This window comes from Lolium perenne, chromosome 5 (genome assembly GCF_019359855.2).
Source record: "Lolium perenne isolate Kyuss_39 chromosome 5, Kyuss_2.0, whole genome shotgun sequence".
NCBI classification, from domain to species: Eukaryota; Viridiplantae; Streptophyta; class Magnoliopsida; order Poales; family Poaceae; genus Lolium; species Lolium perenne.
This window is the reverse complement of record NC_067248.2, coordinates 31,656,548-31,728,636: the sequence shown is the minus strand read 5'-3', so window position 1 is coordinate 31,728,636 and position 72,089 is coordinate 31,656,548. Positions and strand designations below refer to the sequence as shown.

At 42.5% G+C, this 72,089-nt stretch overlaps 1 long non-coding RNA gene across 1 annotated transcript; it reads left to right on the top strand.

Moving 5' to 3' along the window:
* The first annotated feature begins 56,854 nt into the window (after positions 1–56,854).
* On the top strand, positions 56,855–59,738 carry LOC127304499 (uncharacterized). Its single transcript, XR_007853412.1, has 4 exons — positions 56,855–56,944; positions 58,037–58,133; positions 58,538–58,646; positions 59,541–59,738. It is a non-coding gene; the product is annotated as an uncharacterized lncRNA (long non-coding RNA).
* Positions 59,739–72,089: the final 12,351 nt, after the last annotated feature.

The following is a 72,089-nucleotide window of genomic DNA, read 5'->3' as shown; positions in this document are numbered from 1 at the left end:
CCGGTAGGTTTCCCTATTAAGTCAGCACCGGATCAAGATTGGAGACCCATCAGTCGTTGGTTTGCTCTTTTGCCTACTGTATCGTGGTGGGTATTACAGTCAAGGTTTGGGATTGGCGTACGGCTCAATTTGATCGAACAGGATTGTTCAAAGCTATGAAGGCCTCACAATAATTTGAATGTAGAACTGAAGAAGCACAATTTCCTTCTTCGAGAGGAATCCAACCGAAGAGAAGCGAGCATCATAATAGCTTGATAAAAAGATCCCACGTCGGAATCAGCTATTTCAATTAGTTGCTTGACCTGCCTCAAAGTAGATCTTCGGAAAGCCAACGACAGCGTGAACCGGCAATTTATCTACAATCAAAAAAACCAATCTTCCCTTCCGGCGGATTTTCCTTACTGGACCTGAAGCGGTACCAGGCCGGTACCGGCCCGGTAGTACCGTAACCCAATTACGGTACCAGGCCGGTACCGGGCCTGGTCGTACCGGCCCAGCTTTTTCCCAGCATCCACCGCACCTGGCCGCCTGCTCCCAGCCGCATTGGGCCGCCTTGCCCTTGCCGGCCCGCTCCACCTCCACGCTCGCTCGCTGCTGCCGCTGCTCGCTCGCTCGCTGCCGATCGGGAGACGTGGGCGTCGACCCGCGTGCTGCCCTCGATGGCAGCGCCGCTCCCGCTCGCTGCTCTCCCGCTCTCTCCCCTGCTGTCGCGCGCACACACGCATACACTGCTGCGCCGCATGCATGCTGCTGCACCGCTGCTCCATGGCCCCACCTGCTACCGCATGCGCTGCGCTGCTGCCCTTTCTCTCTCTCTGTTTTTCACTGTTTTGCTCAGATTCAAACACAAGCGGTAGTACCGCTCCGCAGAGCGGTACTACCGGTTTGGGGCGTTTTTCAGCTGTTTTCTGCGCAGTTCGCGCGCGAGCGGTAGTACCGCTTCGGGCGCGGATCTGACCATTTTTCAGCCCCAACAGCTATATTTCTGAGCCCCCTATATATACCTCTCTTCCACCTCCGACCAAACTAACCCTTCCCCTCCATTCTCTCTCCTCCATTGTTGACCTTGGGTTCTTGCTTCCTCCTCTTGATCCCCCACTATTTGATATTTTTGGGGGAAAGGAGAGAGGAGATCTAGATCTAGAGCTTCACCAATTGAATCCCTCTCCAGGTGAGGGGATCTTGCTAGATCTAGATCTTGGAGTTTCTTGGTGTTTCTCCACTCTTTGTTCTTCCTCCCTTATTCCCCCAATAGCGTCTTCTAGCTTTGTTGGAATTTGGGAGAGAAGAACTTGGGCATCCTAGTGGTGTTCTTAGCCATTGCATTAGGTGCATCGGTTTGAGTTCTCTCCGGGGTTTCGATCTCGTAGAGTGAGTGTTCAACCTTAGTGGTGTTCTTGCCTTAGTGGCCATCTTGCCTTAGTGGCCATCTTGCCTTAGTGGCCGCATAGCCTCTTGTGGCGCATCGTTTCCTTGGTGGAGTGTGTTAGCCTCTTGTGGCGCATCGTTTCCTTGGTGGAGTGTGTTAGCCTCTTGTGGCGCATTAGCATCCTTGGTGGAGTTGGTTTCCATGGTGCAGTGTGTTAGCCTCTTGTGGCGCATTAGCATCTTGGTGGCTTGGTGGTGTGTTATAGCCTCTTGTGGCCGTGTACTTGAGAGCCTCCGTGTTGTGGAGTTGCCTCAAGCCGATACTTGGCATTTGCCCAAGCGTGGACGGGTTCGGTGACCACCCCAAGGGTCCTTTAGTGGATCAAGGCCTTTCCTTTGGTGGAAAGGCTCGAGGAGAATACGGTGGCCCTAGTGGCTCATTGGAGTGCCACGTGCCTCCACACCGCTCCATATGGAGACGTAGCACCTTAGTGTGTGAACTTCGGGATACATCGTCGTCTCCTCGTGCACCGGTTACTTCTCAACCCGAGCTCCTTAACCTATGTGCTTTACCTTGTTATATCTATCTTGCTTGATGTGCTTTACCTAGCTTGTTATCACATTGTGCTCATCATGCTAGCATAGGTTGTTGGTGCTCTTAGGCAAACCCCTAGTTGATAGGCCTTGAGCTAAACTAGTAAACACATGTGTAGTTTTATTCCACTTAGTTTAGCTCTCAAGTAGAAGTTTTTATACACCGCCTATTCACCCCCCTCTAGGCGACGTCCTAGAACATTCAGTGGATATATTCGATAAGGAAGAAGTCTGAAACATTTGAATGGATTCAAATAAATTTCAGCATGAAGTGGAAATCATCGTAATAGAAAAGCCAAATATCTATGATGATCATAGTGGGAATATTTGAATTATGAGTTTTAGCGAACATCTAAGAGAGTTATGAAATTGTTCTACAACTCACGTTTCTTGGAGTATCATAGTGATGATGAAGTATCCAAGAGACGTATCCAAACCTTGTTGGGTCAATGATGAGATAAAATATTGATGCCATTATATTTTTGTGGATTATGCTTTAGTGACTACCGCTTTTACACTGAATAGAGCATCATCATGATCTATTGAAATGACACCATACGAGCTATGGCATGGGTATGAACCCTAATAGTCAATTCTTAAATTTTGGTATGCATAGCATATGTAAATAAGTTTACAACCAAAATCGGCTGAATATCTTTGTTGTTATCCCAGAATTGGTAATTCTTCCCACTATGAAGTAAAAGACAAAAGTGTTTGTTAATGTTACTTGCTTATTTCCAAGATTTTTTTTTCTAGCGAAGTATTTAAGTGGGAGGACAACAGTACTTGATAAGGTTTATGAACCTGAGCATGATGATCAGAGTAGCGCAGCATCAAAAATGGTTCTGGAAGCGGCCACGATGATCATGGCTCCCATGTCTACAAAGTGTTATAGTCATGAAGATCGAAGTACCTATTGAACCTTGTAGGTATGGTTTACTTTGTGATCAAATAAAATGATTTGTGAACAAAGGATTGATTTTGAACAATGATAAACCAACTACATACAAAGAAGCTATGATGGGCCCTGACTCCGTTAAAATGGCTATGCGCCATGAAATCCAAGATGGATGAATACTTTTGAAAGTAAATGGATCTATAAAATTGATGGACTTGGATGAAATATCCTTGAAGAAGCTCTACTTGTTGAAAAATTGTTGACGACAAATTTCAAAGAGTTGACTACGATAAGATTAGATCTTCCGTAGCAATGCTTATAGTCTATGTGGATTAGATCCTGCTGCTCTGACGATAGATCGCCTGATGAAGCAGCGTGAAGAGAAGAAGTGATCGTCTGTTGATCACTGTAGTATTTTGCTTTCTGCTTAAGTGTGTTTGTGAACTGTGTCAGTGCTCTTACTGCGTGTTTGAACTCTCCTTATTTTACCTATCTGTGTGTGTCTATGGATCATGATCGTGTTTGGAATATCCTATGTTGGAATATCCGTGGTATTAACGACCCTCTGAAATGGCCTGTCGTGCGTAACAAGTTAGAAGAAAGTTGTGCTTCTATCATTTGCCTCCAGGAAACAAAAAAATCTGAATTTGACTCTAGTTTCATTAAAAAGTTTGCCCCTCGTCGTTTTGATAAATTTGCCTTCATACCAGCTGAGGGAGCTTCTGGTGGGCTGCTGATTTTATGGGTGGGTAGTTTGTTCTCTGGGAAAGTTCTTTTGGAAGAATGTTTTGGTTTAGCAGTAGAATTCACGTCAAATATCTCGGCTGAAGTGTTTACACTGGTTAATGTCTATGGCCCCTGCTCTGGTATTGCACGAGAAAATTTTATAGCTTGGTTGTTTCATCTTAATATTGCGGATGATGCCCTGTGGTTACTTCTTGGTGATTTTAATTTCTACAGATTTATAGAGAGTAGAAATAAACAGGGTGCAAACTTGACAGACATTGCAACTTTCAATGAAATAATAAGCTACTTGGGGCTCATTGAACTACCTATCAAAGGGAGATCCTTCACTTGGAGTAATATGCAAGCAGATCCTTTGTTAGTTCAGTTGGATTGGTTTTTCACGTCGACTGCTTGGACCTTGAAATTTCCTAACACCCTGGTGAAACCTCTTGCTCGACCCACCTCGGATCATGTACCCTGCATGGTCTCTATAGGAACCAAGATTCCTAAAGCAAGAGTGTTTCGGTTTGAAAGCTATTGGATTCGTCTTCCTGGCTTCTTAGATAAAGTGAAATCCCTTTGGGACATTTCTTGTGAAGGGGATAGTGCGAAGAGATTATCTGCCAAGTTTAAACTGCTTCGCAAAGGACTCAAACATTGGAGCTCCAAATTTACAATCTTGGATACCCTTATAGCTAACTGTAACGCAATCATCCTTCAACTTGATAGTTTTGAGGAGCTTAGAGCGTTACATATTTCGGAATGGAATTTTAGGAATATTGTTAAAGATAAACTCCAATATCTTTTGCTTTGCAAGCAAGACTACTGGAGAAAGAGATGTACAGCCCGTTGGGCTCGGCTAGGAGATGAGAATACCTCTTTTTTCCACTCCATGGCTACCATCAGATATAGGAAGAATCTGATTTCATCCTTGACAAGAGATGATGGCTCTGTTGTGACTGATCATGGGGAGAAAGCAGGTCTTTTGTGGAATGCTTTCCGCAGTAGATTGGGTATTTCTACTCCCATCAATCCCTCATTTGATTTCTCCAAGTATTTTGCTCATATGCAAGGTTTAGAGGCTCTGTCTGTTCCCTTCTCTCATGAGGAAATTGATCAAGTGGTGGCCCATATGCCAAGTGATAAATCACCAGGCCCAGATGGTTTCTCTGGTTTATTTCTCAAGGTATGTTGGCCAATAGTAAAATATGATTTCTATGAGCTCTGCCAACAGTTCTGGGATGGATCAGTCAACCTGCAAAGTATTAATGACTCTTTTATCACGTTAGTGCCTAAATGTCTGTCACCAGAAGGTCCTAGTGATTTTCGTCCAATCTCTCTGTTAAACATTTGCCTCAAATTGCTTACCAAATTGCTAGCCAATCGGTTACAGTCTAAAATTTTGGATATTGTGCATGATAATCAATATGGCTTCCTACCAACAAGAAACATTCAGGATTGTGTAGGATGGGCATATGAGTATATCCATCAGTGTAAGCAAGCTGGCACTCCCTCTGTTATACTCAAACTGGACTTTGCCAAGGCGTTTGACACTGTGGAACATGATGCTATTCTGAAAATTTTTGGAGCTTTGGGCTTCGATCCTAGATGGTTATTGTGGCTAAGAATGCTGATGTCTTCGGGTACATCGGAAGTTTTGCTTAATGGGGTGCCAGGTAAAAAGTTTCCCTGTCGGAGGGGTGTTCGACAAGGTGATCCTTTATCACCTCTCCTGTTTGTTGCAACCTCTGAATTACTGCAAGCTATGGTTAACTCCTTATTCCAGGATGGTTTAATACACGCTCCTCTCAACATACCAAATACTGATTTCCCTATTATACAGTACGCGGATGATACACTCTTGATCATGCAAGCCTGTCCTTCACAATTAGCAGCTCTTAAGGTTATCTTGGAGGAATTCGCCAATGCAACTGGCCTCAGGGTTAACTACGATAAATCTGCTATGATGTCCATAAATGTTTCTGAGGATCTGCTTTCCTCCTTAGCAGCCTCATTTGGTTGCCAGGTTGGGGTCTTACCGTTCACCTACCTTGGTCTCCCCATGGGCACTACTAAACCAACAATTCATGATCTCTCTCCTTTGGTGGGCTTAGTTGAGCGTAGGCTTAACGCAAGTGCTCGTTTCTTGAATTATGGTGGCCGTTTGGAGTTTGTCAAGTCAGTTCTATCAACACTGCCCACCTTCTATATGAGCTCTTTGAAGTTACAGAAAGCTATTTTGAATATATGTAACAGAGCACAGCGACACTGCCTATGGGCTAAGGATGATGAATCATCATCAGTCAATGCACTGGTAGCCTGGTCATTAGTTTGTCGTCCAAAGAAGCATGGAGGGCTGGGAGTTAGAAATTTGGAATTACAGAATAAAGCTCTTCTCATGAAACAGCTACATAAGTTCTATTCAAAAGCTCCTACGCCATGGGTGTCATTGGTTTGGTCCTTATATGGTGAGGGTGTGCCACATGCAATGTCCAAAAGAGGATCGTTCTGGTGGCGAGACATTTTCAGTTTGGTGGGTGAATACCGCAGTATCACCAGTAGCCAAATACAAAACGGCACCTCTACACTCTTTTGGAAGGATTTCTGGGCAGAAGGTGGCCTACTTTGTAACAAGTACCCGCGGCTTTTCTCCTTTGCCATCGACGAGGATCTGTCTGTGGCTAATATGGCTGGATTAGAAAGTCTAGAGGCTGGCTTCGCTCTTCCTCTATCTGTTGAGGCCTTTCAGGAATGGCAAGAGGTAACCCAACTGCTGACATCTACCACCTTTTCGGCTCACCAACATGATCAGCGCTCTTTCTGTTGGGGGAACAAATACACTCCGTCTCACTTCTATAATTTCCTCTTTGCTAATCTGCCTTGTGATGCTGCCCTGAATGCCATTTGGAAGTCAAGAGCTCTGCCGAAACTGAAAGTCTTTGCCTGGTTACTGTTTATGGACAGACTTAACACGAGAGATCTTATGCAGAGGAAGCACTGGCACTTAGATTCTGGTTATAACTGTGAGCTGTGTCTAACCAGCTCTTTGGAAACTTCACAACATCTATTTCTTTCTTGTGAGTTCGCCAGCCTCTGTTGGAATTTTCTTAACATCCAGTGGGATGCCTCGCTGAGTCTGACTCAAAATTATCTGGCAGCCAAGACAGCTTTTAATGGCCCTTGTTTCTTTGAGGTGTTTATTTGTGCTGCGTGGAATATCTGGAAAATTCGAAATGACTTGGCTTTTAATCATATACCTTTGTCCTTTGCTCGGTGGAAAGTATGTTTTCAGCATGACCTTATGTTGCACCAGTATAAAGTTAAGGCTTCGATAGTTCAACCTCTAGTTGAATGGGTTACCTCTCTGGTCTTGTAATTTTCATTTTCTTTTGTAGTTTCTTCCCTCCTTGAACTTTTGACTCTGTTTCTGTATCATTGTACATATTTTTCATATATATATATAAAATGACACCGTAGGGGCTTCCCCTACGGTAAATGTGTCAAAAAAAAATGCTAGTAGGATGGCAAAATACATTACTTATCAGAAGTGTGTATTAAAGGTGTATACAAGATACAACCAAGAGTTTTGCTGGTCCGTGGAGTACTGGATAGGTATACAAACTTCAATTGGATGAAGTGAGTATCGCGGAGTTGGAATCTTCACCGGATGAAATTACGTGGGAGCGCTGAGACATATTTATAATACTTTATGTAGATGACATATAGTTGGTTATAAATGATGTAATTACATACTTGATTAAAATGTTTCATTGAGAAATTAACTTCAATGAAAGGATATGGACTGAAACAAATTTAGTGTCAAGATCTATGAAGATAGATTGAAACACATAATAAGTTTAAGTCAAAGTACATATAATGGATATTGAAGTAGTTCAATATAGAAATATTAAGAAAATGTTCTTGTCATGTGAAGGTTTAACAAGACTTGAGTGTATCTTACACTCAATGAGTAAAAAACACATGAGTGATTATAGATCACGAATGATATGTACACAATCAGATGTCCTGTGCTCTTAAAAGTGTTATGAGCATGTACCAGAATGATTCATGTGATGATCATTGAAAAACAGTAAGAATATTCTTGAGTACTTAAGAAGAACCAAGGATATATAGTTTTGTATGGAGAAATGACAAACAAATCGCTGTAAGATGTTGCACCGATATTAGTTTTGTCACATATAAAAATAAAATTTCAATCTCAAATTGGACTAAGTGTTATTTAAAAGGTAGCACAATGAGCTAGAAGTTATCTATGCTAGATTTAGATGAGTTCTAAATATTGTGATGGATTCTACAAATGAAGGCAGAGTATGTCATTGTTTTGACAATGACTGAGGATGTTAAGTCAAGAAGTTCTTTGAGAATTTGGTGTAGTTCCGATAGTGTCAGAACTTTGAAGCTATATTGTGTGTGACAATATTAGTGACATATTTCAGACCGCGGAATTAAGGTTCCACCAGAAGACCAAACATATTTAATGCCGACTCATTTGGAAATGAGTGATGCGTTGAGACGCAAATGAATTACAAAATACATACGTTTCTGAGCGTGTCAGATCCGTTGACTAAAACCTCTCCCGTGAGCAAAACATGATAAAGCACCGAAAGGCCAAGGTGTTATATCTTTACAAATGTAAACTAGATTATTGACTCTAGTGCAAGTGGGAGACTGTTGGAGATATGCCCAAGAGGCAATAATAAAATGGTTATTATAATATATCTTTGTGTTTATGATAATGTTTACATACCATGCTATAATTGTATTAACCGAAACATTGATACATGTGTGTTATGTGAACAACAAGGAGTCCCTAGTAAGCCTCTTGTATAACTAGCTTATTGATTAATAGATGATCATAGTTTCATGATCATGAACATTGGATGTTATTAATAACAAGGTTATGTCATTATGTGAATGATGTAATGGACTGATACGCCTCCAACGTATCTATAAATTTCTGATGTTCCATGCTAGTTTTATGACAATACCTACATGTTTTGCTCGCACTTTATAATGATTTTATGCATTTTCTGGGACTAACCTATTAACAAGATGCCGAAGCGCCAGTTCCTGTTTTCTGCTATTTTTGGTTCCAGAAAAGCTGTTCAGGAAATATTCTCGGAATTGGACGAAATGAAAGTCAAACCTTCTATTTTACCGAGACGGACCCAGAACATCGAAGGAGAGACGGAGAGGAGGCCCACGGCCTCCAGACCACACTGGGGCGCGGCCTAGGAGGGGGGCGCGCCGCTAGGTGGTGTGGGCCCCTCGGGACCCCTCCGACGCCGCCCTTTCGCCTATATATTCCTCGCGACGCGAAAACCCTACAACAATCGATCATATTCCAGAAAGACTCCAGGGGCGCCGCCGCCATCGCGAAACCAAGATTCGGGGGACAGTATCTCTGTTCCGGCACGCCGCCGGGATGGGGAAGTGCCCCCGGAAGCCATCTCCATCGACGCCACCGCCTCCATCATGCTCCGTGAGTAGTTCCCCCATGGACTATGGGTTCTAGCAGTAGCTAGTTGGTACTCTCTCTCCCATGTACTTCAATACAATGATCTCATGAGCTGCCTTACATGATTGAGATCCATCTGATGTAATCGGGGTTGTGTTTGTTACGATCCGATGAATTGTTACATTATGATCAGTCTATCTATAAAGTTTGTGAAGTTATTGTTGCTGCAATCTTGTTGTGTTTTATGCTTGTCACTAGTGCACGAGTGGCATGATCTTAGATTTAAGCTCTATAATTATTGCTTAGATTGTATCTACATGTTGTTTGCACATGTCTATGTCCGGAACCCGAGGCCCCAGAGTGACAGCAACTGGGATAACTGGAGGGGAAGGCTTAGATATGAGGATCACATGTTTTCACCAAGTGTTAATGCTTTACTCCGGTGCTCTATTAAAAGCAGTACCTTAATTACCAGTAGATTCCCTTGAGGCCCGGCTGCCACCGGCTGGTTGGACAAAAGATGTTATGCAAGTTTCTCATTGCGAGCACGTATGACTATATATGGAAAACATTCCTACATGATTAATAAATCGATGTTCTATCTTAATGCTATTTCAATCCTATCAATTGCCCAACTGTAATTTGTTCACCCAACACTTGTCACTTGTTATTGGAGAGTTACCACTAGTGTAGATAGCTGGGAACCCCGGTCCATCTCTCATCATCATATACTCATTCCTATATGACATTGGAAGTAGTATCAACTATTTTCTGGTGCCATTGCCTCTGTGTTACTGTTACTGCTGCTATGCTATTGTTGCTATTGCTCTCATATTACTGCTACTTTCACATCACCCCTGTTACTAGTGCTTTTCCAGGTGCAGCTGAATTGACAACTCAGTTGTTAAGGCTTATAAGTATTCTTTACCTCCCCTTGTGTCGAATCAATAAATTTGGGTTTTACTTCCCTCGAAGACTGTTGCGATCCCCTATACTTGTGGGTTATCAAGACTATTTTCTAGCGCCGTTGCCGAGGAGGCATAGCTCTACTCATAAGGTCACCTGGGAGTACACTCTACCTCCCTCTCTGTTTTTATTTTATTTTGTTTTGCTTAGTTTACTTTTGTCTAGTTTATTTGTGCTTAGTTTATTTATGTCTAGTATTATTTTGCTTAGTTTACTTTTGTCTAGTTTGTTTTTGTCTTGTTTTATTTTTCTTATATACTCGAAAATCCATAAAAATTTGAAAAACCGAAAAATTAAAAAATGTTGTTATGGAAGAACTCATACCCATTACGGAGCTTATAGAATTATATAAGAATTATAGAGAATCAAGAAAGGGTGAAGTCATGAGTGCCGTATTAGAAAAAATGAATACAATTGCTAAAATCTTGCTTAAACGCCATGATATAAACTATTGCTCTAAACAAGATACTAAACATCTTAAATTCCAATGTGGCTTTAGTGAAGAATTTTTAATTATGAACTATAATTGGAATAACTATATTCATCTTGGGTTCGAAGAGGTAGAACAATTTGTTTTATTTATGGGAGCCTCTGAGATAGAATCCTTCATGGCTAAAAATTATGAAACTTGTATTGCTTGTAAGGACCTTAAAGATTATGTCTCTTCTATCCTTAATTTTTGCATAGAAAGTTCCAGCAATAATCTTTATATCATTGATTATAAAGAGAGACTCATTAATGCACAAGAATGCACTCACAATTTGCTCGAACCTATGAAAGAAGAAATTGATGAACCTGAAAGCTCATTGGATGAAAAAGAAGAGGATAGTGATAAACAAAAGGAGGAAGAATGGATTAGCTACCCATGCCAACCTTCTAATGAGAGTAACTCTTTATCTCTTACACTATTTGATTGTCCTCCATGCTTACCAAAGGAGGATGTGTTGACCACCAAAACCCACCGGCGAGTAGCGACGGGCAACACGAAGAGCCGGGAGGCTCCCAGGACTGCTGGTGGGCCCTGGTCCCTCGGGCGACGGCCCGCAATGCTCCGGCACGCATGTCCGATGCTGGTGCAAGGGCGTGCCACCTGACCTATACCTGGTCAGGAAGGTGATGGATTGCTTCGACTAGTTTCCTGCATGGCATACACGTAAACATTAAATACGAGCCTCGATCGGCTCTCAGGTTGTCCTGTGAATCGGCTCAAGGAGCCGATCCACCCATGATTCGTATGAGATCTACGATAACATGGTGGTCCTGCTTGATCAATATTAAGCTAAAACGATCTACGACGATCTAGGGTTTTCACCACATAACCGGAACATCCTACACGTAATTGAGCCTGGCAGGCACGAAAGATGATAATAAACCAACCCTAGACAAGGCCTAAAAACAAACGTGGAGTTGATTCCCGGAGCATCTTCTCTAGGATTAGCAAACTATACCTTACATGCTATTGGATCATTCAACCCATTTGCAAGGCCTAACTATGTAGATATCAAACTAATCCTTGAAGAACAAGGAGCAATCATAACGGATCGGATCTACTAACAAAGATCAAGCAAGGTGCCACCCTTGCACCTAAGATAGGTACAAGGGCGGCTAGATATCCAAGAGTAGCATGACTAATCAAATACATCAAGAAAGTACCGATGCTAACCCTAACATATCCATGATAACTACGTTGCTCGCCATCAACAAGGCTTCAGCACGAGCAACGCATGAACAACGAATAAATAGGATACTGCCTAGATCGCAAGATGCGATCTAGGCAGCATAGCGCTTACCCGGAAGAAACCCTCGAAACAAGGGGTGGCGATGCGCCTAGATTGGTTTGTTGTGAACGTGATCGTCCTCCTTTCTCAATAACCCTAGATACATATTTATAGTCCGCAGACTTTCTAACTTGGGAATAATCCCAACCGTGTACGAGCTAAACTCTATCTCTTAATCCTAACTGACACGTAACCTACTTTAATTTACAGCTACACGGGCCATCTAGCCCAAATTCTTATACAAGGCCGATTCATGAATATTTTCTATGCATATTAGCTAAGCCCATCTCAATCACGGCCCACCTCTGATCTGGTTAAAATCTGGTGATAACACATGCCCCCTGGTTTTGGCAATGATAATTCCAAAACCACTCTGTTTTTTCTTCGCCGGGTCATGTCGTGGCAGAGCAGAACCGTCGCAGTATCTTTCATCATGATGCCTTGCCTTCTCAACTTCTCCGCGTGATCTGACAGTTTTTCCTTCTCTTTTTTTTTTCTTTTTGGCACCACTTCCTCGGAAACTGCTGTGGCATTAAATCTCCACTATATCCCCCTTATTTAACCGCGCTGAACAGTTCGCCTCTTCATCCCCTTGCTCTGTACTAGCCATCGGCACAAAAAAAACCCTCTTCCTCTGTAGCAATGTCTTCCTCTTCCTCCTCCTCCGCCTCGTCGGGTCTTTCTTTCCAATCCTCCTCCTCCAGCGAGCCGATATCCGAGCACGTCCTGATGGCGCAATACGAGAAGGAAGCTCCCGAGCATTGGGATGACGAAGAATGGGACTTCACCGTCAGGGTGGACGACGACCTGCCCCTAGCTGCCGTCTGATCAGACGACGACCTGTCCCTGACCGACGGGGAGGCGGACCTCCAGTTCCTCGTCGACGGGGAATTGGAGGGAGAGAGCGAGGACGACCTCTACTCTTGGGCCAGCTTCACCTCCTACGACGAGGAAGAGGAAGAGGAGGAGGACGACTCCTCCGACGAGTATCCGCCGGCAAAGCGCTTCCGCGCTTGGTCGGAGGACGACGACAATGATGAGGAGGAGGATGAAGCCCCGGCCGAGGGCTACGACAGCAGCGACGAAGAGCCCGCCGGAAGCAGCGCCGACGGCAGCTACGACGGCGACGACGAGGCCAGCGACAACCCTTAGAATAGGAACTACTAGTATAGGACTAGTAGTAGTTCTTGAGCAATCGGCTCTTCATTGTAAAAAACCCCTTTATTAATGAAGAAGTGTTTCCAATTAATCTTGCCGATAGTCAAAGCCGGTCAACTCCCAAAGAGCCGATGGCATCGCATCGGCCTTTACCATAAAACGCGAGTAAGGCCAAATCAGTTGTCTCTTCAAACGGTAACCTGCAACCTTCGTCTGAGAGAGCAAACTCAGATCCCCAAATCGCCGCTTGAACAGATCCAACTCACGGCCACACGAATCTCAGATCTCAACCGCGCCAAACCAACTCCGCAGTGCATCCAATGGCGGAATCATCCAACGCCAATGCTATGGTCTCCGGTCTGAAGGTAATCCTTAACCGCTCCTCGCCATCCGAGTAAATGTTAGGATTAACAGCAAACACCTGAATTAATGTCCTATTTCGTTATTAATTTTAGGTTTCAGACATCCTGCTGCCGCATCCTTCTCTCCCGAATTCTCTTTGTCTTGGCCCCCGTTCTTCCGAGAGTCCTGCTCATTTAATTTCATGCGAGGCCAATAGAATCCCCTTTGTAAACCAGAATTTAGATCTGACTTCTTGGGCCGACTGCCTACGAGCCTGGCCTAATCCTCCTGAGGGTTGGGTGGCATGGTACGGTAGAGTATCCAAAACTCACCATGCCACATGGGAAACCATAGGGATAGCCGATGCTTTGTCATTATCATTGTCTCCCCTTGAGAAGCACGAAAACCTTCTGAAAACCATCGGCTACTTCTGGTCTGATGCACTGAATTGCTTCATGTTTGGCCATGGTCCCATGACACCAACTCTGCTGGACGTGGCCATGATCACAGGTCTAGACATTGCATCCCCAAGCCCCTCTGCTTTTAAGCTGCCAAAGGTTCCTTTCACCCTCTCCTCCAAAACAGAGTGTACAAGCTGGGGTGCCTACCTCAGACGTTACATGAAAACCAAAGGCCCTGTGACAGAGAAAGAACACACGGCCTTCCTGAACTTCTGGTTGGAACACTTCATATTCTGTGGCCCTTCACTCGCCCCAACCAAGAATTACCTTTCTCTGGCCTATGAACTTGCCAAAGGCACTCAGCTTGGCATCGGCAAACTATTCCTTGGAGAGGTCTATCGATCTCTCCAACTAATGTCTGTCAAACTGTTTTCCCAAAAGACAGTTAAAACAGGAGGCCCCTGGTGGTTTATTCAGCTATGGGCTCAACTGTACTTCCGAAACCAGCTCCCAAACTCCCCACCTCTGGCCACTTGCACCTTCCCAGATGCTAATGGGAAGTTGATCCGATGCACTAGCTATGGCCAAGCTCTATATAGCCTTCCAGGTAGTAGGCTGATCCCTAAGGAAGCATCAGAGTGGTTCAGAATTTTCTTCCAAGGCCTGGACAATCCCCTGTTCTTCCCTTACACTAAATCTGAAAATTTTGAGAATCCAGTCTCCTTTAGGTTGGACAGTTTTGCCGATGACCCCAACACTCGGCACTTGTACTCCATCATGATCCGTCCTTGCTTCCTCCCAGTTGGCATGAGTACCTCAAACAGGATCATCAAACCCGGTTATGAGTCTTATCAGCCGGTGGTAGTGGCCCGGCAGTTTGGTCTCGGGCAAGTGTCTCCACACTTCTTCCTTCACCACTTGACAGAAAGCAGAGCTGAGCTGCCTGATGTCCTCACTGGCCAAAGGTGCTATTCCTTCTTTGATGCTCTAGCCATTCCAATCCCTCACAACCTTCGTTTCACCACCACCACCGATGGTTTTGAGACTTGGTGGTCAATGTGGAAGACCCATGCCTTCAGGAGAGCTCTAGGACCGTTGCTGAAGCAACTTGATGCTGAATACGATATTTCTGCAGAACGGGTACCACTACTCACAATTTTCTTGCAGTGGCTCACAATGATTGTCTGTAACCTGGCTCTATCTCCTTGCAGCAACAAGATGGCCCAGAACCTGTGCAAACTGACGGCTCCCCTTTCCAATTCCTCCCACCAGCTCCGGTGGTTCTATTCTGCAAAAGCTCACCACCCTTGAAGAAGATTGTGATGCAGAGCCAGCCGATTTCACCAAAATCGGCTCCTAAGAGCAAAGCATCTTCTGGGCCAGCTGCCCCCCGAGCCTCAAGCCAGGCGAGAAAAGCAGTAAGGAAAGTAGCTGCCAGAAAAACCTTAAAGCGCCAAACCCCTACTCCTGCTCAAGAAAGCTTGCACGTAAGCTGATCTATGCCTTGGCTAATTTCATCTATCCTTCTAGGCTTCTGCAACATGCCTGTATTTCTTTTACAGACCTCCACCGAGGAGAACTCCAGCGAGGAGACACAGTCCAGTCGAAGGGACTCGAGTTCAGGCAACTCTGGGAGAACCACCACACAGAGCCAGCCAGACTTGCCATCGTCGGCTTCCAAGAAAAGGTCAGCTCCCGAACCTGCTGCTTTCCAAGCTCCGATCAGAGCAGGGCTACGCATGAAGAGTCGATGCGTCAAGAGGGCTCGCAAAGAACCGCGAGCTTCTTCACCAAGCCAGGAGGTTTCAAATGTAATTACCTCCCCTGGTTCATATTTCATACTATCCCATCGCTACTCGGATCGGCTAACCATTTCCTTTGTAGACTGGTGAAACCTCTAGTGGGGACGTCGAAGAGATATTGATGCCATCCGCCACCCTTGATCTAGAAACTTCAAAGAGCGCGGCCGACAAGGTGGCCAACCTAGCCAAGCCCACAGAAAAGCCGATCACCGCAACATCGGCTGTCCCTCCTGTCTTAGGAGAGGTACACTCCATTCCCTCGGCTCTACCCTTTTCTTTTGCTGCATACTGACGCTGTTCTTGTTTGTCTGTCAGGGTTATGACCTCTCAAGCTTGCTGACGTTCGACGCTGAATCCATCGAACCAGCTACTTCCAGGGCAGGTGAAGAGCCAAGACCTAGCACAACCCTTGGTCAACTCCAGCGTCTCAAGGCTTTGCTCTCCTCCTCAATTGAGACATTGGTTGAAAACCCCGAGGAAGTAAAGGGCACTCTCGAAGACATTCAGCCCCATCTCCCGGTGACACTGCAGGTGAAGCTTTGGCCAGTTGTGACCCTGTCAGCCTTCAGGTCAAGGGTGCAGTTGGCTCGTCAGAGAATTGACCTTCGCCATGCCCAGCTACCGTTGAAAGCCGATATTGCAGACAAGTGTCAACGGCTTAATGAGAAAAAGGATGCCTTGGACGCCAAAACTGACACTTCTGTCAGCAGTGCCGAACTCGAGTCCCTGCGTAAGGAACTGGAGAACCTTGAAGAGAGGGTCAGGGTGACCAAGCAGCTTATCCAAGATAAGGAAGCTCTTATTGTCCGCTCTCAAGAGGAAGCAAAAGGCCTCACAGCTGAACTGAAGACTGATCTGGCTGAAATACGTGCCCTGAACAGTCAGCTGGTGACGGGCAAGGACGAGGATGACAAAGCTGAGATCGCCGAGGTGGATCGTATCCGTGCTGACGCCCTCCATGCCCTCAATGTATTCCTTTAGTAGAGCCTCTCTGTGTAAACTGATAAATGCTTCATTGAACTTGTACCTCTAGAGTCGATGGCTATGCATCGGCTTTTTTTATTCTGAAGTCGATGTCTGTGCGTCGGCTGTACTTGTATACTGTTGTCTTGCATATTTTCTCAAGTCGATGTCTGTGCATCGGCTGTGATTTGTATGTACATTTTTTTTCTGGCCAATTTTTTATGCATCGGCCCCCATATTTCACTGTTCATGGGTTAGGTGCCCCCCGAGCCGAATCTTTCAAGTAATTGAAGATATCGGCTCTCCAGTCATCCTGTCTGTATGGTTTTAAGAACCCGGTATCCAACACTTCCATGATTTCTTCCAGAATTTCGGCCTTTGTCTGACGTGCTCGTTGCTAGAACGGCCGACATCCTTTCTTGAGAGGGAGCCGATGCTCAATGATGCTCCTATCTAACCCAGGCATCTCTGTGCAATCCCATGCAAAGCAATCTGGGTATTCTTTTAACAGAGCTATCATCTGGCTCCTGAGATGTGGATCTAGCTTTTTGCTGATAAAAGTTGGTCGTGGCTTATCCCCAGGACCAATGTCAACCTCTTCTAGCTCATCAGCCGATGTAAACCCATACCCTAGCTTTCCGTCGCCTGCTAGATCGATGTTAAACACAGGCAAAACGTATGGCGAGGATAGTATGGGCCGATTGCCGGAATCGGCCCCCATTTTGATTGAATTGCTCCATGAAGGTTTACATCTTGTTCGTGCTTTACTGCGACTACGTGACATGCTTGAGACGAGATCATCACTTTTTATTTTTTGGGGCCGATCACAGGGATCGGCCTTGCCACGTATGTCCGTTGCCTTTGCTCTTGCTATACTGTCAGGCCGGTGGATAAGACCAGCCTCACCCCGTTTTTTGTCACTTCGATGCACTCACAGCCGTCCAAACTAATTCCAGAGAGCGGCTCTTGGTCTTCCGCTTCCCAAATGTTCATGCCAACCGTTGAGATTTCGGCTGAATCGTCTGCATGGACGATCTCTACTTCATCTCCGTTCCACTGTATCAAGCATTGGTGCATCGTGGATGGAATGCAGCAGTTAGCGTGGATCCAATCTCTTCCTAGCAGGACAGCGTATGTGCTCTTGCTGTCGACGATGACGAATGACGTAGGGATGGTCTTTCGGCCTACAGTTAAATCCACGTTCAGAACGCCTTGCGCTTCTGATGCTTGGCCGTTGAAGTCGTTCAATGTGACGTTGGTTTTGATCAGATCCGCGCTAGAGCGTCCCAAGCGACGTAGCATGGAGTATGGCATTATATTGACTGCCGCTCCCGTGTCGACCAGCATTTTGTTGACAGGCTGCTCGTTGATATAACCTTTCACGTACAGGGCCTTCTGGTGTCTGTAGCTCCTTTCTCGCGGCTTTTCAAAGATAACTGGCCGCGGGCCGCAGTCAAGCTGTGCTACAGATGCCTCTTCTGCTCTTGGTGCACAAAACTCTGACGGAAGAATGAACACCATGTTTGTACCAGCCGATGTCTTATCATCGGCTTTCGTTTGTTTGGGGCGCCACTCTTTCTTCTGTGGGCGACCCTCTTCGTCCAGAGTTTGCTGAATTTTCGCGGCCAGGTCAGGCCGCGCTTTCCTTAACGCGTGTAGGTATCGTCTCTCGGCTTCCTCCACGCTACGTAGTCGCTGAACCCTACGCTTTTGGGAGTGGCTGAGTCCATCAGGGCACGACCTTGGCCGGTGGTATCTATCTTCTTCTTCTTCTTCTTCTTCTAATTCCTCGAGATCTTCCACTCGAGAGGACTCAGCTTGTTTGTTCCGAGATGGGAGAGGCCCTAGACGTTTGAACACTGACACGTCTCCTGCGTCCTTCTTCTTTGGTCTACATTCAGGGCAGCTTTCGATTGTAGGCAATCGGCTCATTCCTGAGTCCCAGCAGTGTTTGAAGAAAGGACAATCCCAATGTCTGTCCACGTCGTCCTGTTCTCTTGATTTTTCTTTGGCACGGCGCTCATATCTTTCGTCGTCTCGATCATATCAACGATATTTCCTGTTATCCACACTAGACCGACGATCTCTTTCGCCGTCATCATCGTATCGTCGGCGTTGGTCGTACTGACGCTCATATTTGTTGAGGAGATGCTCGAAGAGAGGTCACTGGTATCGCACATTCCTCACTTGCTCCTCTGTGATGTAGCGCTTGTCATCATGTCGGGGCCGGTCGCGTGGGACGGCCTCCTCTTTTTCCTTGCCACGAGAGCGGCTGCTCTCGTCTTTGTCCTTACCAGGGTGGTACACAGGTCCTACCATGTTAATGCTGAACGAGAACCCTGGCTGGCACCTCCCGGGGTAAGTGCACTCCACCATGTTAACGGCAGGGAAAGGGTGTGTGTCCACTTTCATGGCGTACTGACTGAAAATTAGACGGCCTTGTTCTATCGCCATTTGGATCTGCTGACGCAACACTTTGCAGTCGCTGGTGGTATGGGTGAACGAGTTATGCCACTTGCAGTATGGCCTTCCGTTCATCTCTTGCGCCGTAGGGATTTTATGCCTTCGGGTAACTTCAGCTGCTTCTCCTTGAGTAAGAGATCGAAAATCTGCTCAGCTTTGCTTACGTCGAAGTCAAACCCTTTTGCAGGACCTTGGGGTTTAACCCATTTGCAGGACACGGGGTTTGCCCCCCGAGTCCATTCAGCCACGGCTACCTCATGATCTCCTGCAGAGTCTTCATCTTCTTCTGTCTCAACCAGGGTTACCGAGCGCTTGAACTTGTCCTGGTACAACTCCGGGTGGCGCTGTTCATATAATGATAGTTTCTGAACCATATGCGCCAATGAAGTGTACTCTGCTTGGGAAGCCATATCCTTGATCGGCGACGCGAGACCCACCACTGCCAGATCGACTGCTTCTTTTTCATTCATACGAGCCGAATAGCATCGGTTCCTGACGGTCCTGAAGCGCTGAATGTATTCCAACACCATTTCTCCGCGCTTCTGTCGTACTTGTGCCAGATCGGCAATGCCAGCCTCGGAAGCTTCTGAGTGATATTGCATGTGAAACTGCTCTTCCATCTGCTTCCAAGTCCGGATTGAATCTGGTGGCAGCGAGGTGTACCACCCGAAAGCCGATCCTGTGAGAGATTGCGCGAAAAACCTCACGCGTAATGGGTATGACGCTGAGATCATGCCCAACTGTGCCAAATATCGGCTCACATGCTCAACTGAACTAGAGCCTTCTGATCCACTAAACTTGGAGAATTCAGGGAGCCGATATTTGGGTGGTAGTGGGATCAAATCATACTCGTTGGGGTACGGCTTGGAATAGCTGATTGCCCTCCTCTTCGGCACCATGCCGAACTGGTCTCTCAAGATTGCACTGATCTGATCCACGATGCTAGCTGCAGGAGTTGAACTTTGATGATTCGTTGGAGTGGCATATTTAGCTAGCCACGCCTGCTTCTCGGGATCCGATCCAGAAACCCCTCCTGCTGTTCCAGAAATCCCTCCTACTGCAACCTGGTTCGTGCGTGCCCAGTTATTGCAGTCTGGCACATATGTGCACATGTATCCGTGCGGGATCTCCTTAGGCGGTTCATACAAGAACTAGTAATCACTAGGATCGCCACCGATCTTGTAGACGACGTATGCCGGTGAACTCGGCAGTTCTGGTGCTGCTAGCACGAATGGCAGCTGTGGTCTGGTCTGGAACGGTATCTCTCCTTGGTGAGTCCCTAGGGTAGGTCCTGACGGAGAGTACTGATGCTTCATGATTTCCTGGACCACGCGAAGCGTGACGCGCTCAAGAGCGTTCACCGGGCTCTCAGAATGGCGGTGTAGCGAATGAGCTACCATGTGATTAATCTCCTGACGTAGAGACCTGGTGCGTTCTTCTGAAGGAGTAGACAGATCCACTCCATCGAGAGCGCCTTCAGCTGAGAACCCTTTCCACCTGATGCCATGCGAGCGGGTCCTCTGGAAAGAGCCGATGAGGTCGACTTCGAAGAGAGCTTTGATCTCATCATACTTCTTCTTGTACTCCTCATTCAGATCTTCGTACGTGACTGGATCTTCCGCCATCTCTGATGCAGATGTTGATGCAGTTGATGTAGAAGAATGTCCCACCGGGCGTGCCAGAATGTGTTGACCACCAAAACCCACCGGCGAGTAGCGACGGGCAACACGAAGAGCCGGGAGGCTCCCAGGACTGTTGGTGGGCCCTGGTCCCTCGGGCGACGGCCCGCAATGCTCCGGCACGCACGTCCGATGCTGGTGCAAGGGCGTGCCACCTGACCTATACCTGGTCAGGAAGGTGATGGATTGCTTCGACTAGTTTCCTGCATGGCATACACGTAAACATTAAATACGAGCCTCGATCGGCTCTCAGGTTGTCCTGTGAATCGGCTCAAGGAGCCGATCCACCCATGATTCGTATGAGATCTACGATAACATGGTGGTCCTGCTTGATCAATATTAAGCTAAAACGATCTACGACGATCTAGGGTTTTCACCACATAACCGGAACATCCTACACGTAATTGAGCCTGGCAGACACGAAAGATGATAATAAACCAACCCTAGACAAGTCCTAAAAACCAACGTGGAGTTGATTCCCGGAGCATCTTCTCTAGGATTAGCAAACTATACCTTACATGCTACTGGATCATTCAACCCGTTTTGCAAGGCCTAACTATGTAGATATCAAACTAATCCTTGAAGAACAAGGAGCAATCATAACGGATCGGATCTATTAACAAAGATCAAGCAAGGTGCCACCCTTGCACCTAAGATAGGTACAAGGGCGGCTAGATATCCAAGAGTAGCATGACTAATCAAATACATCAAGAAAGTACCGATGCTAACCCTAACATATCCATGATAACTACGTTGCTCGCCATCAACAAGGCTTCAGCACGAGCAACGCATGAACAACGAATAAACAGGATACTGCCTAGATCGCAAGATGCAATCTAGGCAGCATAGCGCTTACCCGGAAGAAACCCTCGAAACAAGGGGTGGCGATGCGCCTAGATTGGTTTGTTGTGAACGTGATCGTCCTCCTTTCTCAATAACCCTAGATACATATTTATAGTCCGCAGACTTTCTAACTTGGGAATAATCCCAACCGTGTACGAGCTAAACTCTATCTCTTAATCCTAACTGACACGTAACCTACTTTAATTTACAGCTACACGGGCCATCTAGCCCAAATTCTTATACAAGGCCGATTCATGAATATTTTCTATGCATATTCGCTAAGCCCATCTCAATCACGGCCCACCTCTGATCTGGTTAAAATCTGGTGATAACATGATGAATGTTATGTTCCTGTGGATTCTCTTGAAATATTCCCTATGAGTAAAACTTGTGAGAATAATTATGCTACTATTATCTATGATAATCCATGCTACTTTGATAAATCTTATGATAATGCTTTGTTTGTGCCTGATATCGAAATGCATGGTACTAAAGAGTTTTGCTTGGCAAATGTTTATGATAAAGCTCTAGATGATGGTCCTATGTTACTTGATAATATTAATTGTACTACTAATGAAAATGGGATTGGAGAAGTCTTGACTTTATCTAGGAGTCCCATATCTTTTGAGATTGATCAATCATCTTGTTATATTATTGATAAAAGTGGGTTTGAAAGTTTTAATCCCACTATTTTTGAGCTTGATAAAAATTATGTGTTTGTAGATCATGGAAAACATGCTGCATGTGATACTTATATTGTTGAGTTTATTCATGAAGCTACTGAAAATTATTATGAGAGAGGAAAATATGGTTGTAGAAATTTGCATGGTACTAAAACACCTCTCTATATGCTGAAACTTTTGAAGTTACTCTTGTTTTATCTTCCAATGCTTGTCACTTATGTGAGCATCATTAAAATTGTTTGTGTACAAGACTCCTATGCATAGGAAGTGGGTTAGACTTAAATGTGTTTTGAATTTGCTTTTTGATGCTCTCTTTGCTTCAACTCTCATCCTTATGTGAGCATCATTAAAATTGTTGAGCCCATCTTAATGGCTATAAAGAAAGCACTTCTTGGGAGACAACCCATATATGTCTTTATTTTGCTACTGTTTTGTTGTGTCTTGGAAGTTGTTACTATTGTAGCAACCTCTCCTTATCTTTATTATTATTGCATTGTTGTACCAAGTAAAGTCTCTAATAGAAGGTTGATACTAGATTTGGATTTCTGCGCAGAAACAGATTTCTAGCTGTCACGAATTTGAGTAGGTCTCTCTGTAGGAGAACCTAAAAATTCTGCCAAAATTCATGCGTGTTCCTCAGATATGTACGCAACTTTCATTACTTTTGAGTTTTCTGATTTGAGCAACGGAAGTACCTCTAAAAAATTCGTCTTTACTGGTTGTTCTGTTTTGGCAGATTCTGTCTCTGTTTTTTGCATTGTCTCTTGTGGACTTTAAGTAAGGATTTCTAGACGTGGAGAGCTGTAGCTAATGTTTTATTGAGTTCTTGCAATGTGTCACTACAGGACTAAAGTGGATTATAAAAATTTGAGTACTAACCCCTCTAATGAAGTTTTTGAGAAGTTTGGTGTGGCAGAAGTTTTCAAGGGTCAAGAGAGGAGGATGATATATGATCAAGAAGAGTGAAAAGTCTAAGCTTGGGATGCCCCCGTGGTTCATCCCTGCATATTTCAAGGAGACTCAAGCGTCTAAGCTTGGGGATGCCCAAGGCATCCCCTTCTTCATCAACAACTTATCAGGTCACTTCTAGTGAAACTATATTTTTATTCCGTCACATCTTATGTGCTTTACTTGGAGCGTCTGTGTGCTTTTATTTTTGTTTGTGTTTGAATAAAATCGGATCCTAGCATTGCTTGTGTGGGAGAGAGACACGCTCCGCTTTTTCATATGAACACTGGTGTTCGTCGTTTTACTTTTAATGTTCATGGCGAAAGTTGGAAGCTATTGCACTTATTGTTAGTTGGTTGGAAACAGAAAATGCTTCATATTGTCTTGAATAATTTGATACTTGGCAATTGTTTTGAGCTCTCAAGTAGATCATGTTTAAGCTCTTGCACCATGTAGTTTAAACTTATTAGTGGAGAACTACCATAGAGCTTGTTGAAATTTGGTTTGCATGATTGGTCTCTCTAAGGTCTAGATATTTTCTGGTAAAAGTGTTTGAGCAACAAGGAAGACCGTGTAGAGTCTTATAATGCTTTCAATATGTTCTTATGTAAGTTTTGCTGTACCGGTTCATACTTGTGTTTGCTTAAAACAACCTTGCTAGCCAAAGCCTTGTACTGAGAGGAAATGCTTCTCGTGCATCCAAAACCTTGAGCCAAAACCTATGCCATGTGTGTCCACCATACCTACCTACTATGTGGTATTTCTTTGCCATTCCAAGTAAATACTTCATGTGCTACCTTTAAACAATTCAAAAGTTATCATCTCTTATTTGTGTTAATGGTTTATAGCTCATGAGGAAGTATGTGGTGTTTTATCTTTCAATCTTGTTGGGCAGATTTTCACCAATGGACTAGTGGCTTCATTCGCTTATCCAATAATTTTGAAAAAAGAGCTGGCAACGGGGTTCCCAGCCCCAATTAATTAACCTTCACTAATAATTCTCTTCACATGTTTTGCCCTGATTCATCAGTAAGCAACTTAATTTTGCAAATAGACACTCCTTCATGGTATGTGAAATGTTGGAAGGCACCCGAGGATTCGGTTAGCCATGGCTTGTGAAAGCAAAAGGTTGGGAGGAGTGTCATCCATAAATAAAACTAAAGTACATGTGTAAACAAAAGAGAAGAGGGATGATCTACCTTGCTGGTAGAGATAACGTCCTTCATGGGAGACGCTCTTTGAAAGTATGTTTGATGAGGGGGTTAGAGTTCCCACTACCATTCGTTGACAACAACAAACACCTCTCAAAACTGTACTTTTATTCTCTCTATATGATTTCAAACTTGAAATGCTCTAGCACATGATTTAATCCATGCTTACCTCTGCGAAGGGCCTTTCTTTTACTTTATGTTGAGTCATTTTACCTACTTCTTTCTATCTTAGAAGCAAACACTTGTGTCAACTGTGTGCATTGATTCTTACATGCTTGCTTATTGCAATAATTATTTTACTTTGTGTTGACAATTATCCATGAGATATACATGTTGAAAGTTGAAAGCAACTGCTGAAACTTAAATCTTCCTTTGTGTTGCTTCAAAACCTCTTATTAAGAATTTATTGCTTTATGAGTTAACTCTTATGCAAGACTTTTTGATGCTTGTCTTGAAAGTACTATTCATGAAAAGTTTTGCTATATGTTATCTATTTGTTAGCAAACTATAGATCATTGCCTTGAGTCACTTAATTCATCTCATATGCTTTACAATAGTATGATCAAGATTATGTAAGTAGCATGTCACTTCAAAAATTATTCTTTTTATCATTTACCTACTCGAGGGCGAGTAGGAACTAAGATTGGGGATGCTTGATATGCCTCCAACGTATCTATAATTTCTGATGTTCCATGCTAGTTTTATGACAATACCTACATGTTTTGCTCGCACTTTATAATGATTTTATGCATTTTCCGGAACTAACCTATTAACAAGATGCCGAAGCGACAGTTCCTGTTTTCTGCTGTTTTTGGTTCCAGAAAAGCTGTTCAGGAAATATTCTCGGAATTGGACGAAACGAAAGCCAAACCTTCTATTTTACCGAGACGGACCCAGAACACCGAAGGAGAGACGGAGAGGAGGCCCACGGCCTCCAGACCACACTGGGGCGCGGCCTAGGAGGGGGGGCGCGCCGCCAGGTGGTGTGGGCCCCGCGGGACCCCTCCGACGCCGCCCTTTCGCCTATATATTCCTCGCGACGCGAAAACCCTACAACAATCGATCATATTCCAGAAAGACTCCAGGGGCGCCGCCGCCATCGCGAAACCAAGATTCGGGGGGGCAGAATCTCTGTTCCGGCACGCTGCCGGGACAGGGAAGTGCCCCCGGAAGCCATCTCCATCGACGCCACCGCCTCCATCATGCTCCGTGAGTAGTTCCCCCATGGACTACGGGTTCTAGCAGTAGCTAGTTTGTACTCTCTCTCCCATGTACTTCAATACAATGATCTCATGAGCTGCCTTACATGATTGAGATCCATCTGATGTAATCGGTGTTGTGTTTGTTGGGATCCGATGAATTGTTACATTATGATCAGTCTATCTATAAAGTTTGTGAAGTTATTGTTGCTGCAATCTTGTTGTGTTTAATGCTTGTCACTAGTGCGCGAGTGGCATGATCTTAGATTTAAGCTCTATAATTATTGCTTAGATTGTATCTACAAGTTGTTTGCACATGTCTATGTCCGGAACCCGAGGCTCCAGAGTGACATCAACTGGGATAGCTGGAGGGGAAGGCTTAGATATGAGGATCACATGTTTTCACCAAGTGGTAATGCTTTGCTCTGGTGCTCTATTAAAAGGAGTACCTTAATTACCAGTAGATTCCCTTGAGGCCCGGCTGCCACTGGCTGGTAGGACAAAAGATGTTATGCAAGTTTCTCATTGCGAGCACGTATGAATATATATGGAAAACATGCCTACATGATTAATAAATTGATGTTCTATCTTAATGCTATTTCAATCCTATCAATTGCCCAACTGTAATTTGTTCACCCAACACTTGTCACTTGTTATTGGAGAGTTACCATTAGTGTAGATAGCTGGGAACCCCGGTCCATCTCTCATCATCATATACTCGTTCCTATATGACATTGGAAGTAGTATCAACTATTTTCTGGTGCCATTGCCTTTGTGTTACTGTTACTGCTGCTATGCTACTGTTGCTATTGCTCTCATATTACTGCTACTTTCACATCACCCCTGTTACTAGTGCTTTTCCAGGTGCGGCTGAATTGACAACTCAGGTGTTAAGGCTTATAAGTATTCTTTACCTCCCCTTGTGTCGAATCAATAAATTTGGGTTTTACTTCCCTCGAAGACTGTTGCGATCCCCTGTACTTGTGACACACCCAATTAAGCGTAGCATAAGATCACGTCATTAAGTTCATTTGCTATAAGCTTTTGATACATAGTTACCTAGTCCTTTTGACCATGAGATCATGTAAATCACTTATGCCGGAAGGTTACTTTGATTACATCAAACGCCACTACGTAAATGGGTGGTTACAAAGGTGGGATTAAGTATCCGGAAAGTATGAGTTGAGGCATATGGATCAACAGTGGGATTTGTCCATCCCGATGATGGATAGATATACTCTGGGCCCTCTCGGTGGAATGTCGTCTAATTAGCTTGCAAGCATATGAAAGGTTCATAAGAGACCACATACCACGGTACGAATAAAGAGTACTTGTCATGAGACGAGGTTGAACGAGGTATAGAGATACCGATGATCAAACCTCGGACAAGTAAAATATCGCGTGACAAGGGGAATCGGTATCGTATGTAAATGGTTCAATCGATCACTAAAGTCATCGTTGAATATGTGGGAGCCATTATGGATCTCCAGATCCCGCTATTGGTTATTGGTTGGAGAGAAGTCTCAACCATGTCTGCATAGTTCGCGAACCGTAGGGTGACACACTTAAGGTTTGATGTTGTTTAAGTAGATATGGAATATGGAATGGAGTTATAAGTTTTGTTCGGAGTCTCGGATGGGATCCAGGACATCACGATGAGTTCCGGAATGGTCCGGAGAATAAGATTCATATATAGGAAGTCACTTTCCAAGTTTGGAAATGATCTGGTGAATTTATGGAAGGTGGTTTCTAGAATTATCCGGAATAAATCACTATGGAAGGAGGAGTCCCGGAGGGACTCCACAAACCCTAACCAGCCAACCATGTGGGAGGGTGGAGTCCATGGTGGAGGAGACTTTCTGTTGGGGTCTTATTCGAAGACTTTGGGCAAACCCTTGGGGTTCCACATATATAATGAGGAGGAGAGGGAGGGGCTGCCCATGGCTTGGCCGCACCACCTAGGGCATCCAAGGGTCGGCTCCCAAGTGCCTCTCCCTTCTCCCCAAACCCTAGCCTCTCCTCCTCCACATAATACTCCCGCAGCGCATAGGCGAAGCCCTGCCGGAAATCTCCACCACCACCGCCACCACGCCGTCATGCTGCCGGGATTCCGAGGAGGATCTATGATGACCCAAAAGTATAGGGGATCGCAACAGTCTTCATGGGAAGTAAAACCCAATTTATTGATTCGACACAAGGGGAGCCAAAGAATATTTGTAAGCCTTAACACCGGAGTTGTCAATTCAGCTGCACCTGGAAACAGACTTGCTCGCAAGAGTTTATCAGTAGCAACAGTTTTATATCAGTAGCAGTAGTGAAATATCAGCAGCAGTGTAACAAAGACAGCAGTAGTGATTATAGTAAACAGCAGGATTAAAATACTGTAGGCACAGGGATGGATGAACGGGCGCTGCATGGATGAGAGAAATTATGTAACAATCAAAGTAGGGCATTTGCAGATAGTAATAAAACAGTATCCAAGTACTAAACAATCATAGGCATGCGTTCCATATATAGTCGTACATGCTCGCAATGAGCAACGTGCACAACATCTTTTGTCCTACCAGCCGGTGGCAGACGGGCCTCTAGGGAATCTACTGGAAATTAAGGTACTCCTTTTAATAGAGCACCAGAGCAAACCATTAACACTCCGTGAACACATGTGATCCTCACATCACCGCCTTCCCCTCCGGTTGTCCCAATTTCTGTCACTTTGGGGCCTCGGGTTCCGGACATCAATATGTGTATACAACTTGCAGGTAAGATCATAAAGCAATGAATATCATCATGAACCGATAGCATGTTCAGATCTGAAATCATGGCACTCGGGCCCTAGTGACAAGCATTAAGCATAACAAGTTGCAACAATATCATAAAAGTACAAACTACGGATACTAGGCACTATGTCCTATCAATCTTATGCTATTAGATGACCAATCTCATCCAATCCCTACCATCCCCTTCAGCCTACAGTGGGGGAATTACTCACACATGGATGGGGGAAACATGGCTGGTCGATGGAGAGGCGTTGATGGTGATGATGGCGATGATCTCCTCCGATTCCCCGTCCCGGCGGAGTGCCAGAACGGAGTTTCTGGTCCCGAGACGGAGTTTCGCGATGGCGGCGGTGTTCTGGATGTCTTCTGTCGATTTCGTCTAACCCCCGTGCGGTTTTAGGTCGAAGCCCTTAAGTAGTCCAGAGGGGGGCACCTGGGGCTGCCCGAGGCGTCACCACCATAGGGCGGCGCGGCCCAGGGGCCCACCGCGCCGCCTTGTGGGGTGGCCGCCTCGTGGCCCCCCTCCTTCTCATCTTCTGGCTCCGTTATTCTTCTGTGAAAATAGGCCCATTGGAATTAATCCCGGGGATTTTCCTGAAAGTTGAGTTTCTGCACAAAAACGAGACACCAGGGCAATTCTGCTGAAAACAGCGTTAGTCCGTGTTAGTTGTATCCAAAATACACAAATTAGAGGCAAAACAATAGCAAAAGTGTTCGGGAAAGTAGATACGTTTTGGACGTATCAACTCCCCCAAGCTTAGCTTATTGCTTGTTCTCAAACAATTCAGTTAACAACTGAGTGCGATAAAAGAACTTTCACGAACACATTTGCTCATATGATGTCAATATCCTCATGATATGGACAAGTACTTAGGAAATTCATAATAAGATACATGCAAGTAAAGTCATCTAATAGCTATGTCAATCATGGAAAAGGTACCAACAAATTAATAATAAGCATCATGAATCATGTCTATCAGCAAGATTGCAATGTTCATAAAAGGATATGATAAAGTGGTATCTCGCTTGCCCGTATTTGTACAGCAAAACATAAATGCCCGGGCACCTTTGAAGTTCATGGAAAGACTAGAAGTAGAGATTGTCAAAGATAAAAGCATCAAAGTTATACCACAGTTAATCACATTTTGGGACAAGCATATTATACTAAGAATGACAGTTGTTGTAACATCCCAAATTTTCAAACAAAGAAGAAATTTAATTTCCCTTTTTCCAAATTTTGGAACCAACAAAAACTTTTATTAAAATGAGTTTGATCCTTAGTGATCATACTTATAGGTTGTGATCTTGCCATTTATTGATTGTTAAAGTATTTTTAAATAACCTAAAACCCTAAACCCTAAACCTCACCCCTCTTTTCACCATCTAGGATGAAACAAAATAAAAAGAAATAAAATAAGAAAAGGGCCTATGTGCCTATGGCTATTTTGGTAAAACTTTTACCTGGACCTTTGTACCTTGTGTACAGGTTTTTAAAACATTAAATCAACCCTACCTAGTGCTCAACAAATCAAATCCAATGTGAAAACCAAATAAATCAAAAAGAAAATAAAAATGTCATAGAGGCATATGTGAGCAAATAGCAATTTGTGAATTTGAGGATCTTGACCCTAGGACTTGTTGTGAATGGTTGGATCACTCCTCTATACCATTTCAACACTCAAACACATCAATTGGGTCAAGACAAACCAGATCAAAAATCAAATGCAACATATGCATGGAGGCATATGTGGCACATAGCCATTTTACCCAAATCTTATTCTATGCCCTCCTACCTTACCCAAATGGTGTGAAACCATCTCTAAACCTAATATCACACTAAATGGACCCTAGACCTTGCCCAAGTAAAGCAAGATGAACAAAAGAGGAAAATAAGAAAAAATGGAATATCACCTCTTATGGGTTTATGGCCATTTTTGCAAATCTTTGAGCTAGACCTTTAGGAATGGTTTCAATGATTTGGAATTGTTCTTAAACTAATAAAAATCACTTTGGAGTCAAGAAAAATCAAATCAAATAGAGAGAAATGAAATAGTGAGAAAATTCCATTTTTCACTCACATACACTTTGGCCCACTTTGCAAATCTTTAACCAAAGCCACCATGGCTTGTGCCATTGCTTGTGAAACACTCATATATCAAAAACAAACCCTTTTGCACCAAAGAAACACAAATCAAATCAAAGAAAAATTCAAATTCAACATACATGTGCTAGTGGTCAAATTGTCACTTTATATTATCTTACCCACTTTGAACCCTTTTAGTAAGAGATTCTTAAACCAAACCCTAACAACTATTTTCACCTCATCCAAGACCTCATCAAGATGAGAAACTTTGATGTTGGCCACTTTGACCAGATCGTTGACCATTGCTTAATTTAGTCAAGCCAAGTTGCCACTTTGAAACCAAATCTAGATTCCCACCAATTTTGGATTTCTTCACAAATCTTTTCCAAATCTCAAACCAATGCCACCCATGGCTGCCAAATATCATTTAGAACTCCTCTATGAAGAAACTTAGTAAAATTTACACACACATGAGTGTTTTTACAAGGGGATCAATTAGTTACATAGAAGTACACCTACTCTCAACCACTATTCCTACCTCACCCTCTCTCTCTTTGAGCTCATCTATAGTGCCTAGTACCTCTACCCACTCACCATGACATCACTTAGCTTTGACATCATCAAGTAGACAAGACCACCATGCCATGACTATGTCACATACACTTTGTGCTAAAATCAAATGTGCTTGTCCTACCACTCTTTTACCATGCCAACCCTGTCACATACCATGGTTTCACCACACTCAAGCATCCCATGACCTCATAGACCAAGAAAAGGCACCACACACATTCAATGCCATCACCATGCCACTCACTTGGTCACCACCATGCACCCACCTGCCCTGGCCCTTTTCTCTCCCTCTCACCATGTCATTTGCATTGACATTGACCCTAGACACCTGCTAGACACGACCATGGGACAAGGAGAGCAAGTGGATGACCACAACACTCATGCCATGCACTTGATCACCAACCCGAGGACATCTCTTTCTCCCTGCGTGCACACTCCATCCCAGCCTCTCTCCCTGCGCCACCCACTTCCTCTCCCTCCCACACACACGCCAGACGTGCCCCTTGGACCTGCCCGCGCACCAGGAGGACGTCACGACGCGACGCCCGCGAGGACGCCGACATCGGCATCGTCCCCGTGCGCACTGCACACGACGCCCGCGCTCACGCCACTGTGCACGCATCCTCCCCTACCCAAGACCTACCTTGCTGACGCAGTAGCTCTGACCAGAGCCCCCTGTGCTCGACGCGCCCGTGATGTCGTGGCCATGCCGGCCATGTCGCGCCCCCTCTCTCTGGCGCCTATATAAGCAGCCCCCTCGCCGTGGAGATCACCACAACACCCAGCAGCTTCACTCCCTCCCTCCTAGAGCCTCCCTCTCTCCCTCCTTGCCGCTCACCGGAGCAAAAGACCAACCACGGCCACCGGCGGCAACCCTCAAGGCCGCTTCTGTTCTCGCCACCACATCCTCCCACTCCTACACCAAATTGTAGCCCCTGAAATTCCTCGCCGGACGCACCAACCTCACCGGAAACCGTGCCCGGAGGTGAGCACAATCGCCTTCGCAAGCTGGCGGTATCGGGATGAAGACGACGGCCCAGCGCCGTCGGATCGTCATCCGATGATCTGCGCGCCCCGCGCGAGCCCGACGTGCATGCGCCATGCACGTCAGGCCCGGGCAGCAACTGGGCCGGCCCAACTTCTTCCCGCCCTCGTTTAAAATTTGAATTCCGTTTTATTCTTTTTCTTTAATTTGCATACTGATGCATTGTTAGAAATTAGATAGTTTCAAATTTACAAATCCAAATTTAGTGTTTCAAAATGTTCTAGAAAGTTTATTAAATTCTCTAACTAGTCCCACTAGTTTCACTCAAAATTTCATTTAAGATCCTCTACAATAAAAATAACAAATCAGTAACTTTTCAAACTTCAAACAATCATTAAAAATCAACCCTAACTGCTTTTGAGGTGATTCCAACTCTCATAAATCACATTTGATGTTGTCTAATTTATTATGTAATAAAACACTATAGTTGTTTCATATGATCATGGGCTAGAGAAAAGTATTGGCTATGTAGTCAAAATCTAGCCCATTTAAATTATTTCAAAATTAGGGTTTCAAATCTATGAGGTGTAGCACCTCATTTAAATTATCTTCACAAGTGGTATGAAGTAATGTGATGACTCTTATTGCTTGGTCTCATATGTGCTCACTTGAGGATATTAAATCAAATAGGATTTAAATTGCATGAGGTATGGAACCTCATTTAAATCATGTTTCTCAAATAATAAGTGTGAAGTGTTGACCTTGGTCAACATGTGATCATACCTTGTTATTTGAGGAGATTAAATCTTAACAAGATGCAATGAGAGGAAATTATTTCCCCAAAGAACCAAAGAGAAAACCCTAAGTCACTAAGAGGAGTTGTTTTCTAAAACACTAAAGAAGAAACCCTAGTCAAATGTTGAATAAGGTAGATGATGATGCTAGGTCATCTTGAGTGAGCCATTAAGGTTAGTTAGGTTCTTTAAGTATTGATTTGGTGTTTGTATCCTCGTATTCGTTTATAGACGCTAGTACCGGAGACTATCAAGAGGAGGAGGATTTCTACCAAGAAGAAGAAGGGAACCTTGATCACTACCCCAACCAAGGCAAGCTATTACCAATGCAAGATAGATTAGTGCAAAGCTCTACAAGAGCAAGGCACCATTACATTTTACTTTATGATCCTATCCCAAGTTTTTTTACTTTACAAGCTTTATTGGATTTTATTTATCAAAGTTACTTTTTGATTTATGATTCACTTGGTTTAGTTATGGAGTAGTACAAGAGCATCACACCTAGACTAGAAGAGCTATAAGTTATTTAGCACCCCTCATAACTAGTTGCTAGTGCTAAACATTAAAAGTGACTACTCTAGTTGGGGACTTGTGAAATGAAATGACTTTGAAAACCTTGGAATGATGAGTCATTCTATTGAGAGATTTTGAAGGTGAATATGACTGGTGAATGACATGGTGAATTTTACAAAACTGATGGTTGGGTTCGGATGCGATACCATTCCAATTCTTAAGTACCCCCACTATACCTGAATCTGGGTAAGGCTTAGCTGGAAACTTATGTATTTTAGTATGGGTTCCCTCTGAACAAGCGTCATAGGGGTTATGCCGAGGCTGCCTCCATTGAAAGTGAAATGACGTGAAATGAGGTGAATGTCCTACCCAAGCCCTGTGCAGTTCCCGGGTTGACGGTTGGTTTTCACCGGGAGGCCAAGCTCATGGGGAGAGGTGCCTATACTAGGGTATGTAAATGAAAGGTTAGGACTGGTAGTTCGCGTACTGCGTACGATAAATCAGGGCCAGTTACCCCTGACGAACTATTGCAATTGCTGTGGCACAAGTGTACAACCTCTGCAGAGTTTAACCTATTCGAATAGCCACGTCCGCGGTCATGGACAGTTGGAAAGGCCATACTGTTCCGTCATCAGAATTTTTCTAAAAATATGAATGGTGACTTGTGACTTGAATTGAAAGGTGACTTTGACTTTGAATCACAACTGAGCTGTGGGAATGACACTAATGTTCCGACTTGAGTTAAGTTAGGCAAATGAAGAGGCTTTGATTATTAAAGTGCTTATGAAATAAAACTGGCTTTATGCAAATGAAACTAGAGCTTAGAACCCCCTTACTATAGTTGATAGTACTTACCTTAGTATTAGTTTGCGAGTACTTTAGAGTACTCATGGCTGCTTCCCTGGCTATTCAAATGGCCATACTATGAAGAGGATTATCAGAACCCGGAAGAAGGACAGCAGGACGTCTACGACAACTAGGACCACTCCTGACGTCAACAGTTGCCTGTGGAATAGATGGACTACTACTACGCTACTTCGCTTCCGCTATGTGTTATGTAATTGATCAATAGAGCTTCTATTATTGTAAGGAGACTGGATCATGTGATCCTTTATTTGTAAGACGATTATGTGTTGTAATGAATGATGTGTTGTGATATCAATCTATTATGTCTCGCAAAAACAATATTCCTGGGATTGCGAGGAATGGCAAAATAGGCATCTGGACTTAAAAATCCGGGTGTTGACAAGTTGGTATCAAAGCCATTGTTGACCTTAGGAGACCCTAGTTAGAATGGACGTCTGCAAAACTTAGTTTCAAAACCAAAGAATTGAATATTTGTGAAAAACTTATTCTCACTCTTATCCTTGAGATCTTTTTCAAAATGAGAAATTCATGCTCTACTTTTCCTTGCCATCTTACATAAAATTTTGCACACGTGATCACATATCTAACTTACTCATCCTAATTGCTCACAGATGGAGTACCAATGTGAGTCCTATCAACTTGGTCACGGAGGAAACCTGATGTTCGAGAAGGATTTGAAGCAACTAGTGGAATATTTAGGACGCCCGTATCCCGAGTTCTTCGGAATACCCCTCAACGATCCATCGGGAGGATCACCTCGGTGGGAAGTTACTGCAGATCTAAGAGGAAAGCTTGGAGCCCCAATATGGGAAACCATCTAGTTTTCTGTAACGGGGAACACTTGGAAGGATGGAATAGCCAAAGCCATGCAGGAAGCAATTGCCCGTCTGTGCGGATAGAATGTGAACAAGCTCAAGAATACCCGCTTCATTTACTACCCAAGACATGATCCCATGGGAAGACCAATAACCATGCCCCCGCACCCGGAGATGAACAACTATGTTACCTACCTCGACTTCATGCTGTACCAGACCCGCAGGGAGTTGGACAACGCCCTCGCCTTTCGCCAAGCACATTACCCGTGAAGACAAAGAATCCCCCCTGAAGAGTAGTATCATCGAATCACTTTCGTAGGTGTGAGTTTGTATCAGGATCCCCTTGTATCGTAGAACGAATGAATGGTTCTTCAAACCAACAGCGTGTTAGCTTTGTAATGTGTGATGATTGGTATGAATGAAAAAAGTGTTGTTGGTTTTTACCCCCGCAACACTACTCAAAATTTCAAGTTATGAACTTTTTAAAATTTAACAAAACAAACCATAGAAATTTCCCTCTTATCTTATCATCTACCTCGATATTCAGATGGCCCCACCAACCCACAGCGCCAAACAAGACGCCATGATGCAGATGCTAGAGATGATGATGGCGGACCGCGAAGCCGAGAGAGCTGAACGCCAAGCCAACATAGCTGCACTGCAACAGATCGCTCAGAACAATCACGGCCATGGAAACCACGACCACCCTGGGTCGAAGCTAAAGAACTTTCAGAACACCAACCCACCTATTTTCAACAAGACCGAAGAGCCCCTCGATGCATATGACTGGCTCCAGACAATGGAGAACAACCTCGAAGTTGCGGGAGTTGAAGCCGCAGAAAAAGTGCTGTTTGCCACGCACTACTTAGCCGGACCAACAAGAGCTTGGTGGACCAGCACCCGTGCCATGAATGCGGGACAAATGATGACCTGGGAAGACTTCAAGCTGAAGTTTAGCAAGTACCATGTGCCCCAAGGACTGATCAAGAAGATGAGAGACGAGTTCCGGGAACTCAAACAAGGGAGAATGTCCGTGGTGGAATACCCCAACAGGTTTCTTACTCTGTCAAGGTACGCCCCGGATGAGACAGACACCAACGAGAAAAGGAAGGAGAGATTTCTGAACGGACTGCATGACGAGATGCAAACTGTGTTAGTGAGCATTCCGTTCGCTGACTTGGAAGCCCTGGTGGACTCTGCCATATAGATGGAAGGGAAGCTACACCGAGCCAATGAGAACCGCAAGCGCATGATGATGAACCAGAATGGACCCCACCATACCCAGAAGTACCGCAACAACTCTGGAGGATTTACCCCAAGGAACAACAAGCCAACTACTCAAAATTATCGCCCCAACTACACCAACAACAACGGAGGACCCCCGAAGCACGGAGGCCACAACAACCACCCCAACAACAACATCAGCAACAACAACCAGAATGGGAACAATAGCAACCCCAATACTGCCCCGAGGACTGGAAGCAACGCTGTTCCCGTCACTCCCAAAGACAAATCAACTGTAAACTGCTATGAATGTGGAGTTGTGGGTCACTACTCCAACGAGTGCCCCAAGAAGCTTGCCAAGATTGCCGCCAATACCGCAGCACCCGCTCAGCAACAGCGCCGCTTTGCAGGAAGAAGGAACCAGAACAACAACAACAGCCGTCTCTACCACATGAATGCCACTGAAGCCCAGGAAGCCCCTCAGGCCATGCCAAGTATGTTTTCCTGTTAAATCCCATTGCTCAATCTTTCTTAGGAACCTAACTTTTCTTAAAATCTCGGGACGAGATTTGTTTAAGGGGGAAGGGTTTGTAACATCCCAAATTTTCAAACAAAGAAGAAATTTAATTTCCCTTTTTTCCAAATTTTGGAACCAACAAAAACATTTATTAAAATAAGTTTGATCCTTAGTGATCATACTTATAGGTTGTGATCTTGCCATTTATTGATTGTTAAAGTATTTTGAAATAACCTAAAACCCTAAACCCTAAACCTCACCCCTCTTTTCACCATCTAGGATGAAACAAAATAAAAAGAAATAAAATAAGAAAAGGGCCTATGTGCCTATGGCTATTTTGGTAAAAATTTTACCTAGACCTTTCTACCTTGTGTAGAGGTTTTGAAAACATTAAATCAACCCTACCTAGTGCTCAACAAATCAAATCCAAGGTGAAAACCAAATAAATCAAAAAGAAAATAAAAATGCCATAGAGGCATATGTGAGCAAATAGCAATTTGTGAATTTGAGGATCTTGACCCTAGGACTTGTTGTGAATAGTTGGATCACTCCTCTATACCATTTCAACACTCAACCACATCAATTGGGTCAAGACAAACCAAATCAAAAATCAAATGCAACATATGCATGGAGGCATATGTGGCACATAGCCATTTTACCCAAATCTTGTTCTATGCCCTCCTACCTTACCCAAATGGTGTGAAACCATCTCTAAACCTAATCTCACACTAAATGGACCCTAGACCTTGCCCAAGTAAAGAAAGATGAACAAAAGAGGAAAATAAGAAAAATTGGAATATCACCTCTTATGGGTTTATGGCCATTTTTGCAAATCTTTGAGCTAGACCTTTTGGAATGGTTTCAATGGTTTGGAATTGTTCCTAAACTAATAGAATCACTTTGGAGTCAAGAAAAATCAAATCAAATAGAGAGAAATGAAATAGTGAGAAAATTCCATTTTTCACTCACATACACTTTAGCCCACTTTGCAAATCTTTAACCAAGGCCACCATGGCTTGTGCCATTGCTTGTGAAACACTCATATATTAAAAACAAACCCTTTTGCACCAAAGAAACACAAATCAAATCAAAGAAAAATGAAAATTCAACATACATGTGCTATTGGTCAAATTGTCACTTTATATTATCTTACCAACTTTGAACCCTTTTAGTAAGAGATTCTTAAAACAAACCCTAACAACTCTTTTCAGCTCATCCAAGACCTCATCAAGATGAGAAACTTTGATGTTGACCACTTTGACCAGATTGTTGACCATTGCTTAATTTAGTCAAGCCAAGTTGCCACTTTGAAACCAAATCTAGATTCCCACCAATTTTGGATTTCTTCAAAAATCTTTTCCAAATCCCAAACCAATGCCACCCATGGCTGCCAAATATCATTTAGAACTCCTCTATGAAGAAACTTAGTAAAATTTACACACACATGAGTGTTTTTACAAGGGAATCAATTAGTTACATAGAAGTACACCTACTCTCAACCACTATTCCTACCTCACCCTCTCTCTCTTTGAGCTCATCTATAGTGCCTAGTACCTCTACCCACTCACCATGACATTACTTAGCTTTGACATCATCAAGTAGACAAGACCACCATGATACAAAGACCACCATGCCATGACTATGTCACATACACTTTGTGCTAAAATCAAATGTGCTTGTCCTACCACTCTTTTACCATGCCAACCCTGTCACATACCATGGTTTCACCACACTCAAGCATCCCATGACCTCATAGACCAAGAAAAGGCACCACACACATCCAATGCCATCACCATGCCACTCACTTGGTCACCACCATGCACCCACCTGCCCTGGCCCTTTTCTCTCCCTCTCACCATGTCATTTGCATTGACATTGACCCTAGACACCTGCTAGACACGACCATGGGACAAGGAGAGCAAGCGGATGACCACAACACTCATGCCATGCACTTGATCACCAACCTGAGGACATCTCTCTCTCCCTGCGTGCACACTCCATCCCAGCCTCTCTCCCTGCGCCACCCACTTCCTCTCCCTCCCACACACACGCCAGACGTGCCCCTTGGACCTGCCCGCGCACCAGGAGGACGTCACGACGCGACGCCCGCGAGGACGCCGACGTCGGCATCATCCCCGTGCGCACTGCACACAACGCCCGCGCTCACGCCACTGTGCACGCATCCTCCCCTACCCAAGACCTACCTTGCTGACGCAGTAGCTCTGACCAGAGCCCCCTGTGCTCGACGCGCCCATGACGTCGTGGCCATGCCGGCCATGTCGCGCCCCCTCTCTCTGGCACCTATATAAGCAGCCCCTCGCCGTGGAGATCACCACAATACCCAGCAGCTTCACTCCCTCCCTCCTAGAGCCTCCCTCTCTCCCTCCTTGCCGCTCACTGGAGCAAAAGACCAACCACGGCCACCGGCGGCAACCCTCAAGGCCGCTTCTGTTCTCACCACCACAACCTCCCACTCCTACACCAAATTGTAGCCCCTGAAATTCCTCACCGGACGCACCAAACCTCGCCGGAAACCGTGCCCGGAGGTGAGCACAATCGCCTCCGCAAGCTGGCGGTATCGGGAGGAAGACGACGGCCCAGCGCCGTCGGATCGTCATCCGACGATCTGCGCGCCCCGCGCGAGCCCGACGTGCATGCGCCATGGACGCGAGGCCCGGGCAGCAACTGGGCCGGCCCAACTTCTTCCCGCCCTCGTTTAAAATTTGAATTCCGTTTTATTCTTTTTCTTTAATTTGCATACTGATGCATTGCTAGAAATTAGATAGTTTCAAATTTACAAATCCAAATTTAGTGTTTCAAAATGTTCTAGAATGCTTATGAAATTCTCTAACTAGTCCCACTGGTTTCACTCAAAATTTCATTCTAGATCCTCTACAATAAAAATAACAAATCAGTAACTTTTCAAATTTCAAACAATTATTAAAAATCAACCCTAAATGCTTTTGAGGTGATTCCAACTCTCATAAATCACATTTGATGTTGTCTAATATATTATGTAATAAAAAACTATAGTTCTTTCATATGATCATGGGCTAGAGCAAAGTATTGGCTATGTAGTCCAAATCTAGCCCATTTAAATTATTTCAAAATTAGGGTTTCAAATCTATGAGGTGTAGCACCTCATTTAAATTATCTTCCCAAGTGGTATTAAGTAATGTGATGACCCTTATTGCTTGGTCTCATATGTGCTCACTTGAGGATATTAAATCAAATAGGATTAAAATTGCATGAGGTATGGAACCTCATTTAAATCATGTTTCTCAAATAATAAGTGTGAAGTGTTGACCTTGGTCAACATGTGATCATACCTTGTTATTTGAGGAGATTAAATCTTAACAAGATGCAATGAGAGGAAATTATTTCCCCAAAGAACCAAAGAGAAAACCCTAAGTCACTAAGAGGAGTTGTTTTCTAAAACACTAAAGAAGAAACCCTAGTCAAATGTTGAATAAGGTAGATGATGATGCTAGGTCATCTTGAGTGAGCCATTAAGGTTAGTTAGGTTCTTTAAGTATTGATTTGGTGTTTGTATCCTCGTATTCGTTTATAGACGCTAGTACCGGAGACTATCAAGAGGAGGAGGATTTCTACCAAGAAGAAGAAGGGAACCTTGATCACTACCCCAACCAAGGCAAGCTATTACCAATGCAAGATAGATTAGTGCAAAGCTCTACAAGAGCAAGACACCATTACATTTTACTTTATGATCCTATCCCAAGTTTTTACTTTATAAGCTTTATTGGATTTTATTTATCAAAGTTACTTTTTGATTTATGATTCACTTGGTTTAGTTATGGAGTAGTACAAGAGCATCACACCTAGACTAGAAGAGCTATAAGTTATTTAGCACCCCTCATAACTAGTTGCTAGTGCTAAACATTAAAAGTGACTACTCTAGTTGGGGACTTGTGAAATGAAATGACTTTGAAAACCTTGGAATGATGAGTCATTCTACTGAGAGATTTTGAAGGTGAATATGATTGGTGAATGACATGGTGAATTTTACAAAACTGATGGTTGGGTTCGGATGCGATACCATTCCAATTCTTAAGTACCCCCACAATACCTGAATCTGGGTAAGTCTTAGCTGGAAACTTATGTATTTTAGTATGGGTTCCCTCTGAACAAGCATCATAGGGGTTATGCCGAGGTTGCCTCCATTGAAAGTGAAATGACGTGAAATAAGGTGAATGTCCTACCCAAGCCCTGTGCAGTTCCCGGGTTGACGGTTGGTTTTCACCGGGAGGCCAAGCTCATGGGGAGAGGTGCCTATACTAGGGTATGTAAATGAAAGGTTAGGATTGGTAGTTCGCGTACTGCGTACGATAAATCAGGGCCAGTTACCCCTGACAAACTATTGCAATTTTTGTGGCACAAGTGTACAACCTCTGCAGAGTTTAACCTATTCGAATAGCCGCATCCGTGGTCATGGACAGTTGGAAAGGCCATACTGTTCCGTCATCAGAATTTTTATAAAAATATGAATGGTGACTTGTGACTTGAATTGAAAGGTGACTTTGACTTTGAATCACAACTGAGCTGTGGGAATGACACTAATGTTCCCACTTGAGTTAATTTAGGCAAATGAAGAGGCTTTGATTATTAAAGTGCTTATGAAATAAAACTGGCTTTATGCAAATGAAACTAGAGCTTAGAACCCCTTACTATAGTTGATAGTACTTACCTTAGTATTAGTTTGCGAGTACTTTAAAGTACTCATGGCTCCGTCCCTGGCTATTCAAATGGCCAGACTATGAAGAGGAGTATCAGAACCCGGAAGAAGGACAGCAGGACGTCTACCACAACTAGGACCACTCCTGACGTCAACATTGCATGTGGAATAGATTGACTACTACTACGCTACTTCGCTTCCGCTATGTGTTATGTAATTGATCAATAGAACTTCTATTACTGTAAGGAGACTGGATCATGTGATCCTTTATTTGTAAGACGATTATGTGTTGTAATGAATGATGTGTTGTGATATCAATCTATTATGTCTCGCAAAAACAATATTCCTGGATTGTGAGGAATGGCATAATAGGCGTCTGGACTTAAAAATCCGGGTGTTGATAGTTGTGCTCTCAAGAAAGTGCTCAAAGAAAGGATGGTGACTCAATGTAAAAGTAAGAGATTGACCCTTCGCAGAGGGAAGCAGGGATTAACATGCGCTAGAGCTTTTCATTTTTGAAACATGAGTAAAATTATTTTGAGAGGTGTTTGTTGTTGTCAACGAATGGTAGTGGGCACTCCAACTACCTCGTCAACCAGACTTTCAAGAGTGGCTCCCATGAAGGACGTTATCTCTACCAGCAAGGTAAATCATCCCTCTTCTCTTTTGTTTACACACATATTTTAGTTTCATTATGGATGACACTCCCCCAACCTTTGCTTACACAAGCCATGGCTAACCGAATCCTCGGGTGCCTTCCAACATTCACATACCATGGAGGAGTGTCTATTTGCAAATTAAGTTGCTTACTAATAAATCAGGGCAAAACATGTGAAGAGAATTATTGATGAAAGTTAATTAATTGGGGCTGGGAACCCCGTTGCCAGCTCTTTTTGCAAAATTATTGGATAAGCGGATGTGCCACTAGTCCATTGATGAAAGTCTGTCAGGGGTAAATGACAAGGTTGAAAGATAAAACACCACATACTTCCTCGTGAGCTATAAAACATCGACACAAATTGAGAAGTATTTTGAAGGTTTAAAGGTAGCACATGAGAATTTACTTGGAATGGTTTGAAATGCCATGCATAGGTATTTATGGTGGACATTTTGGAATAACTTGGTTTTCAGGGGTTTGGAAGCACGAGTAGCGTTCCCGCTCAGTACAAGTGAAGGCTAGCAATAGACTGGGAAGCGACAATCAAGAGAGCAGTAACTGTCATAATCATGCTTGCGACAAAATAAATTAACGGAAGCATAAAAGTGATACAAGAACTCTGAGGCAAAGTAAATCATCGAGGCTTAATTGACTTTTGTTCAGTCATATGCATGCGTGAGCATGTGCCAAGTCGATTCAAGTGAATTATTCAAAGGAGGATACCACAATGTCATACCTATTTATGAATAAAACAATGCAAGCAAATATTTATGACATGCTACTCATATTAATAAATTGGAGCTAAACATGAGAGATCGTGAACTACTAGACTTTCTTAAATGACATATACCTCACATGAACCAACTAAGCATGCTCACATGGATGAGTATATGTACAAAAATGAAAACAAATAGAGTTCATACCAGCCTCTCACCACAGTCGAGTTGTCGTAGATCGTCATTATTGCCTTTCACTTGTGTAGCTTGAACAATATGGAATGGAAACCAAGCTCCAGCCACCGGAGACCGCTGAACTCCATAATGAACTTTACAAAACCAAATAAGAACAACAAATATTTTTGGTGTTTTCGAATTGGAAACAAGAACAAAAGGAAACAAGCAAACAAAGCAAAATCTTTTTGGATTTTCTCATAGCAAACCAACGATAGCAAATAAAGCAAAATAGGAGCAAGAAACCAAAATAAACAAATGGTAAAGAGAAACAACAGAAATATTTTTGGTCTTTTTGTGTTTTAGGAAAGAAACAAAGCAAAAACAAGAAAATGAAAACTGAAAGAGTCACATAAACACAAAGCAGCAGAAATTCGTCAAACTTGACAGAAGTACAGTAATCGATTTTTAAGAAAATCTTCCGCTGCTCAGATCGAAAAGTGCTCAACTAATTAAAGTTAGATAATAACCTAGGAAATATGCACAAAAATTGGCTTCGCAAAATAACGTTCTGGCTGTTTTTGGGAACTTTTTTGGTATCAGTCCAGAATCTGTTTTCAAACAGCACTTCCCCAAATATCATCTCCCTCTCATTAGAAACCACCTTAAGAAGCTAAACAAGTATGTACATGTATCCAGCAATTGTAATATGCAATGAATGAGTGATGCCGGCATACCTCCCCCCAAGCTTAGGCTTTTGGCCTAAGTGGAGATCAATACCATGGTGCCCATGAAGTGGCACCTCCGTAGTATGACGAAGAAGGATCCTGTTCTGGGTATGTGCTGGAAGACGCACCAGGATACGTGACGGTGTACCCGTAGGAGGGCTCGGCGTCCTCGGAGTCATGCTGCTGGTGGAAGCCATGTATCATTAGCTGCTCATCCACCTCCTCCTTAGAGCACGACCACGGTCTCCTGTGAACACTGAACAAATCGGTCTGCGGCAAAGGGATTTCCCTCTCATCCCCGTCAACAAACAACATTTTATAGACAATATTTTCTAAACTAGAGTCGGTTGTGACAAATTGGTGACTCTTCATAGCAGCAATATCAAGCCTTATAGGAGTTAATTTCTCATCACTAGGATCAAGAGGAAGATCTAGATATGTAATAATACGTAAGGCAACAATTCCTCCAAAAATGGGTCCTTTATTAGCTAAGCGACGAGCAATGAGAGCACCAAGATGATAAGGTGTTCTTCCAGTAAGTGCAGCAACTAGAAAAGCAAGATGATAACTAGAAATGTTGCTAGTGTTCTCCCTACCAAGAATGCTAGTAGCAAGATAGTAAGCGAAATATCTAATGGCAGGGAATTGAATGTTTCTTATCTTGCCGCGCTGAATAGTGCGGCTATCATCATTGGTAACTTCTCGATAGAGCTCCGTCAAAGCTTTGGGACTTTTATCAATCTTCTTCGCTGTACCTACAGGAGTAATACCCAATGCAGCACAAAAATCCTTCAACTTCATAGTAATAGGCCTATCATAAATCCTAAATGTAACTGATGGTGAGAAGTGTGCGTTGTTGAACTGAAAGCTTTCAACAAAGATTTTAGTTAGCATGTAGTATTGACTCCTCTCATCTTCCATATAGGTAGATAAGCCCACATTATTGATGAGGAACAACAAGTCATCAACCAGCCCGGCATTACGCAAAAAGTCATAGCATGCAAAGGATGAAGCATTAGGGACTCCATTATCCTCTTCAACTTCGAAGCTCGGTGCGATGACATCCACATTATAGGATCGTCTAATTCGAGTGGCTGCCCTTGAGGGCCTTGATGACCCACAAGTATAGTGGGTGTATCGTAGTGCTTTCGATAAATAAGAGTGTCGAACCCAACGAGGAGCAGAAGGTGTTGACAAGCAGTTTCAATGAAGGATTCACTGTAAATGCTCACAGACAAGTATTCAGGGGGTTTTGATGTAGCAGATAAATAAAATACAAGTAAGTAAAATGCGAGAGTAACAATTGCAGCGAGTGGCCCAATCCTTTTTGGCACAAAGGACAAGCCGATTTGTTTACTTATAATGACCAAACGTTCTTGAGGACACACGGGAATTTAGTCTAGTGCTTTCTCTTCATATAGTTGATTAATCTTCATTGTTTTGATAAGTGTTGTGTGGGTGAACCTATGCTAATGCACCTCCCTTCCTAGGACTAATACATACTTGTGATTATACCCCTTGCAAGCATCCGCAAATACAAGAAAGTAATTAAGATAAATCTGACCACGGCCTTAAACTCTGAGATCCTGCTATCCCTCCTGCATCGATATACCAACGGGGGTTCAGGTTGCTGTCACTCCGGCAACCCCACAATTAGCAAACGAATACAAGATGTATTCCCCTAGGCCCATAAAGGTGAAGTATCATGTAGTCGACGTTCACATGACACCACTGTAAGAATAACACCACAACTTAAATATCAAACCATTGAATATTACTCAACATAATTCACTACTAACATTTAGACTTCACCCATGTCCTCAAGAACTAAACTAACTACTCACGAGACATCATATGTAACATAATCAGATATGATATGATGATGAATAACAATCTGAACATAAACCTTGGGTCAATGGTTTCACTCAATAGCATCAATAACAAGTAGTAATCAATACCGGGAGAGTTTCCCCTATGAAATAATCAAGATTCAACCCTAGATGTTACAGCGGTGACGAGGTGCAGCGGTGGAGATGACGGTGACAGTGGTGGAGATGATGGTGATGATGATCCCAATGAAGTCCAGCTCGATGATGGTGAAGATGGCGTCGATTTCCCCCTCCGGGAGGGAATTTCCCCAGCGGATTTCAGCCTGCCGGAGAGCTCTGTTCTCTCTGGTGTTTTCCGCCCCGCAGAGGCGGTTGTGACTCTTCGCGACTACTCCCAGCACCTTAGGTTTTCGGGTAGAAGAAGTACGCGAAGGAGAGGCGGCCGAAGGGGGCTGTGGGCCCCCTCCCCACAAGGCGGCGCGGCCAGGGCAGGGCCCACGCCGGCCTATGGGGGGCCCATGGCGGCCCTCCTCGGCTCCTCCTTTTGGCTGGCTCCCTCTCCTGGAGAAATAAGATCTTCGGTGTAATTTCCGTCAATTGTTGATCTTCAGAAATATTGCATTCCGATGGTGCTTTTTCCAGCAGAATCCTGACTCCGGTGAGCGATTCTCCAATAATCATGAAACATGCAAAATAGGTGAAATAACATAAGTATCATCTCTAAATATGAAATATATCAGTGAATAATAGTAAATTATGATATAAAATAATGATGCAAAATGGACGTATCAACTCCCCCCAAGCTTAGACTTCGCTTGTCCCCAAGCGAAACTGAACTCAGTAAACAAGTCCACATGTTTATGGAGTGAAGAGTCGATAAATAAAATACGGACAAGAAGCATCATATTAATTCACACAAGACATTCTAGTGAACAACTTCCTCATATAATTCAACTTGAAACAAGTAGAAGAAAATCACAAATAAAGGTGCATAGGAAATCATAATTGGCGATGGCAAACTTCGTTCTTGGTCAAAGAACAGTTAACAGATTGTACCTATCTGTCGAGCAGCGCTCTTATATTAAAGCTTATATGGCAAAACTTGCATACTCAATCATAATAATCTCCTCATAATCATTGATAACTTTCAAAGCTATATTCATTCGGATAAAACTTGTACTAAACAAGGAGGATTAAAAGGCATGATTAAGTAGATCACAATATACATAGTTTGATCACAACAACTCAATTGCTTGCTTAAGATAGAGGGAAATAGGTTTACCGACTCAACATAAAGTAAAAGATAATCCCTTCGCAGAGGGAAGTAGGGATTAAATCATGTGCTAGAGCTTTTCAAGTTTTGAAATCATATAAAGAGCATAAAAGTAAAGTTTTGAGAGGTGTTTGTTGTTGTCAACGAATGGTAGTGGGTACTCTAACCCCCTTGCCAAACCAACTTCCAAAGAGCGGCTCCCATGAAGGACGTTATCTCTACCAGCAAGGTAGATCATCCCTCTTCTCTTTTGTTTACACATGTACTTTAGTTTATTTAGTGATGACACTCCTCCCAACCTTTGCTTTCACAAGTCATGGCTAACCGAATCCTCGGGTGCCTTCCAACATTCTCATACCATGGAGGAGTGTCTATTTGCAAAATTAAGTTGCTTACTGATGAATCAGGGCCAAACATGTGAAGAGAGTTATTAATGAAAGTTAATTAATTGGGGCTAGGAACCCCGTTGCCAGCTCTTTTTGCAAAATTATAGGATAAGCGGATGTAGCCACTAGTCCATTGGTAAAAGTCTGCCCAACAAGATTGAAAGATAAAACACCACATACTTCCTCATGAGCTATAAAACATTGACACAAATAAGGGATGATAACTTTGAATTGTTTAAAGGTAGCACATGAAGTATTTACTTGGAATGGCAGGGAAATACCACATAGTAAGTAGTTATGGTGGACACTGATGGCATAGGTTTTGGGTTAAGGTTTGGATGCACGAGAAGCATTCCCTCTCAGTACAGGTCTTTGGCTAGCAAGGTTGATTAGCAAGCATAAGAGTTGAGGGAAACAAACAAATACACCTGTGATAGAAACAATCATGCATCTTCCTTGTAAGCACAAATAATTTTAACTTCAGAATACTAAGCTAAGAGCTAACAAGAAAAAAGATAATGAAATAACATATCTACATGTATTTCCTCTTTTCTACTTAAACTCAAAGTGTTGTTGCTATTGACCAATGCTAAGTTTGCCAAAACAAAATAGATTTACTCAATGCTCCCAAAGTGATACCAATACTAACAACAAGATCAATCATATAGTAGAGATTGCAAACTAAAATAAGATGTGCAATACGTAAATGATAAGACTTCTCATTAATATTCCATAGCGATAACTCACACCAAGGGATACATAGACAACCAACTAAAGAGAGATACTTCCACACTGCAACCCATCTTATATGATAACTTCCCTACTCATGCTATGACACTACTTGATAATAAAAAGGTAAAAGATAGTGATGATGTGATACCGCGGCACTCCCCCAAGCTTGGAACAAACCAAGGGGGTGCCAATACCAATGATGAATTACTAATTCAGCGGTGGTGGCGATGAATTCTTGATAAGCTTCTTAACAAGCCCCTTTAACTCATCAATCGCGTATATGAGGTTGCGGATCATCTCTGAATTGTGCTCGACGCGGCTAAGAAGTATGTCCCACGGCGAGTCCCAATTCATAGAGTTGTTTCCCCACTCTTCAGCTTCAGGTTTCATCTTTCCTGCAGTGTTAGAACGATCCATATCCCAATTGCTAGGCAATACTGCCTTGGGAATCCTTTCAATTTGACTATTATGAATTAGAGTGTGGAAGGGGTTGTAGGTGCCTGGAGGAGATGTCTTTGGAGCTATGAAGTGACGTGGAACTTTTCCTCCGGTGCGAATTTGCGCACTCTTCTTGGGGTTGAAAGGATTTTCCACCACCTTGATGCTTGCGACGGTGACACATGGGTGTTCCTCCACTTCTTCTTCATCTTCGCTCTCGACTTCTTCTTTGAACTCGGGGTCTTGAATATCTTCCTCCGAAAGCCCCTTGCCCTTGTTGTTGGAGACCATGCTGCTTCTAGATCAAAAACATATCCTATTCAAAGTCGAACTCTGCAGAACTGTCAATTTGGCCTTTGATGAAAGCTTCCGGAGTCACCACTCGAATAACATCAACATCTTCATTATAAGAATCTCCAGAAATATAATGCTTGAGTCTTTGTCCATTTACCACTTGTGTGGCGTCACCTTTCAGAGAACTGATTTTAATTGCCCCTGAACGATACACCTCCACAATGACATATGGTCCTTCCCATTTTGAGAGCAATTTCCCTGCAAAAAATCTGAGACGAGACCGATACAATAAGACTTTATCCCCAACATTATATTCTCTTTTGATAATTCTTCTATCATGCCATTTCTTAACTTTCTCCTTAAAAAGTTTAGCATTTTCATAAGCTTCACTTCTCCATTCATCTAAAGAACTCAATTGTAGCAATCTCTTCTTACCGGCAAGTTTAGGATCTTTATTTAGTTCTCTTACAACCCAATAAGCTTTGTGCTCTAGTTTTAAAGGTAAATGACAAGCTTTCCCATAAACCATTTTATAAGATGACATCCCCATAGGATTTTTATAAGAAGTTCTATAAGCCCATAATGTTTCCTTCAATTTACTAGCCCAATTCTTCCTAGATTTATTAACAGTCTTTTGCAAGATAGATTTAATCTCTCCATTTGATAATTCTACTTGCCCACTAGTTTGAGGATGATAAGCGGAAGCAATCCTATGATTAATACCATATTTAGCAAGAGTTTTTCTAAAACCACCATGAATAAAATGAGAACCTCCATCAGTCATAAGATATCTAGGAACTCCAAATCTAGGAAAAATAATATCTAAAAGCATTCTTAAAGAGGTCTCACCATCAGCACTTTTGGTGGGTATGGCTTCCACCCATTTAGTAACAAAATCAAAATCAACAGCAACAAGTATATGAGTGTTACCTTCTGAAGAAGGGAAACGACCCATGAAGTCAAATCCCCAACAATCAAATGGTTCAATAACAGGAGTATAATTCATAGGCATTTCATTGCGTCTGGAGATATTACCAACCCTTTGACATTCATCACAAGATAAAATAAACTTTCTTGCATCTTTAAAGAGAGTTGGCGAATAGAAACCTGATTGTAGAACCTTTTGCGCGGTTCTATCTCCAGCGTGATGTCCTCCATAAACACTACCATGACATTTACTCAATATCTCTTGTTGTTCATATTCGGGAACACATCTTCGCATAATACCATCCACTCCTTCTTTATATAAGTGTGGGTCATCCCAAAAATAATGCCTCAAGTCATAAAAGAATTTCCTCCTTTGCTGAGCTGAAAAGGTTGGAGGCAAATACTTGGAAACAATAAAGTTAGCATAATCAGCATACCAAGGACTATCTCGCGAGATCACCTTTATTACAGCCAATTGTTCATTTGGAAAACTATCATTAACAGGAACAAGATCATAAGCAATATTTTCCAATCTAGATAAATTATCAGCAACAGGGTTATCAGCACCTTTCCTATCTATAATATGCAAATCAAATTCTTGCAAAAGAAGCACCCATCTAATAAGCCTTGGCTTAGCATCTTTCTTTTCCATGAGGTACCTAATTGCAGCATGATCAGTATGAATTGTAACTTTTGAATCAACAATATAAGGTCTAAACTTGTCACAAGCAAAGGCTACAGCTAATAGTTCTTTTTCAGTTGTAGCATAATTTCTTTGAACAGCATCAAGAGTTTTACTAGCATAATTAATAACATTCAATTTTTTATGTATTCGCTGTCCAAGGATAGCACCTACAACAAAATCACTAGCATCACACATAATTTCAAAAGGTAAATTCCAATCAGGAGGTTCAACTACAGGAGCAGTTGTTAAGGCATTCTTTAGAGTTTCAAAAGCTTCTTTACAATCATCATCAAAAACAAAAGGTACATCTTTTTGAAGAAGATTAGTAAGAGGCTTTGAAATCTTAGAGAAATCTTTAATAAATCTCCTATAAAACCCAGCATGACCAAGAACACTATGAATACCTTTAACATCCCTAGGATAGGGCATCTTCTCAATTGCTTCAACTTTAGCTCTATCAACTTCAATACCTCTCTCAGAAATTTTATGTCCCAACACAATTCCTTCATTAACCATAAAGTGGCATTTCTCCCAATTAAGAACAAGGTTAGTTTCTTCATATCTCTGCAAAACTTTATCAAGGTTTCGCAAGCAATTATCAAAAGAATTCCCATAGACAGAAAATCATCCATGAATACCTCTACAATCTTTTCACAAAAGCCATGAAAAATAGCAGACATGCATCTTTGAAAAGTAGCAGGAGCATTACATAAACCAAAAGGCATACGCCTATAAGCATAAGTTCCATAGGGACAAGTGAAAGTGGTTTTCTCTTGATCTTTAGTTTTAACAGCAATTTGTGAAAACCCAGAATAACCATCAAGAAAGCAAAAATGAGTATTTTTAGATAACCTTTCTAACATTTGATCAATAAAAGGTAAAGGGTAATGATCTTTCTTAGTAACTTTATTAACTTTTCGATAATCAATGCACATTCCATACCCTACAACTACTCTTTGAGGGATGAGCTCATCATTATCATTAGGTACAACAGTTATTCCTCCTTTCGTAGGAACACAATGCACAGGACTAACCCATCTACTATCAGCAATAGGATATATAATACTAGCTTCAAGAAGTTTTAATACCTCATTCCTTACCACATCCTTCATCTTAGGAATTAGACAACGCTGATGTTCAACAACAGGCTTTGCATCATCTTCCATGTTGATGGCATGTTGGCAAATAGAGGGAGAAATCCCCTTCAAGTCATCAAGAGTGTAGCCAATAGCTCCTCGGTGTTTCTTCAATATTTCCAATAACCTTTCTTCCTCAAACTCTGAAAGCTTAGAACTAATAATAACATGATATATTTTCTTATCATCAATATGAGCATACTTAAGATTATCAGGCAATGGTTTTAAATCAAAAACATGATCTTCCTTTGGTGGTGGTGTTGTACCTAGATCTTCAACCGGTAAATCATGTTTAAGAATAGGTTGACGAAGGAAAATTTCATCAAGCTCATTCCTTTCTTCCCTAAAGACTTCACTCTCACTATCCTCCAAATGTTGCTGCAAAGGATTATTAGGAGCAAGAGCAATAGATGCACACTGTTCAACTCTAAAATCATTATTAGGCAAATCAGCTTTATAAGGAGTTTTGGCAAATTTAGAGAAATTAAACTCATAAGTTTCACCAGCAAATTTAGTTACAATTTTCTCTTTCTTGCAATCTATAATAGCTCCACAAGTATTTAGAAAAGGTCTACCAAAAATAATAGGACAAGACTTACTAGCATCAGAACCAAGTACTAAAAAGTCAGCAGGATATTTAATCTTACCTCATAGAACTTCCACATCTCGAACAATACCAATAGGAGAGAAAGTTTCTCTACTAGCTAGCGAAATAACCACATCAATATCCTCAAGTTCACAAGAACCAATTTCATGCATGATTTCCGTGTAAAGCTCATAAGGAATGGCACTAATACTCGCACCAATGTCGCATAAACCATAATAACAATGATCACCAATTCTAACAGAGAGCATAGGAACACTGGTTTTCCTAGACTTATTAGGATGTGAAACAATATTAGAAGCATCTTCATAGAAAATAATATGACCATCTTCTACATTTTCAGTCACAAGATCTTTAACTATTGCAATAGCAGGTTCAACCTTTATTTGCTCTTCAGGTTCTATAGGTTTCTTTGCACTTTTATTAACCACACTAGTTATAACAAAATACTCCTTCATTTTAGCAGGAAAAGGCATTTTTTCAATATAAGCTTCAGGAAGAATATGATCAACAATTTTAATTTCAACACATTTATCTATAGGTGAATCAGTTTTATCTTTGTAAGGTTCATGATACTTATCAAAATTATTCCTAGGCAATTCAAAATGAGAGGCAAAAGCTTTATAAAAATTTGCAACGACTTGAGAATCAAGACCATAAGTAGCACTCATATTACGAAATTTATCAGTATCCATAAAAGTTTCAATGCATTCATAATCATAATTTATACCTGACTCTCTATCTTTGTCATTCTCCCATCCTTCAGTATTCTCCTGAATCCGATCAAGAAGGTCCCTTTTAAACTCTTCTTTGTTGCGTGTAAATGATCCAGAACAAGTAGTATCCGGCAAGGTTTTATCTTGAAAAGAAAGTCTTGCATAGAAATTATCAATGATGATATTACCAAGAAGCTCATGAATGGGGTATTTGAGCATTAAAGACTTCAATCTCCCCCATGCTTGGGCAATACTCTCTCCATCATGAGGCCAGAAATTATATATGCGGTTCCGGTCTTTGTGAATTTCACTTGGAGGATAGAATTTAGAATAAAATAGAGGCACAATATCCTTCCAATCAAGAGAATCCTCATTCTTCAACAATTTATACCAATGCGCCGCTTTACCAGACAGCGATATAGAGAATAGTTTCTTCCTATCTTCATCCATAGCAATACCTGCACACTTGAATAACCCGCATAATTCATGTAAAAACAGTAAATGATCTCCAGGATGGACAGTTCCATCCCCTTCATAGCGGTTATCCACAACACGTTCAATAATTTTCATAGGTATTTTGTATGGAACCTCTTTCTCACCTGGCACCTCATCCACTACCTTTGCAGTAGTAGTAGATTTTCCAAATAGGAATTCAAGAGAAGATCTCTCCATAATGAATTATAGCAGCAGGCAGAAATAAAATCAGCACGTACAGTAAAAGTTTCCCTTACCAATTCCACTTACCAATAGCGCTTCACTCCCCGGCAACGGCGCCAGAAAATATTCTTGATGACCCACAAGTATAGGGGGTGTATCGTAGTACTTTCGATAAATAAGAGTGTCGAACCCAACGAGGAGCGGAAGGTGTTGACAAGCAGTTTCGATGAAGGATTCACTGTAAATGCTCACAGACAAGTATTCAGGGGGTTTTGATGTAGCAGATAAATAAAATACAAGTAAGTAAAATGCGAGAGTAACAATTGCAGCGAGTGGCCCAATCCTTTTTAGCACAAAGGACAAGCCAGTTTGTTTACTTATAATGACCAAACGTTCTTGAGGACACACGAGAATTTAGTCTAGTGCTTTCGCTTCATATAGTTGATTAATCTTCATTGTTTTGATAAGTGTTGTGTGGGTGAACCTATGCTAATGCACCGCCCTTCCTAGGACTAATACATACTTGTGATTATACCCCTTGCAAGCATCCGCAAATACAAGAAAGTAATTAAGATAAATCTAACCACAGCCTTAAACTCTGAGATCCTGCTATCCCTCCTGCATCGATATACCAACGGGGGTTCAGGTTGCTGTCACTCCGGCAACCCCACAATTAGCAAACGAATACAAGATGTATTCCCCTAGGCCCATAAAGGTGAAGTATCATGTAGTCGATGTTCACATGACACCACTGGAAGAATAACACCACAACTTAAATATCAAACCATTGAATATTACTCAACATAATTCACTACTAACATTTAGACTTCACCCATGTCCTCAAGAACTAAACTAACTACTCACGAGACATCATATGGAACATGATCAGAGGTGATATGATGATGAATAACAATCTGAACATAAACCTTGGTTCAATGGTTTCACTCAATAGCATCAATAACAAGTAGTAATCAATACCGGGAGAGTTTCCCCTATGAAATAATCAAGATTCAACCCTAGATGTTACAGCGGTGACGAGGTGCAGTGGTGGAGATGATGGTGACGGTGGTGGAGATGATGGTGATGATGATCCCAATGAAGTCCAGCTCGATGATGGTGACGATGGCGTCGATTCCCCCTCCGGGAGGGAATTTCCTCGGCGGATTTCAGCCTGCCAGAGAGCTCTTTTCTCTCTGGTGTTTTCCGTCCCGTAGAGGCGGCTGTGACTCTTCGCGACTACTCCCAGCACCTTAGGTTTTCGGGTAGAAGAAGTACTCGAAGGAGAGGCGGCCGAAGGGGGCTGTGGGCCCCCTCCCCACAAGGCGGCGCGGCCAGGGCAGGGCCCGCGCCGGCCTATGGGGGGCATGGCGGCCCTCTTCGGCTCCTCCTTTTGGCTGGCTCCCTCTCCTGGAGAAATAAGATCTTCGGTGTAATTTCTGTCAATTGTTGATCTTCAAAAATATTGCATTCCGATGGTGCTTTTTCCAACAGAATCCTGACTCCGGTGAGCGATTCTCCGATAATCATGAAACATGCAAAATAGGTGAAATAACATAAGTATCATCTCTAAATATGAAATATATCAATGAATAACAGTAAATTATGATATAAAATAGTGATGCAAATTGGAGGTATCAGTTCTCCCCATGCTTGTCGTCTCTCTTTCGAACATCTCTCCAAAGGTATGGTTATGCATCTTCCTTTTCTGAAATTTTTCAACAAACTACTATAATTGAGGGAAACTACTATAGTACTAAACATGCATCAAAACTAATTCTTACAACTTAGAACAAGCATGCAAATTCTTCGGGTTGAACCACTTCTTCGGGTTGCTATCTTTTGTCGAATAGAATCTTTATGCTCCTTCTATATTGACTTGCTATATTGAATTTTATTTCTTCCGAGGAAAGTTCCAGCGGGGAATAGAGCAAATGCGGCGATCTTCCTCCACTACGGTGATCTCTCCACGCTGATCTGATCCATCTCCCAGGCATCCTCTTCTCCCAATGTGATCTCATCCATGGCTCCTCCTCCCTCTCCTCTTGGCCGTTGGAAAGTCTCTTTTGAATCTCTCCTTCCCAATGGTTCTTGCAATGCTGCTTCTGGTTTTCTCATTCTTTGGCCAAATAATTGGTTGGCCCTAGTAAATCATAAGGATTCTCCTCTGGTTGGCAAAACTTTACGTGATGGGGAGGTCTTCTACCCTGGATCACTACAGGAAATCCGATCTATTGCAACAATTTTTATTGTTACAACCACATTTCGTTGCAACAAAATGAAATGTTGCCACCAATTTCACTTTTGTGGTAATAGGCCCCACATATTACCACGGTTTAGTTTTGTCGTGATAAGTACATGTTTTGTTGCAATATAGGTCGTATATTGCAACAATATGCATGGATGTTGCACTATGGCCACGATAATGCAACAACCAAATTTTGTTGCACTTGTAATTCATTCTGTTGCGATAGAAACTAGGTCTCGCAACAAAATATACATCCATGGTAATATTCATACACATATTGCAACAACTGTGTCACGTTGCGATAGGCACAAATATTGTGGCAAAAATTGGCCACCTATTGCAACAAATCACACATTGGTTGTAATAGCGTATATCTTTCGCCTCAATTTCACTGTGTTGCAATAACTATTGTTTACTGCGACAAGTTTTGTATCTGTGGCAATATGTAGAGCATATTACAACAACCCACTAGTGTTGCAATTATGAACAAGATATTGCAACAATATTCCATAGTCAACGGCAGGCTTTCACATGGGCCACCAGGGCCATAGCTCCTGGATCCGGCAGTGGCCATGGCATCTTGGCGCTTTCTTGATTAGTATTGGGTCGATCAGCCAATGGATACGACACATTGATGGGCTCCATCCGCATTACCTCCTCTGAATCATTTGTATCCGCCGTCGATGAGGAATATGCGAGAGTGTGTTGGTGCTTCCAAGATCCGGCCTTCCTCAATCCGCCAATGGATACGACCTCTTGGCCCTCCTCGGAATCTTCTGAATCTTTCGGCGATGAGGAATCGACAAGAGCGTGTTGGCACTTCGTTGATCCGGCTGCGGCGTGCTAGGAAATCTTCTTCTTTTTTTTCTTGGAGTGCTGGCCCATCTTCTTCCTCCTCCTCTCTGACTCGCTCCAAAAATCGTCAGGCGGTCTCAAAGTGTTCTGACATATTACCTATTGCCACGAGTAGGGTTATTGTTGGGGCGTAGGCGACGTGGATATCTATCTCGGCCAATTTGCAAAATAGCCTTTTACAAAAATAAAAAAATATATTTTCAGAAGCAGATATATTCCATATCTTTTGCCAAATTATTCCATTATTATGAACAATCATTTAAAACAAATACAGTTCAAACAAATAATTAAGTGCGTATAAAGATGTACTATTTTTTTTCTTCCACCAAAACCCTCCCCTAATCTTCAATTATTTTGTAACTTCCCGCCAAATTTTGGTCCTGTATTGCGCCATAATTTTCTAACCTCCCGCTAAACCCCTTATAATAAGTAGTACTCCCGATTATTTCCCATAAGCAAATCGTCAGATCGGATCTGAGAGCTACCTCGTTCGTCCGTCCTCACGGCGTCATGACGGCGCCGTCAAATCTCTCGAACACACCGGAGTCGCAGGTAATTCCTTCTCCTCCGCACCGCTTTTCGTTCCCCTTTCCCTGCTCTCACGCGAGGCGAAGAGGAAAATGACCAACTCCCCGTCGTCCTCCGGCCGGCCGGCCCATCGACCCCTCTCACGCTGCGCCCCCTTTCCATTGAAGAATTGACCGCAGTCCTCAATCCATGTTCTCGCCTCTAGCATGCGCTCTGTATCTCACCTATACGAGGTGTGATTTCTCTCCTTCACATCATCGTGATGCCTCCTTCCCGATCTGCCGATATGGTGCTCCGATCTAGACGTCGTCATGCTCTATGGCCTGCTGAAGATTGATCTACGAAGAATCCATTTCTGCATATGAAGGGGCTCTCCACTTCATATTGGTTATACGGCCGCACGGCAGCTGTCGTCTATCTGGAAGCCAACTTCGCTCAGTCATCAATAAGCTGTCACACCAGTCTCTCGCTGATCTGCTCCAAAGAACAGTTTCTCCTGTTTGAAGTCAGACAGTATGCTGCTTTTGATCGAAAAAGTCCAAAACCGGGCAAGAATATGGCAATCACTCATCGTCTCATCGTGTGATCGCTGGATTCTTGCTAGCTGCCTCCAGCAATACTACCCCCTCTTATTGAACCATGACCATCCAATGGTGCTTTGTTGCACGAGGCGTCCAGCCTTTTTCTGTTTTAGTTTAGAAACAGTGAGTCCTTGCTTTTTGTGTCAGTGGAGCATTAATTAGTTAATCTTGAAGCTAGTGTGAACAAAAAAAAAATTCTTGGTGCCCATGAGAATATTATCTTCTACCTTCATGCAGTAGTCTAAACCTTAGACAACCAGATGTAATAAGCGTTTTCCAGTGATTATTTTGGCTGCAACTACATATCATCTTTGTAAAGCTAATGTCACTATGGCAGCCCTGGGTCTTCAAGGGGTTAACCCACAACTCCACTTTGTATTGAGCTACATGGCAGTAGTTGGCCATATTTACAGTCCTTTCCTACTGCTCCGATTGGTTGCAGATTTTTCACTTGGGAAGGATTCTGATTGGCATATATCTTGAGATTTTTTATGCTGATGCTGAAATTAATTTTCTGTTGGAGGACTTGGTGCAGATTCAAGAACAAAGCCAATGAAGTTCAGGATAGGATTATGTTGGAGGACTTGGTGTGATAGCTGACGTGACCAGATTCTAGGATCTTCAGCTATGAGGTGAGACAGTGGTACGTTCGCCCCAAATAAATAAGAACATCTTCTCCACAAATCTATTCTTTAAGCATGAATTTTCCATAATTTTTTTTGGGTGGAAGTCAATTCAATGTTAACTGGTAATGTTTTTCATGCTGGAATCGAACTCTGCATTCCATGCTTAAAGAATATAAAATATTCCCGAATTATTGAATTTTTCACTTACATGTGGATAGTTTTCTATCTTTTCTTGCATGTTACCATTGTTAGTAAATCCAATGCTCCGAGTATGTCTTCTCCAGTAAAGTTGCATATTTCATTTTTATAATTTGATCAATTATGTCAAACACTAAATATATTTTGAAGCTAGCTTGTGGATACACGGGTTGATGACTAGTTGACTCTAATTCTGTGATTACCTACACAAGGATACAATGACAAATTCAACGCAAGACCGTACTGGTGGGAGACCACTGACGTGGCACTAAGTGCAAGCTTAAGAGGAAAGATATGATTCACATTACTCCATTCTGCAAGGTACACCACTTTCCTTAATTCTTAATTACTATTCTAAATGGTTGCACATTGATAATGCTAAGTCCATTAATTCTTCTTGTATTCAGTAAAGAAAGGATCTATTCTTGTAACATGGATTATAAGTATAACAGCATACAAAGTCTACTAAAAATTGTAGCATGCGTATTCTTTATTCAAGGTATATATATATATAATTCCTCATTCTTTTTTTCTTGCAAATGTAGCATTACACACATGTAGGTGACACTAGCTGAATATTGGTTTGTAGTTGATTATCAGTTGGTGGGTCAATTTTCTTCTGCGTGGTTAATACTTGTACACATCGGCGGAGCTATGTAGGTGCAAAACCTTGCCATGGCCTGCCCAGTTTTTTGCCAATTTTTTTTATACCAGTACATGAATTAATCGAGCTGCTCAACTCCAGTTTCCCTTCAGTTGTAGCAAGGCAACACCAGCACGTGTATCTTTTTCTTTGCCAAATTGTTAAGATTGGAAAGTTTTAAAAAACTATTGCGTCTCCCGACTAGGCTTTAACAGCAGCAACACACTTATGATTTTTTTTGTTCTTTTCTTTAATTTTTCCCGCCCATACATTTGTTTGTAGCTCTGCCTCTGCTTGTACACCCACAACTAGATAGTATCCCATGCTATGATCTATAAAACCTACACAATTGTTTTGTTTCAAATTGGTTGCATAGTAGTTCAACTAGCTTTATTTTATGCGTCAGTATTCTGCATGCCATGAATTGGACTGTCATGCTAATACTTTTCAAATACTGATGATCTCTAGAAACTATATTATTGTATTGACATGTGCCCAGATTGCCTTCCATGCTACTATTATATTCGACTCATTAACTTGAGCTAAATAGTTTCTTGATTTCTTGGTTGCAGGAAACAAAAACTTAACTGGACTGGAATATACGTCACGAACACTATAGTCTTTGCATTTGATTAGGAAGGCATATTCACTATGTTAAACGATTGCTAAATTATATTTCAGTCTCATTTTAAGGATATTTGTGATGAGATCTATGATATTTTATGAATCTACATCATATACTTGTGGTTTGAATAATATAATTGATTGGATGTACTATTTTGTTTGGTTACAATAATCTATTACCACAACCTAGTTTCGGTTGTAACTCTTTGATGCCACCAAATTCAGTTTTGTTGAAAGAGCCCTTCCGCCACGAAATGTTTGTATTGTCGCAATAGTTACTCGCCACATATTTCTTTGCCGTTGTGATAACCATTTGTTGCCACCAAATTCAGCCCATAGAGGGTTCGCGGCGAAAGAGATATGCCCACGAAAACAAGTGTCGTTGGAATAGGCTATCGCCACGAATGTCTATCGCGACAAACGGCTAATCGCCACGATGTTGATGCATGTTGCATTAAGATATCCCCACAAACGAAATTGTGGTGACAAGCGTGTGCTGCCACGATAAAAAATGTGGCAACTTATCACAACGTCGTTGCAATAGCATGTTTTCTTGCCACATTTTGTTTTTTGTGGCAATAACCTATTACCATGTGACTTTTCGCAACGCTTGGCAACGAAAGTCATGTCGTGGCAGTAGGTACCTATTGCCACGATTCAACACTTATTGCCACGAATATTGTTGTTGCAATAGACCTGATTTCTTGTAGTGGATCTTCAATCAGATTCCCTACCCACTTGGTTCTTGTTCAAACATGCCTTGTCTCACCCCCGGGTTTTGCATCCTTTTCGGAACCACCTCCTCTTAGATGGAGGGTGACTTATGCTCCTTTGGGTAAATTGGATCCAAAAATTCCTATGGGCAAATCAGCTTTCCTGCTTTTGAGGCCCCATGCAAAGAGGATCTTTCTAGTTGATTCTAAGGAGCAGACAATCTCTGCTAGATTTCTTCTTAAAGATGAACAAGTGGTTTCCGGATCTATCTTGGATTTCAATATCTTTTCTGTTCTGGTGGGGGAATGTGTTGGATCTCTTTCTGCTCCTTTGTCTGAGGTTGCAACTGCCCTTCCTCCTAAGGTGATAGACACTCGCAGCTTCGTTCAAGTGGTGAATTCTTCAAAAGCTTCGAATGTTTCCTCTCTGCCAGAAGCTCCTCTGGTTCATTGGAAAGCTAGTTGCACCCCTATTCAAGATGGTTCACGCTCATTTCAAGCCTTCCTCATTTTAAGGCCTCAGGCAAGAAGATTGGTTTTACTGGATATGCAGGAAGAGGTTTTGGATGCCAGGTTTCTTTTGGAAAATGAAAGAGTGCATCCTGGTTTGATTTTGGACCTGAAATCACATACTGTTTCTGTGGGTGAGCGCATTATTGTTGATTCGTTGGCTCAAGGAGTGAATATGTTGAAGTCCTCATGCTCCAAGCAAGATAATTCTACCACCTCTTGCTCTACAACTTTTTCTCCTGGGGTTCCAGCTCTAGATTTTTCAAAGGGAATCTCTTTTGAAGCAGCATGCAAAAGTAAGTTTGGGCATTCTATTACAATTTCAAATCATTCTCAAAGAAGAGCCTTCTTCCTAGTTATCTCTTTTGGTAGAGCAAATTTCAAGCTCGGTATTTATATTGTGGCTATCACTCTGCAATCCTGTTTTGGAGGTTTGGCTTCTGCTTACAAAGTCAGGTATCTAAGGGACAGAACTTTCCAATTCTCTGTGTTCTCTTCTGCAGTAGGATTTGAAATTTACAAGTAATCCAAAGTTTGCACCCCTATGTTTGAATTCTTCTTGAGTCTTTGGGGTCATGGTGGTCCAAATTGGATGGTTGAAGAGAAAAAAATATTATAAGGAAATTGACTCTGAATGGCAAGTGGTACATAGGAAAAAATCCATCCTTCCTTCCTCTAGGCGTGTGTCTGTGTTTCAACGCATGCAATTCTCTTCTCTTGATCCTGGTTTGACGCACGCAATTAATCAGCAACAACAAACGGCTAATCCCGATTATTATGCAGCACCTCATAAAAGTTTCCCTCCCAATGCATCTCTTCTTCGGGCTAATTTGCCGGGTTTGCTACCTTTTTTCAAATATCCCTCATTCAAAGCCATTCAATGGCCCGACGATAGCTACCTTTCATGGTTTAAGGCCCATGGGCCGGCGCCTTTAATCCAGGAGGTTTCCTCTTTTGGAGATTTTTCGGGTTTCCATTCTGGAGAAAAAAGATCCGCCAGTTTTGTCCTCTCTGTCTCCTCGCATTCGCCACCCTCAACCTCTCCGCAGTTGCTCACACCACCAACCACCATCGCTGAGCCAGAGGAGGCTCCTCCTCCGACAATGGCAAATATTCCAATCGATCCTAGGCCGTTCGTCCCGCAAGGCTATCAGATTCAGAACATCGCCGGGCGCCTCGCAGTCAAGAGAGTGGTGATGCCCCACCGCCCTAAGGAACATGAGCAGTATGCCATCGCCACCTTCGACCCCTTTCCAGAAGGTTTGGTTCCATTTGAGAATGTTAGAGATGTTCTGGGAGAGTACTTAACCGAGGTTGCTAGGGTGGGATTTGTTAGTCTGCATTCTTGTCCGTTTGGTGCTGCGTATGTTCAGTTCAGGAATGTCAGTGATAAGGACAAGCTGATTTCCTCTAGCCCTAACCAATTTGGGGATGTTAATATTTCTTTTGTTAACCATGATAATGGTATTAATTGGAGGGGAGTCACTTTCAATAGAGATGTTTGGTTACTTCTGTTGGCCCTCCTCTAGATCACATGAAGACTGAAGACCTGAATGCTTGTTTCTCTGACATTGGTTCACTTCTTCTCTGGGAAAGAGACCCAAACAGAAAAGGCAGAGTTCTGGTAAAAGTAAGAGTCACTGACCTACAAGATATTCCAAGAAGTATTAGAATGACTGAGAGCTCCAGGCCAGATGCTGAATCTTGGACTTTCTTTGTTGAAGTTCTTTAGCAAAATCTCCTTGGAGGAGGACCACCAGATGCTATTCCTGATGAGGGTGTTGACCCACACCCCATGCCTGGACATGCACTGCCTGCTCCTTTGTTTAATCAAGGTCCTCCACAACAAGATATTCAGAATAATGAAGAGGCTACTGATGGGTGGGGCCACTGGGCCATGGGGCCACATCAGGAGCAACCTCAGCCCATGGATGTAGAAATACATGAACAACATAATAATTTCATGCCTGAAGCTCAAGAGGAAGTTAACCTGGGTGGAGAAGAACCTCCCCTGCCTGATGTCACCAGCATAATCCAAGTCTCTTCCTCTAGCTCTGAAGATTCAAATTCACATATATCTGCTAGTAATGCTAATAGTAATGCTGCTGGTGCCTCTGGTTCTACTCAGACTTGTGTTCAGCAGCCTGTTTTGCCCCTAGGAGAGGGGTTGTTATCTTTGATCCAGGCATACTCTGCAGAAACTGATTCCTTGGAGGGCCCTACTTTTCCTAATTCTTCCATGGACACTGATCCTGATCAAGCTTTGGACACCATGGCAGATAACATGTTCCTTCCTGACAATGTATATATGGTGTCCCCAAATGAAGCACACTTGCAGTTAACCCTTGGAAGAGTGGAAACACATTTCTTTTCTATTCCTGAGGAACATGATTTGGCAAGGAAGTTATCTCCAGAAGGGTTTCTTCTTTGGGAGAAATATTTTGCTCCATATATGTATGGACCTGACAAGCAAAGCCACTCTGCAGTGGTAGACATTCCTGTGAGTTGGTTTAATTTTATTACTCTCATGCTGTTAACTCCAGAAAAAATTGAGGCAAAAAGCTTTCTTTCTTCACAATTATGGAACATTCTTAAGGAACCAATGCTCTCAGAAGAAACTATTCAGTTTGCTATCCCAGATAAATGTGTTACTACTGAAGCACCTCTTTCCATAAATCTGTTTAACCAGGATGAGGCTTCACCAGCTGTCACTCCATCTAATGAAGCTCTTATAACTCCCAAAAGGAAAAGAAGGGAAGGGAAATCAGTATTGGTGGAATCTGAGGTAAGAAGAAGCCCAAGACTTGTTTTGCTGACTGATGGGTACAAAAATCATGTGACTTGTTCAGCTAAAAACTGCCTCACATGCAATGCTATTCCACCTATTGTCAATTCTAAGGTGGTTAAAAACTTGGCTATGTCTTTCTGTAAGGTCCCTGAAGAAACTATTGCAAGGAAAGTGCTGAAGAGCAGTAAAGTAACAGGTGGAGATCCCAAGTCCACAATTGAACCAGGGGTGATTGGAAGCAGGAAAACTAAGGGGACCCAATCTACCTCACAAAGCAAGACAAGTGGAATGGGGCAAGATAAGCCTACTGCCATGGGTCAGCAGGCAAAGAAGAAAAACTCCAAGTAGTTTACAATGCAGAGCTTACTAGCTACTTTTGCTCTCTCTGGGACCTTGATACATCTCAAACGTATCTATAATTTCTTATATTCCATGCTACTTTATTGATGATACTCACATGTTTTATACATAATTTATGTCATATTTATGCATTTTCCGGCACTAACCTATTAACAAGATGCCGAAGAGCCAGTTGCTGTTTTCTGCTATTTTTGGTTTCAGAAATCCTAGTAAGGAAATATTCTCGGAATTGGACGAAATCAATGCCCAGGATCTTATTTTTCCACGAAGCTTCCAGAAGTCCGAAAGGGAAACGAAGTGGGGCGACGAGGTGACGCCACACTAGGGCCGCGCAGCCAGGCCTAGGGCCGTGCCGCCCTGTTGTGTGGGGCCCTCGTGGCGCCCCCTGACCTACCCTTCCGCCTACTTAAGCCTTCGTCGATAATAGTTCCAGTACCGAGAGCCACGATATGGAAAACCTTCCAGAGACGCCGCCGCCGCCAATCCCATCTCGGGGGATTCAGGAGATCGCCTCCGGCACCCTGCCGGAGAGGGGAATCATCTCCCGGAGGACTTTTCACCGCCATGGTTGCCTCCGGAGTGATGTGTGAGTAGTTCACCCCTGGACTATGGGTCCAAAGCAGTAGCTAGATGGTCTTCTTCTCGTAATTGTGCTATCATTGTTGGATCTTGTGAGCTGCCTAACATGATCAAGATCATCTATTTGTAATGCTACATGTTGCGTTTGTTGGGATCCGATGAATAATGAATTCTATGTTATGTTGATTATCGATCTATCATCTATGTGTTGTTTATGATCTTGCATGCTCTCCGTTTCTAGTAGAGGCTCTGGCCAAGTTGATACTTGTAACTCCAAGAGGGAGTATTTATGCTCGATAGTGGGTTCATGTCTCCATTAAATCTGGGGGAGTGACAGCAACCCCTAAGGTTGTGGATGTGTTGTTGCCACTAGGGATAAAACATCAATGCTATGTCTAAGGATGTATTTGTTGATTACATTACGCACCATACTTAATGCAATTGTCTGTTGTTTGCAACTTAATACTGGAGGGGGTTCGGATGATAACCTGAAGGTGGACTTGTTAGGCACAGATGCATGCTGGATAGCGGTCTATGTACTTTGTCATAATGCCCAATTGAATTTCACACTACTCATCATAATATGTATGTGCATGGTCATGCCCTCTTTATTTGTCAATTGCCCAACTGTAATTTGTTCACCCAACATGCTATTTATCTTACGGAGAGACACCACTAGTGAACTGTGGACCCCGGTCCATTCTTTTACATCGAATACAATCTACTGCAATACTCGTTCTACTGTTTTCTGCAAACATCATCATCCACACTATACATCTAATCCTTTGTTACAGCAAGCCGGTGAGATTGACAACCTCACTGTTAAGTTGGGGCAAAGTATCTTGGTTGTGTTGTGCAGGTTCCACGTTGGCGCCGGAATCCCTGGTGTTGCGCCACACTACACTCCGCCACCATCAACCTTCAACGTGCTTCTTGACTCCTACTGGTTCGATAACCTTGGTTTCTTACTGAGGGAAAAACTTGCCGCTGTACGCATCATACCTTCCTCTTGGGGTTCCCAACGGACGTGTGCTTTACCGTCACAAGCAGCAAAGCTTTTTCTGGCGCCGTTTCCGGGGAGATCAAGACACGCTGCAAGGGGAGTCTCCACTTCCAATCCCTTTACTTTGTTTTTTGTCTTGCTTTATTTTATTCACTACTTTGTTTGCTGCATTATATCAAATACAAAAAAATAGTTGCTAGCTTTACTTTATTTACTGTCTTGTTTACAATCTCCATATTAAAAACACAAAAAAATTAGTTACTTGCATTTACTTTACTTATTTCATCATGCTTCCTCCTAAGTTCACTCTTAAAGATGTACCGGTAGGCCGAGGGTCTATCCTTGGGAAAGATAATATAGAAGATTTTTTCACCCACATTAGTATGGTTGAAGATTTTGAAGATAGACACTTGGTAGAACTCGCTCCTACTTATGAAATTGCTGTTACTTCTTTAGTACACGCGTTAGAAGCTAGATTTGCTCAATCCCGTGATTCAACATATGTTTCTTACACTCAGTGATATGGAAGAAGGAGAAAAGAAATATTTTGTATTAGAAACCCTTCTTAAAGAATTTGGAGGTATAGCAAGAGAAGCTAGAAAAGTCTTTACTAAATATAATATGCTTGGCTCTTATACCAACTTCGCTAGTATCCTTTGAAAAGATGTAAAAAGATAGACAAAAGTACACTAATCAATTTAATTATGAGGGGGATATTAAAACATCAATACCTTGCAAGCTCTTAGGAATGTGCGAGGCACTAGAAAATAACTATGCTTGGCTTGTTCCCGAAAATTTGTTTGATGAGAATAGCAAGCCTAAGACTAATGAAAAGGGAGCCTCTGAAACTTACATAGATAAGATACTGTGCATAGTGGAGAAAGCTCTAAACCCCGCTGCCAATGCTTCATCTCTTGATGTTACTTGATTCACACTTTCTGCGCCTAGCTGAAAGGCGTTAAAGAAAAGCGCTTATGGGAGACAACCCATGATTTTACTTCTGCACTTTTGTTTTATATTTGAGTCTTGGAAGTTGTTACTACTGTAGCAACCTCTCCTTATCTTAATTTTGTTGCATTGTTGTGCCAAGTAAAGTCTTTGATAGTAAGGTTCATACTAGATTTGGATTACTGCGCAGAAACAGATTTCTTGCTGTCACGAATTTGAGCAGTAGGCTCTGTAGGTAACTCAGAAAATTCTACCAATTTACGTGAGTGATCCTCAGATATGTACGCAACTTTCATTCAATTTGAGAATTTTCATCTGAGCAAGTCTGGTGCACCTAAAAAATTCGTCTTTACGGGCTGTTCTGTTTTGACAGATTCTGCCTTTTATTTCACATTGCCTGTTTTGCTATGTTTGATGGATTTCTTTATTCCATAAACTTTCAGTAGCTTTGTGCAATGTCTAGAAGAGTTAAGAATGATTATGTCACCTCTGAACATGTGAATTTTGATTATGCACTAACCCTCTAATGAGTTGTTTTGAGTTTGGTGTGGAGGAAGTTTTCAAGGATCAAGAGAGGAGGATGATACAATATGATCAAGGAGAGTGAAAGCTCTAAGCTTGGGGATGCCCCGGTGGTTCATCCCTGCATATTTCAAGAAGACTCAAGCATTTAAGCTTGGGGATGCCCAAGGCATCCCCTTCTTCATCGACAACATTATCAGGTTCCTCTAGTGAAACTATATTTTTATTCCATCACATCTTATGTGCTTTACTTGGAGCGTCTGTATGTTTTTGTTTTGTTTTGTTTGAATAACATTGGATCCTAGCATTCATTGTGTGGGAGAGAGACACGCTCCGCTGTTGCATATGGACAAATATATCCTTAGTTTTACTCATAATGTTCATGGCGAAGGTTGAACTGCTTCGTTAATTGTTATATGGTTGGAAACGGGAAATGCTACATGTGGAAATTGGTAGAATGTCTTGAATAATTTGATACTTGGCAATTTTTATGCTCATAAGGATCATGTTTAAGCGCTTGCATCATATACTTTGCGCCTATTAATGAAGAAATAAATAGAGCTTGCTAAAATTTGGTTTGCATGATTGGTCTCTCTAAGGTCTAGATATTTTCTAGTAAGGGTCGAACAACAAGGAAGATGGTGTAGAGTCTTATAATGCTTGCAATATGTCTTTTATGTGAGTTTTGCTGTACCGGTTCGTACTTGTGTTTGTTTCAAATAACCTTGCTAGCCTAAGCCTTGTATTGAGAGGGAATACTTCTCATGCATCCAAAATCCTTGAGCCAAACACTATGCCATTTGTGTCCACCATACCTACCTACTACATGGTATTTCTCCGCCATTCCAAAGTAAATTGCTTGAGTGCTACCTTTAAATTTCTATCCTTTGTCTTTGCAATATATAACTCATGGGACAAAATAGCCTAAAAACTATTGTGGTATTGAATATGTACTTATGTATCTTATTTCTTATTAAGTTGCTTGTTGTGCGATAACCATGTTCCTGGGGACGCCATCAACTACCCCTTGTTGAATATCATGTGAGTTGCTATGCATGTTCGTCTTGTCTGAAGTAAGGGCGATTTACCATGAATTGAATGGTTTGAGCATGCATATTGTTAAAGAAGAACATTGGGCCGCTAACTAAAGCCATGATCCATGGTGGAAGTTTCAGTTTTGGACAACAATCCTCAATCTCTTATGAGAATATTATTTGTTGTTGAATGCTTATGCATTAAAGAGGAGTCCATTATCTGTTGTCTATGTTGTCCCGGTATGGATGTCTAAGTTGAGAATAATCAAAAGAGAGAAATCCAATGCGAGCTTTCTCCTTAGACCTTTGTACAGGCGGCATAGAGGTACCCCTTTGTGATACTTGGTTAAAACATATGTATTGCAGTGATAATCCAGGTAATCCGAGGTAATTAGGACAAGGTGCGGGCACTATTGGTAATCTATGCATGAGGCTTGCAACTTGTAGGATATAATTTACATAATACATATGCTTTATTACTACCGTTGACAAAATTGTTTCTTGTTTTCAAAATAAAAGCTCTAGCACAAATATAGCAATCGATGCTTCCCTCTGCGAAGGGCCTTTCTTCTACTTTTATGTTGAGTCAGTTTACCTACTTCCTTCCATCTCAAGAAGCAAACACTTGTGTTAACTGTGCATTGATTCCTACATACTTGCATATTGCACTTATTATATTACTTTATGTTGACAATATCCATGAGGTATACATGTTACAAGTTGAAAGCAACCGCTGAAACTTAATCTTCCTTTGTGTTGCTTCAATGCCTTTATTTAGAATTTATTGCTTTATGAGTTAACTCTTATGCAAGACTTATTGATGCTTGTCTTGAAAGTACTATTCATGAAAAGTCTTTGCTATATGGTTCAGTTGTTTAACCATTATCTTTACCATTGCTTCGGATCGCTGCATTCATTACATGTGCTTACAATAGTATTGATCAAGATTATGATAGCATGTCACTTCAGAAATTATCTTTGTTATCGTTTACCTACTCGGGACGAGTAGGAACTAAGCTTGGGGATGCTTGATACGTCTCAAACGTATCTATAATTTCTTATGTTCCATGCTACTTTATTGATGATACTCACATGTTTTATACATACTTTATGTCATATTTATGCATTTTCCGGCACTAACCTATTAACAAGATGTCGAAGAGCCAGTTGTTGTTTTCTGCTATTTTTGGTTTCAGAAATCCTAGTAAGGAAATATTCTCGGAATTGGACGAAATCAACGCCCAGGATCTTATTTTTCCACGAAGCTTCCAGAAGTCCGAAAGGGAAACGAAGTGGGGCGACGAGGCGACGCCACACTAGGGCCGCGCGGCCAGGCCTAGGGCCGTGCCGCCCTGTTGTGTGGGGCCCTCGTGGCGCCCCCTGACCTACCCTTCCGCCTACTTAAGCCTTCGTCGATAATAGTTCCAGTACCGAGAGCCACGATACGAAAAACCTTCCAGAGACGCCGCCACCGCCAATCCCATCTCGGGGGATTCAGGAGATCGCCTCCGGCACCCTGCCGGAGAGGGGAATCATCTCCCGGAGGACTTTTCACCGCCATGGTAGCCTCCAGAGTGATGTGTGAGTAGTTCACCCCTGGACTATGGGTCCATAGCAGTAGCTAGATGGTCGTCTTCTCCTAATTGTGCTATCATTGTTGGATCTTGTGAGCTGCCTAACATGATCAAGATCATCTATTTGTAATGCTACATGTTGCGTTTGTTGGGATCCGATGAATAATGAATGCTATGTTATGTTGATTATCAATCTATCATCTATGTGTTGTTTATGATCTTGCATGCTCTCCGTTAGTAGTAGAGGCTCTGGCCAAGTTTTTGCTTGTAACTCCAAGAGGGAGTATTTATGCTCGATAGTGGGTTCATGTCTCCATTAAATCTGGGGGAGTGACAGCAACCCCTAAGGTTGTGGATGTGCTGTTTCCACTAATGATAAAACATCAATGCTATGTCTAAGGATGTATTTGTTGATTACATTACGCACCATACTTAATGTAATTGTCTGTTGTTTGCAACTTAATACTGGAGGGGGTTCGGATGATAACCTGAAGGTGGACTTTTTAGGCATAGATGCATGCTGGATAGCGGTCTATGTACTTTGTTGTAATGCCCAATTGAATTTCACACTACTCATCATAACATGTATGTGCATGGTCATGCCCTCTTTATTTGTCAATTGCCCAACTGTAATTTGTTCACCCAACATGCTATTTATCTTACGAAGAGACACCACTAGTGAACTGTGGACCCCGGTCCATTTTTTTACATCGAATACAATCTACTGCAATACTCGTTCTACTGTTTTCTGCAAACATCATCATCCACACTATACATCTAATCCTTTGTTACAACAAGCCGGTGAGATTGACAAACTCACTGTTAAGTTGGGGCAAAGTATCTTGGTTGTGTTGTGCAGGTTCCATGTTGGCACCGGAATCCCTGGTGTTGCGCCGCACTACACTCTGCCGCCATCAACCTTCAACGTGCTTCTTGACTCCTACTGGTTCGATAACCTTGGTTTCTTACTGAGGGAAAAACTTGCCGCTGTACGCATCATACCTTCCTCTTGGGGTTCCCAACGGACGTGTGCTTTACCGTCACAAGCAGCAAAGCTTTTTCTGGCGCCGTTACCAGGGAGATCAAGACACGCTGCAAGGGGAGTCTCCACTTCCAATCCCTTTACTTTGTTTTTTGTCTTGCTTTATTTTATTCACTACTTTGTTTGCTGCATTATATCAAAATACAAAAAAATTAGTTGCTAGCTTTACTTTATTTACTGTCTTGTTTACAATCTCCATATTAAAAACACAAAAAAATTAGTTACTTGCATTTACTTTACTTATTTCATCATGCTTCCTCCTAAGTTCACTCTTAAAGATGTACCGGTAGGCCGAGGGTCTATCCTTGGGAAAGATAATATAGAAGATTTTTTCACCCACATTAGTACGGTTGAAGATTTTGAAGATAGACACTTGGTAGAACTCGCTCCTACTTATGAAATTGCTGTTACTTCTTTAGTACACGCGTTAGAAGCTAGATTTGTTAATCTCAATCCCGTGATTCAACATATGTTTCTTACACTCAGTGATATGGAAGAAGGAGAAAAGAAAGATTTTGTATTAGAAACCCTTCTTAAAGAATTTGGAGGTATAGCAAGAGAAGCTAGAAAAGTCTTTACTAAATATAATATGCTTGGCTCTTATACCAACTTCGCTAGTATCCTTGAAAAGATGGAAAAAGATAGACAAAAGTACACTAATCAATTTAATTATGAGGGGGATATTAAAACATCAATACCTTGCAAGCTCTTAGGAATGTGCGAGGCACTAGAAAATAACTATGCTTGGCTTGTTCCCGAAAATTTGTTTGATGAGAATAGCAAGCCTAAGACTAATGAAAAGGGAGCCTCTGAAACTTACATAGATAAGATACTGTGCATAGTGGAGAAAGCTCCAAATCCCGCTGCCAATGCTTCATCTCTTCATGTTACTTGATTCACACTTTCTGCGCCTAGCTGAAAGGCGTTAAAGAAAAGCGCTTATGGGAGACAACCCATGATTTTACTTCTGCACTTTTGTTTTATATTTGAGTCTTGGAAGTTATTACTACTGTAGCAACCTCTCCTTATCTTAATTTTGTTGCATTGTTGTGCCAAGTAAAGTCTTTGATAGTAAGGTTCATACTAGATTTGGATTACTGCGCAGAAACAGATTTCTTGCTGTCACGAACTTGAGCAGTAGGCTCTGTAGGTAACTCAGAAAATTCTGCCAATTTACGTGAGTGATCCTCAGATATGTACGCAACTTTCATTCAATTTGAGAATTTTCATCTGAGCAAGTCTGGTGCACCTAAAAAAATCATCTTTACGGACTGTTCTGTTTTGACAGATTCTGCCTTTTATTTCACATTGCCTGTTTTGCTATGTTTGATGTATTTCTTTATTCCATCAACTTTCAGTAGCTTTGTGCAATGTCCAGAAGTGTTAAGAATGATTATGTCACCTCTGAACATGTGAATTTTGAT